The sequence below is a fragment of the Cryptomeria japonica genome, chromosome 7 (assembly GCF_030272615.1).
Source record: "Cryptomeria japonica chromosome 7, Sugi_1.0, whole genome shotgun sequence".
Classification (NCBI taxonomy): domain Eukaryota; kingdom Viridiplantae; phylum Streptophyta; class Pinopsida; order Cupressales; family Cupressaceae; genus Cryptomeria; species Cryptomeria japonica.
The window spans coordinates 698,969,064-699,041,152 of record NC_081411.1 but is presented as its reverse complement, the minus strand read 5'-3'; the positions used below and the strand labels follow the sequence as shown (position 1 = coordinate 699,041,152).

General features: G+C 37.3%; 1 protein-coding gene across 2 annotated transcripts; it reads right to left on the bottom strand.

Moving 5' to 3' along the window:
• Nucleotides 1-12,486: 12,486 nt before the first annotated feature.
• LOC131033073 (nuclear intron maturase 4, mitochondrial) lies at nt 12,487-52,151 on the bottom strand. Of its 2 annotated transcripts, XM_057964213.2 has the most exons (3): nt 51,895-52,002; nt 51,781-51,824; nt 12,487-15,061 (listed from the first exon to the last, which is right to left on the bottom strand). In XM_057964213.2, exon 3 carries the CDS (start codon nt 14,862-14,864, stop codon nt 12,594-12,596), a length of 2,271 nt encoding a protein of 756 aa, XP_057820196.1. In that variant the 5' UTR covers nt 14,865-15,061; nt 51,781-51,824; nt 51,895-52,002; the 3' UTR covers nt 12,487-12,593. The 2 variants fall into 2 exon arrangements, with proteins under 2 accessions (XP_057820196.1, XP_057820195.1); XM_057964212.2 differs by lacking the exon at nt 51,781-51,824 and having other exon boundaries at nt 51,895-52,151.
• Between the last annotated feature and the right edge of the window lie 19,938 nt (nt 52,152-72,089).

Genomic DNA, 72,089 nt, shown 5'->3' with positions numbered 1-72,089 from the left:
AAAAGTGTAAACATCCCATCAACACAACATCGAACTTGTGAGAACAAAATCAGTCAAACCAACACAAAGCGAATCACAAAGGAATAATTGGATGATCTTCTCTAATTGGTGATTTTATCAACACACTTGATCATTAGTTGTATTTTGATTTATGTAGTCATATCTCCTAGTAACTCAAGGATGTCATTGACTAGAGGAGCAAGGATGGAGATATGACCTTTTCTTTGTTTGTTGCTTGTGAGTTAATTTCTAGTAACTTGTGGATTGTCTAAGGATGTGATCGATCAAAAGATCAAAGAAGACATTTCGGATTCACATATGAACAAAATTAGCTCTTGCTTGTTTTTACACAAGTGATACTCAGGTTATCCTGGTCTTCATACCTAGATGCTTGTAAAACTTGCAATATCAAAATCCATGCAAGAGGTACTCAAGTCATCATGGTTTAATCTACGAATTAGTGTTTGTACTATATTGCAACATTTTAATCAATGATGACAAAAAGCACAATCAAAAGATTCTAAAGATGACATTGTTAGGTTGCATTTCATTTCAAGATTGCATTTTAGACCTCACCTATGGGTTTTCCAAGGCCAAAATATCTTCACTCTGATTGAGTACATGGGACAATGATAAAAAAACAATCTATTCATCACCAAGAATCTCATCTTTTTCATTATCATTTCATTTAGGTTTATCATCATCATATTATTTTTATCTTTCATTTAGGTTCATTTTTCATTCCATATCATTTAAGCTCACCATCTTTTTCATTATCATATCAGTGTCATTTATTCCATTTAGGTTTGTTATCCATTACCATTTCATTTAAGTTCATTGTCCATTTCATATCATATTATTTAGGTCCATTTCACACCTATTTGGTCACAGCATTAAGCCATTTCATATCGCAATATTCACATATACAAAGCTCATTGCATCCACACATATGCATCAAATCCATAATTATTATCATGACTACCATTAACATTATCATCACATTTTCAATATAAGCATTTCCATAAATCATTTTCATACATACATTCCATCTTTTTATCTGCATTAATCAAATATATTTCATCAAAACCATCTGCCAAGAATATATCCTATTTCATATCCATATCAGCTCACGTAGAAGCACACATGTCTATAAGAATCATCGTAAGTAAATAAATGCATAAATCATCATAAAAGCATAATCATCATATATCACATTCAAAACATATAGATCACGCTTTATAGAAATCACATCACATTGACATCATATAGAATCAAATAAATATCCATAACATGTGTATCAAGGCATCTCATTTACTGCATCCATCATCATCATGCATATAATCATGTAAATACTGCATCCAACATATAAAATGCATCCATAGAACCATCATCACATATCATATCATCAAAAAAAAAAATCAATGTCCATGTACAATGATATCGATACAACAAAATGGCAATAATCACGAAATATCATCAATGTGTACACAATCAAAATACATTAGCACTAGAGGAACAAGGGACAAAATCTATGAGTGGCTCCCTCCGAAATCTGTAGGCCTCGTTGTTGTGCTAGAAGGGCCTAGACCTACACCATCACCACCCGGGTCTGTATGAGGACCTATCACCCCTCTACTCTCTGTCTCCCACTGAGACCCACCGCCCGATAGCTCTGAACATATGACTGTGCTTGCCTGTCCGAAGGCACCGCTTGGAAATATTGAGCCCTGTAATAATCAGCCTGCCTTGTCTGGTGGAAATCTCTCTCAAATTCTCCCCACCTAGCCCTTGGCCCACACCTTGCTGTAAGGCATGCACAAGTGCCTTTGCTCTGCCATAACACTCGATGGTTGTGTCTCCCTCTGTTGTGAATTGAGCAACATGTCCCTGTAACTGAGTAATCTTCCCCTGGGCCTATGCCAATTGTGCCCTCAACTGATCAATGGCACCTTGCAGTTGTTGTTTTTGTCCTTGTGATGGCACCTATGGCTGCATCAATAGTCACATCATCGGTTGACCTAGTCCTTGTGGACGAGCATGTCCCTGACCCTGTGGTCGTGGTTGTGGTTGCACTGGGCACGGTGCTGGAAATCGAGGACCCCTAGGTGTTGTCGGTACCACAAGTGGAGCTAAGGACTATGGTGGAGGTCGCTTCTATGCCTATCCTCCCCCATCTCTCCCTCCTCCATCCCCCTCTACATCTCTCTTGCCTCTCCCTCATCCCCCATCTCCTCTTCCTCTACCTCTCCCCCTCTCCCCATCTCCCTCACCCTCTCCATCCCTCCTCCTCCTCCTGCCTTGAGCTGGCTGAGGCTCGTCATCCTCAAAAAGTGGCATCAGCTCCTCTAGATCCGTGAGCTGGGAAAATGGGTACTCTGTAAAGAATGTTGCATACTAGCATGTCATTCCTCCATCCAAAACATGTGGCAACAAATCCCAAGCCTATCCACCCAATGTCAATATCTCTCCATAGGTTGCATCAAAATCCAAGGAGGGCCCCCACTCCGGCCTCTCCTTGTGTGCCTGTGCGTACTCTGTTGTACCCTACGACATCCCCTGTGCACGACCATACTGTCTATAGACCCGCATGATGATAAACCGCTCAATAATGTATGGCGTCCTGCCAATCAAATATCTCGTTGTAAACATGTAAGGGATCTCCCTCTAATCATCATCTTGTTGCTCGTAACCTATGTATGGTTGCCAAACAACTGATGTCAGATAATCTAACACCCTCCTCCAATACTCTAGCTTGCCCAATCGACGCTGGACAACTACTTCGGCATATGTATATACATATGGCCTGCCTGGTAACCATATCCTATCTGCAAGAGGCCATGCTACTGGGATGTGCTCCCAGGCCCAAATCTAAAGCAAAATGACCCTTGATGATAACGATGCCCCCTCATCATAGACAACCTGATGCAAATCATGATATAAGTGTGCCAACATGCATGCACCCCAAGCATACCTCGTCTTTTCCTCAAGCATCTGTAACAAAACTTGCCCCCATCTAGCTAAGAAACCATGGCCTCGCCTGTCTGGGCATAAGAACCCCCAATCAATCCTGCCAACACCGAAGGAAGTGGATCGTAATCATCAACCATGTCCTGCCATGGAATAGAATAACCACCAATTTGTGGCTCGCCAAAAATCTATCACAGAGCCTCAATCCCACCCTACTCCTCGACATCATATACAACTAACTCACCCATCACTAGAATGTGAAGGATACGATAGACATCCTCCAGGGTGACTGTCATCTCTCTGGTCGACAGATAAAATGTGTTGTGATCACTATGCCACCGCTCTGCTAATGCTGTCAGTAGAACACGGTTTAGCTGATACCGTGACATATCTAGTAAAAACCCCAACTCGCATGCATCAATAATTGATCTGTCGTCCTCAATCAACTGAGGAATCATGGCAAAAGTACCAAGGTACTACCCTCGCATCTGAAGAACTCGTAAATCAGCCTACAAAACCACAATAGAACACGACGTCAACAACTACTCTATACCTAATCAATCACCAATCAGTCAAGCATCCTACATCAATTGTCCTCTCGGATGCATCTAATTGCTCTTTTCAAGTGCATCAATTGTCCTCTTGGATGCATCTAATTGCTCTTTGTGAGCGCATCAATTATCCTCTCAAACACATCTAATTTCTCTTTGGGAGCGCATCAATTGTCCTCTCGGATGCATCTAATTGCTCTTTGCAAGTGCATCAATTGTCCTCTTGGACGCATCTAATTGCTCTTTGTGAGCGCATCAATTATCCTCTCAAACCCATCTAATTGCTCTTTGGGAGCACATCAGTTGTCCTCTCGAATGCATCTAATTGCTCTTTGGGAGCACATCGATTGTCCTCTCGGATGCATCTAATTGCTCATTGCGAGTGCATCAATTGTCCTCTCAGACGCATCATTGCTTTTTGCGAGCGCATCAATTGTCCTTTCAGACGCGTCTAATTGCTCTTTGCGAGCTTATCAATTGTCCTCTCGGACACATCTAAGTGTTCTTTGTGAGAACATCAATGGTCCTCTTGGACGCATCTAATTGCTCTTTGCAAGCACATCAATTATCCTTTCGGATGCATCTAATTTCTCCTTGTGAGCACATCAATTGTCCTTTTGGATGCATCATTGCTCATTACGAGCGCATAAAAACACCTAACTTGCTCTTCGGAGCACATCCAATCGCTCTTTTGAGCACATCTATTATCTTCATTCATCAATCATCCATCCTATGTACTCGACTGGTTACCTAACATTGTTAACTAAATCAAAACAGGTCATAAAAAATTCAAAATCACAAATTTTCAAGCAAATACGCTAAAACAGGCTTCACATGCGCAAAAATAAAAACATTGAAGGTGAAACACTGCACATCATATGCATAAAATCTAACATATGTGCAAAAACTTCTATCAGCTGCATAAAAGCACAGGGCTCATGCACAACATCACTCAAATGTGCTACATTAAGGGTTGCATTCGCAATTTTAGTCATATGCGCGACTCTAATTGGCACATGCGTGAAAACTAAAAAATCAAAACCCTAACATGCCCTAACTAAATGCGCTAATTCATGCATCGAATGCGCAAGACTGCACATCGTATGTGCTAAAACGTAATGCAAAAAAAAGAAAATTTCTAAAAAACCATAAAATGCATACAAAAATTCAAAATTTCGAATCACAAAGAGGGGAATCGACTACTCACAGGTAGTCCATATGCAACTGGTCGATCGTGGCAATGTACCCTCTCAAATTGGTGCAAGTGGTATGGGATCGACATCCCGGCAGCTGACTAAGCACTCCAACTCAACAAAAAATCTCCAAAGAGTAAAAGTGAAAATGACACCTAAAAGGGACCTTTTAACCTTATATGCCTTTTTAAAAGGGCATTTTGGTGGGGTTTATTTCATTTATTTTCACTTAGCCTCGATTTCTTAAATAATAAACCAAACCAAACAAATTTTCACATATCGGGAGCTAAATCAATAAAATTTTCTCATTTTTCGCCAAATCTGAAAATTTTATCATTGTGAAAACTACCACATCGCTCAAAATCTTGCAAGTTTTCTTAGTTTACCTCCCGAGGGGGCATACATCACCAATAATCATTTGGGGCATCAAAATCATCAATTTTTCTAAACATCCAGGGCATCACATCGGTCACACATTGTCTATCGTATATCAAATTTTTCTTTGAACCAACGTGTTACAAACACATTGATTCAAAGAGGGGCAAAATGTATACACATAAATCTGGCTTAATTAATTAATTTGGATGCAAAGGTCATTTAAAATTATTCTATTATATAGTTAAGTTCCCCAATTTAATTATATAATTCATCTTTCTAAATTCTTCTAAAATGACAAATATCCCACCCCACTTGCATTCTCGTACAAATCCACATCCTCACCCCTCTTTCCACCTCATCATGACACATCAACACTTTGCAAGTAAATAGCTATTTTACAAAATAAAAAGGTCAAATATCCTCACATCACATGGGTACTTGGACCTTGCTTGCACTACACCACTTGGGTACTTGCACCTTTGCTTGACCATGCTTCCAAAGTACTCAAGCCTTACACTTGGGTATTTGAACCTTCTTTGCACATGCATTTTGGGTACTTAAGTCTTACACTCAGGTACTCAAAATCATCCTTGATTCTTGCATCTAGGTACTTGGATCTTACATCTAGGTACTTGGACCTTACTTGCTCCATACCTGTTTACTCCGTGTTGCTTGCTTGACCCATGGCTTAGCAATAAATTCTCATCTTCCATCTATCATCATAAATGATCTTTGCATCCTCACCATTCAATTTGCCAAATTGAATCTCAGCCCTTGATTCCATGTCATCTCATCCTTGGCCTTGGAAAGCCTATAAATAGAGCCATTTCCATGCATGAAGATCATCTCTTGTTTTTGCATCATACTAATGCTCATTTTCATCTAGCTTGTGAATCCATTTTAGTATCATTTAGCTTATTTAATTATGTTTTTGATTAAGTGAAAAACAAGTTTTGAAGGAACCCGAAACCCTTTACAAATCAAACACGGGATAGAACTTGACTGCTCAACAAAGATGAGAGAGCTACAACCAAAAAACAGGGTCTGCCTCTAAAGACAACAAGCAATCCATCCTAAGACAAGGCTAGAAAAATCACCCCAAACAACCCACTACAAGGGCCCTCAAGATTTACAACTGGCCTTGTGGGAACGAAGAGTCATATCAAAAGAAGGCTTGGACATCTTTGAATGCTTGCCCTTAATAGTAATCCAGCCCTCTTCAACATTAGCTGCTACAACAACCCAATCCAAAGAGCCCAAGACCGATCTATCTGGTTCGGGAGAAGAAGCAACAGTAGAGAGAGCATCAATCATCATGGGTACAGGATCACAATCAACAGATGGCGCAAAAGAGGTAACAACACACGGTGAAGCAGTTGACGGGGTAGGATACATCAAACCATTTTCAGTAGAAGAGACAACATCATCCTGTATCCTAGCATTATTAATCTCAGACCATCCTTAGTGGCAACCGAAGAATCATTCTTCACCATTAACGGATCCAATCCAGCCATAGTCGAAACCCTAGCATCAGAAGAATCCAAAGATTTATTAACCTTGTAATGTTGGTAAGAGACCCCCGACCACCATGAAGCCGCATGATTTTTCCTCTCAAGCCCACAATTCCCATCCGCATGGCCAGTTTTGAAGCATTTACGACATTTGAAAGGAGTACCTTCATAATCCAAAGTTTGGACCTAGCTACCAAAAGAGGAATTAATGACAATCTTAGCTGGTAGTCCCTTAGACACATCTAGCTCCACCAGAATGCGAGTGAAAGTAGTGTGATAAAGCACAAAGGATTCATTATCCACCATGATGAAACTCCCAATAGCATCACCAATTTCCTCGAAGAGAGAATCAGTCAACAAATGGAGAGGAAGATAAGGAAGCCAAACCCAAACCAGAATTTTGTTGAACTTCTTAGAAAGGGAGTTAAAATCAGAGTGTCGAGGTTTGGCAAAAAGCGACATTTTATCTTTCTCATAGAAAAAACTTTCACACATAATTTTTCTTTTATCCTTAGCATTCTCAAATTTAGCAACAAAGAAACCTTTAGCCATAGGGTATATGTGAACTGTACCAGAAATGAGTGGATCCCAGAGATCCATTTATGTAGCTCCGAGAGGTTGGGCCAAATACCCTTGAATCTATAGATTATACCATGCTCCGTAAAAACCTTCACATTATTCTCTATTTCCCGTTCTGAGTCCTTATTCACATTAACAGAGGTCGCGCAGGAGACAGGGATAAACCCCCTTCCACCCCCTCTACAAAAAATTGTAGACAGATCCTGTCGATCAAAGTCGATGCAAAGGCCCATAGCAGCCACAGCCGCCCAAGATGGAACTGCAGGAGCATCAACGACAGAATAGGGCATACCATCGGCGGGAACAACACCAGGGGATCAAGCGAGAACAACAGACATATTTTTTTCAAAATTGTTACCAAATGATGTTCGGCCAATAATATCTGTTGCCTGCTTATTTTGTTATGTTGTTAACTTAGAATCTTGTTCATATCATGTTTATATTCCCATCTTAGCTTCATTTTAGCTTTGTGTATATTTTGCATATAGCTTAAATTCTACATCATTTAGTAATCTCATTCTCTAGGTTGTCATCTAATTGAATCTTGTGCACAACCTGAGAGCACTAATCTTGCAGATTCAATAGGTCCTTAGAGATAGAGGACAATGGGATGGTCTTGAAGGGTTTATTGCATTTGATGTCTCTAACATGCTTCTATATAAATCTTTCAATCTAATGTCTCATTGGTACACTAGGTGCTAACCTTATTTTGTGTGTATAGGTATTCTCATATCTATAACTATCTAAAACTAAAAGTTTACTTGATGACGCTAATAAAAATACTTGTGTTTGAATTCAAAATCTTTCAGCTCGTTATATCATTCTTTCTTAAGTTCTTCATCAAGGATCTTACAATGGTCTTCTTCTTCGATGTCTTACTAAGGCTGAGATACCCCTTGCCCTTAAAGAAGCTTATTCATGCGCTAGGGGTGGGCACTTTGGTGGTAAATCCTTAGCACACAAAATGATACACATGGGATATTATTAGCAAACAATGGAGCAAGATTCTTTTGTCTTTGTCAAAAAGTGCCATCAATGTTACCAACACAACAATCTTGATCAAGCTCTTGCATAGGAATTCTACACTTAAGCCTCCCCATGGCCTTTCCAAATTTGGGGTATTGATATCATTGAAAAGATATATTTCCCTTCTTCTAAAGGACATGCCTTTATCATTATAGGTACCAATTACTTTACGAAGTGGGTTGAAGCTATTCCATTGCGATTCACTGCCATTGAAGCAATCTATAGCTTTATGCTAAACAATAGGACTTTTTATTTTGGGTACATTCTACCCTTGTTTTTGATAATGTTACATCATTTATGAACAAGGAGACAAAAGAATTCTTGGAGAAATTTCATATTCAACATTGGTTTTCTACACCTTACCATCCTCAATCTAATGGCCAAGCCAAAGGATCGAATAAGACCACTAAATAGATCTTACATAAGGCGATTAATAAATATCGTAAAGATTGACAATACTCAATTAACTTATGCATTGTGGGCCTGTCGCACAAGTGTTAGTACGACTACTGGCGCCACTTTGTATGTTAGTATGACTACTGGTATCACTCTATATAACCTTTGTGTATGATGTTGATGCTATTATGCCTCCAGAGTTGGAAATTCCTTCATTGTGAGTTTCCCTTAGGGGGTTGATTGGCAATGACACTATACAAACCATCTTAATTATCTTGAATTGCTCAATGAGTGTTGATTAAAGGCCTTTGAACACCTTCAAGTTTATCAAAAATCTTTATCAAAGCAGTACAATCATAGTGTTCTTTCTTGTACTTTCAATATAGGTGATCACATTCTCTATGAGAACTAGAGAAAAGTAAATGTGTCACCTAACCAAAAAGAAAAACTCAACCCTAATTGATTAGGTCCCTACGTAATCACCTCAATTTATGATTCTAGTGCATATGATCTATTTGATATGGATGGTACATTGTTAAAATAACCTGGTAATGCCATGCACTTGCATCGATACTATGCATAGGATTGCTTTATGTGTCATGTACATGATACTCAACTCCACCTAGAATTTTGATTTCATCATGTTATGACATTCTTTCATCAACACATTGCTCTTTTTCATTGTGTTATGATGTATGCATGTATGGTTCATTTCTTTAGTTAGGAATTAAGTGTCTATGTGTTTTAATTCTATGCATTGTATTAATCATGTATTTTATGCCAATTGTATTATCTTAGTTATGCAATGTTAATTAGTATGTTTTGTTAGTAGATTAATCATTTCACCATATGTATTGTCTTTAGTTAAATTAAACATTTTTCATTTGATATACATCTATATCACCATGCTATATTAGATCATCATCGCATTTGATTAAACATGTGTATACATGTGTTTAATTAAATCATTATAGCACCTAATCTAACCATACATCATAAAGCATCCATAAGATACATCAAATCAAAAGTACATATCAAAACACAAGTAATGACCAAATCAAAATCAATATATATCAATAATAGGTTATATAAGACTATTTTGTAACTTAAGGTTACAATTCTACATTGCCCAAGTGCATAGAGGAGGTTTTTAAGAACTCAAACTTTGCATGAACAATGTTTTCTATAAAACCATGTATCACTAGTACTAAGGTTAAAGAACCTCACTGAGGGTTGTCTAACTAACTAACAATGAAACAACATACAACATTAAAAAGTGAATTACACAACAGAATTGGATAGGAAAAATTCAATTATATATGTCTGTGTGTCTCATTGATCATGCATTAATTATTATTCGACTTATTAATTAAATAATTATTTAATTAAACTAATTATATTCTTCTAAATTAATTTTAATCATCGCACCTCAACATTACTAATTACGCTATTTCTATCCCCTTAATCAATTTAATTATTTAATCCTTTCTATTAAATTAATTAAATATTTATTATTTAATTTATTGCGATTTAATTCTTTAATTAAATAATTTTTATTATTTAATTAAATTCAATTTCAAATTATTAAATTTTCTTTAAATTATTTAATTAACTAACTCATTCTTTTCAAATTTTCAAATTCAAAATCCAAAAATTCCCCAAATTTCAATTTCATCAAATTTCAATTAATTACATGTGCATTTCAATTTCACTTTTCAAAAATCTAAATTCAAATTGAATAAAAATGAAATGTGAATTTCATCTCAAAATCCTACAACACATGTTGAAATTCTAGCTCCCACTTACTTTTAGATTGACTTGGCAATTAATTCAGTCAATTGAGCAATTTATTCAGTCATCTTCCCAGTCAACTCAATTAACTTCTCAATCACCTTTTTCAACTCTCAATCATTTTTTTGGAACAGAGCAATCAATTCAATTAGCAGATCAATCAACTCAATTCACTAATCAATCTAATCAGTTCACTGATCAATCAACCCAGTTGACTCATCAATCAAATGAGTTAAACTCTCAATCATTTTTGTTGCAAGCAATCTCAGCCATTGATCAATTATGTTCCAAAATGAATCTCAACCGTCCATTTTTTTCTCTAGAATCAATAAATTCAGTCCATTTCTCAGTTTTCCTTAACCACTATCTTCAGAATTATTGTGTCTAACTTATGCAAGTATTCTAGCGCAATATTGAGAGCCACGCCAACACAATGATGAAGAAGAGCAATGGAAGCTATGATTCAAATCAATAGAGGGAGTTTTCATTAGATTGTTATTCAACCTATTGATTTTGTTTCTATTTCATTTCATTTATTGGATTTTCTTAATTAGAATTGAATTCTAGTGGATAATTAATATATTCTGATTAATTATGCACAAAAATCTTGTAAAACATATATATATATATATATATATATATATATATATATATATATATATATATATATATATATATATATATATATATATATATATATATATATATATATATAAAATACAATGATACAACATGGTACAAAAGATGAATTCCTTCTTTACTATCTCAACATTAGTCTTTCAAGATCAAGCGAGTGGGTTGGCTTCTAACTAGTTTGAATTGTCTTGCCAAGGCTTCAACCTTGCATATTTATGGCACTTTTGAAAAACCATTATATGATACCATCAAAAGCTAATGACCATTCATGAAACGAATATTATTATAAAGCTTGGTATACTTAATCCCAAAGGTAATTAGGCCGCCTTCTTGGTTAGCACCATACAATGTTTTTCAAATTGATTTATGTCGGTCCCAAAAAAATCCAAATTGGTTTATGTTGGTTCCAAAGAACTAATGTGTATCTCAACTCTGCTTATGGCACATCCCAATTGACCCCATATTTACCACACTAGGAGAAAGGGAAAGAGATCTCTTGAGTAAGTATTTCAAAGCATTTCACCACCCCAAAATGTAAATCAAGTATAAATAAACTTAAGATGATGTCACATGATCTCAAAGGTGAAAAATCCACTCTTATGCAATATCACATGTTTTGAATTACTCTTCATCTAAATGTAAGTGTGGTAAGAATGATTTGGCCAAATGACTTTTTCTTTATAGTGGATTAGTCATACTTGCTTTTGAGCATTGTTAGAACCACTAGCTTAAAATCACACCATATCTTTAAAACCTTTTGACAAAGAAAATTGAAACCTTCTTATTGATTGATGTAAGATTACTGAATCCTCTTGCTATTCCTACATTAGAATACAAGAGAAAATATTCTTAAAAAGAAGATAGAGATTGAAATAGCAATATACCAAGGGACGTACCTAAAGAATAGACCGTCTGACTTTGTAATTATTGATTATATCTAAAAATTTCTTCCCACGCATATCAATGCCTTGCAAACCTTGAAGACGCATTGTTATTTAACTTCCCATTTGTTCAAAAAATATTCAATTTTTTATTTCCAAAGGTTCCAAGACCTTGATCTTCCTCACAAACTACCTCCTGGTAAAGAAAGTTAAAGTTCTGTTCATCCTAAACACACATCCAAAATTGTAATCAGTGGTTTTTGGTTAAGCTTTTGAACGATTAACAGAAATTTCTGAGTTGCTTGTACTTAAAACTATTGAGGTTAGTCAATGATCTCATAGCGTGCAGGCATTAACTTATTATGGCAAGCCTTAAAAGGATCGCCATTCTACATATAGATTCAAAGTGCAAACTTTTAATGTCTAAATTTCATGATTAGCATGTAAATAGAAATCTGATTGAGTATATTTTTAAGGAAAATACAATGATGGTGCTCTAATCGTTCCAGATACTTACTATTCATCATACTAAAATCATTAAATTCTTGACAAGTTGGTTAAATAGGTAGAACAGTGGTGAAGTAACGACTCAGAAAATTTTTATTTGTGATAGAACTAAGACAATCATCCAAATCAGGGAAAATCATGCCTTAGACGACAAAACATATTGTAGTCATAAGGTGGCTATGATGGTTTTGAAAATGGGGCAATTGTGAAATCAATATTTTGAAGTGTAATTTTACCCAAGTACAAGTCTTTTACATGCTCCGTGCACATGGGGATACATTTTCTTTCAAAGCTTGGATGAAGGCTATTGAAACCTGTAGGGGATTTTCTATCCTCCAAACTGGAATTATACTCTTGCTTATTTTTATGTAAGAAATACATCTTTGTAGCTTTGCTACTGCAGCATGCAATAGAACATCTAGCAGATTGGCAAGAGGATTTATTGACTGTTAGAAGCCACAAACTGTTGCCAAAGGATGTTCTATCACTAGTATCAGGTTCAAATGGAGTTCCAGTTTCAGTTTCTTCACGTGAAGGTATAGCACATAGTTCTTCAGAAAATCGATTCTGAATCTTAGTATATGAAATCTTATGCTTAGCTGATAAGGTTAGGATACAGGAGCTTATCAAATTTTCACTGATTATGTCTTGAACTACTGAGAAATTTCTGCAGCAATAGAAATAATTTATCCATCTCTTTGCAAGACCAGTATACCAATGTATAATGAGTAAATCTTCTTCAGGAATAAGCGCACGCAAGCGTTGAGGATTTCTTTTTCTGTCTAGAAGCCCAAGATGAATGAGATTGTTGATGATACTACTAACTGGGGCATTCACTACAATTCTCATTTCTTTCAAAAACTTGCTATTATCAGTTTCATGCTTAGAATTTTCAAGGCTTTCTTTCATTGTGTTCATGGTAATAGATTCTGAAGTCAGATACTCCTTCACTTTCTGCTGAAACAGACAATATGACTCACATAGGTCTTGTGGTAATTCCGACTTGATAATGAGCTCAGACAAAAGATCCTCTCCAGATACTTTTCTAAGCCATAAGTTTCTCTGTCCATCCTTCTGAAATTGCTTATCCAAGTCCTGTATCCAAATAATCAGCATTTCCTGGAACCAGTGATCCAGTTTCATTCCAGGCTTTCGACATTCACTTAAATCCTCTGTTTCCCCAGGTTTACCAGCATCGGCCTCCTTGATTTTCTTCAAAGCATGAGAAAGCCATTTCTTTCCTAATCTCTTTGTCCATGCTTCCCAATGCCAATCCATTTGTTGAGAAAACTGATCAATTTTGCTGCTTAGCTTGTGAACAAGCCTAAAAGATTCTTTCTTCGACGATTGCAATTCAGAGAGAGGAACACTCTGAATATCCATGCCAAGAAATCGAATCCCTTCAGAAGCTGCACTGTGTACTATTGTTTTGGTGGATTCCATCTCCAGATTAAGAATGTTCTCCAAGAACCTGATGATCCCATCTTTAAGTTCAATTGCAAGTTCTTTAGGGCCTGAAATGGCAACAAAAATTTCATCCATATATCTGCATGCATGTAGTCTTCGATTTTCTGATGCTGGTATGGTTCCTTCAGATTGTTGTTTCATTTTATTGCGAAGCCACTGCCGAAGCTTGGAAGAATGTTGTGTTTGATTCAAAGAATTCATCTTACATTCACAATCAGACCTGTGATCCAGTGCTTCATAGTGCAAAGACATCTTATAATATTCTTGGTCAAAAAGGTCCAAGTAGATATTCATTAGAACTGAAGAAAGAATACCTTCTTGCGGACATCCTTGACCCTTTGGAAAACCACCAAATTCTACATTTAGGACATTTGCCTCAAACATCTGGCCCAGAAGGTTGTACATGTTATCATCTTCAATCCTTTCTTTCATTGTTGCCACAAGTTTCATAAAAATTGGGGTATCAAGTTTCTTTTGAATGGAAATGTTGAACCACCAATCTGGATTACGTATCTGATTTTGAATGTACTTTAGAGCTGAATGTTGACCTCTTCCACTTCTGCAACTATGTGAAATTTTGGAAAATTGTGGCTTGTAAACAACTTCCAAAGCCATTCTAATTGCTTCTTGTACAACTTTCAATTTTAAATTGGGGAGCACCAAGGGTTTCTGTTTATGTGTAGATAAAAAAAGTTCTCGGGTATTTGATTTTACATCAAAATCTCCATCAACCAGCTGCTGTGCTATAGAATCAACACAGATAGAATTATCATTACTATCACTGACAGTAGAGAATTCACTTATGTCTGATGTCATGAGATTGGAGCCAAGTCTTATGCTTTCATATGCCACCTGGAGAACTTCTGGGTTTGCAATCACATTTGCTAGAAGATCACGGAACTTCCCAGCATTGTGTTGCTGCTTAACATGCATCTTCACATATAATTCAAGACGTCTTTTGGAATTGGTGTGCTGTTTCATCTCTTCCTTGACAGGACTGCTCTTAATAGACCATTGTCCTAAATCTAAAGCAAAATTTGCTTCCGCATTTTTTTCAATTTTATGGCCATTCACATCATCTTCCAACTTTCTTTGATCAAAATCATGATGTGTATTTGTAGGTGCAACTGTAGAAGCGTATTGTTTATGTTGGGGGATGCAATTCAGATGATTTCTCTCTGTCACAAAATAACTGCTTCAGTACATCAATACAAAACAAAAAAATCCAATCAAGCATGAAGAGAATAAAAGTTTAAACTAATAATATAATAATAAATCAACACTTGGACTACACCTCTTTTCAGAATGGATATAGTACCATGCAGTTTTCCTTTGAATAGCCTAATCTGCTATGAGTCAAGTGCACTGTTTTCCATAATGAGAAAAAAGGTGCAACTTCTGTATTTTGACATACAACTTTAATTTGATAAAACTGATAAAGTAGGTATAAAAACTTAAGGTTCTCAATTATCTCTCCCAATGTTTTCATGTGAAAAATGTAAAAGCTGATGTCAGAAGGATATAGTAACAAAGTTTCCTTGTCTTTCCATCCAAATTTTCTTTGTGAAATAAATCTATGGGAATTATTGTGAAGCCTGTAGATTTATATGTTTAAGAAATTTAATCCTTAGATGGGTAGCTCCGTTAGTAGTATAGTTTCTCATGGCACAATCTTTGCATTGTATTTGCCAGTTTCTATATTTCTAATTCAAATAAACGGCTGACCATAGCCAGAACCCTTTTTCAATACACTGATAGGTTAAGGGCCCTGGCTTATTGATGTCATCACATGAAATGAAAAAGACCTGACATATATTATGCAGGTGATTTTCTGCAGTTAAAAATTATTAGATATTATTTTTCCAGATTAACTATGTAGAATACTCAACAATCAATTCATTCTTTCCATCACCCATTTTTCATAATAATTCACAAGAAGCTATCTCTCATGCACTTGAATGGTCCACTTGGCAGTCATTATCTTGGGTGATGCTCACAAGTCACAACAGTATATAGTCCACCTAGTACAAATGTCATTTACTATCAGATGTGTGTATCAACTTTAATTTGTTTTCTTTGATTGTTGAAGAATTGCCTTAACCATGTCCATTTTGTTACAACAAGATTAGAGTTAAGTATGAAGAACTTTCATTTTCACCATGACCTAGTTTTGTATTATTGCGAATACCAATATTTGGCTCAAATCAACAAAAATTTCTCATTAAAACAACTCAAAGTTTATTGCAGATTCTAAACATCATGCAGAGATCTAGGTGAATACAGTCAGGCCAGTATATTTTAAAATGTGGAGACTAATGCAATTAAGAGGTCTTAACTATTTTAATTATACTAGGAAAAATCTTTTTAAGGAATAACTTGGCAAACCAAGAGATAAAGATTTTTTGAAAGATTCTGATGTAATCAAGATAAAATTGGGAATCCAAAAAATACAGAAAAAGGGAGAAGAAACTGCTAAGTTTAGTATTAAGGCAATGTAATTGCATTGAGATAGAAAGAGTTAAGGCAAAAAAAGAATTCACAAAGTGAATTTTGGAATATGATTTTTTGTTCATTATTTTTCAGATTGCTGATTAGTGATTACATTGCACAATGCATGGTACATTACCATATAGTAACGCGGTACAGTACATAGTTAAACATCAGAGTTCAAACCTAAAAACTATTACAAACTAACCTAAACAGGGCAAAGTAACAAAAACTGGAGTGTGCCAATTAGCAATTTTGCTCTTGTCTATGCCTGTTTATTCCTATGCTTTCTGGAAGGATGATTTGCTCAGTCTCTTTCCTTAAACGATCTCTTGTATTTCAAATGGTTTATAGACGATGTATTGGAATTTGGAATGGATCTTGTCCTTCATTCTGAGTAAATTGAAGAATCTTGTTCAAGAAAGTAACAAGCACGGGTTTCTGCTTCTGAAGCACACATTTTTCCACGAACTACTCGCCCAATGATTACCTGGCTTACTTCTTGATTCTCTTATTCACTCAGGTCGGCTTTGACCTGTATCCTTACTTGCTAAGGTAATCTGGGCAGTTCATAACAGAGTTAGGGTTAGACAAAAGTCTTCTCCTATGATCTTCAACTTGGACAATAGTTATTTTACTGACAGGCTTTGCATAGGAAAGGATGTTATCAATCCTATTTCGTTTGGAAAAATGATGCTCAGTTCTGTCACATTCCAAGGGACTTGGTTTACTGGAGAAAACCTAAATGCCTCTGAAGACAACTATGCAAGAACAGATGTTTAACCTCACCAAGTGGGGGATTGTAAACGGGCATTGGCACCCTGTTGGATCTAGTGGAATAATAACCTGGCCAATTTTTTACTTCCAAAATTCTTCTTGCATAGGTTTTCCGTTGACCTTTTGCTGATTTTATGTAATTTCCTGAATGTTGGAGAGACTCCGACCTCTTTGCTAAGATTATTCTAAGGTAGCAAGATTTCTGTGATTGATTCACATCTCAAATTTTGCAATTTGACTGTCTCTCACCCTTACAGATGTTCCTCTTTAATTCTCTTTCAGGATTCCACATTCTTCACTAGACTAATGAGCTCTCTAGAGTGAAATGCATTCGCACTTAAACATACTCTCTGCTTTTAATTAAATAATATGGTTTTTAATCATCTCTAAGTGTCCTTTTTAACTTATCTTTAGATTTTGCTTTGCCTTGTATATTGCTTTTGCTAAACCCTAAACCCTGGTATGCATTTGAATGCTCTAAAAATCTCAAAAATACACCCAAAAGCTCTAACCCTGATATGCATTCAAATCCTCCAAAAATCTCAAAAATAAGCCCAAGAAAAGCTCTAAAATCTCCAAAAATTAACTGCAAACGACCAAGAAAATCAAAGTAAAATATCAGTTTTCTGTCTGATTTCTGATTACCTGCAATTAATTGCAATTTTTTTGCCAATATATGCTACTATGATTTTAACCATACTTTGAAAACTCAGCTTGACTCACATTAACTTGCAAGTCAAAAATAGAAAAACATAAGGATGACTAGACTCATGTCCCGAGTACTTGCCAGGTGATCACAGCCAAATTTCGCAAAAATACCAGCAAATTTTAGACAGAATCCCAAATCCTGTGCCTGAACTCACTTGTGTGAAATAAATAAATAGGCATTTAAACATGCTTTAATTTAATCGTTTGGCTCTTTTGATCTTCCACAGTTGCAAATTGAGCTGAGAGGAGTGATTGGAAAGCATTTTAAGATTGGTATTAATGATTCAATCAAGTTTAGGGTGCATATGATTCTTTTTTTTTTCTATCGCTTTCTTCTTTTTTCAAATTTCAAATTGCAAATGTCAAATGCTGAAAATCTAGCTTTATGCTCCTAATATTTTTTGTTTTTTTCCATTTCTCAACCCTTCTGCTAGTGCTACATTCTCTTTTAACTTTTAAATGTTTTCCCTTCTATTTTTTTGAAATTTCACCAACAAGGTTCAAAAACCTACTAATTTGTTTTTTTCTATGTATAAAATCAGCAATCAACTTGGATAACATCAATCCATTTGCTTTTTCACTGTCAAGATTCAAAACCCTACTCATGGTGGCATCGGCTTAAATGACATCAATCCATATGCTAATTGGACTGCCAAAGAAGATCTAATGATATCATGTTCACTAATGAAGATCTTGGTGAATTGAAAAGAACAGCAGCAGTGGATGGTGACATAGATTGCAAACTCACAAGCACTCAATTAAACTGCCAAAGAAGCACATAGTGATATCATGTTCACTAATGAAGATCTTGCTGAATTGGAAAGAGCAACAGCAACAGTTGATGGTAACATGGATTGCAAGCTTGGTGAGTACTCAGTAAGTCACTGAGTACTCACGTATTCTTCCTATCACTGAGTAATCACGAGTTTAACTCACCAAATTTTGATGCTAATTTTTTTGGCGAGTCAAACAGATTACCTTGCTGCAGCAGAAAACATGCACCAAACACAGAAAAAATGCAGAATTTTACCTCCAAAACCCCCATTCATCCATGTTGAACACACACAGCAGCATTAGAACATTCTAGTGCAAATTGGAACAAGTTTTTTGGGGATATGAAGAACAATTTTTTGGAATTTTGGATTTGTATTGAATCAGTTCATTTTTATTTTTCAAGCATATAAATTTATAAATATTTCTAAATTTTTGAGTATGTTAAATTTACATATTTTATTACAATGAATTGGTTCAATTTATGTAAATTTATTTGTTGATTAAAATTTAAATGATTTACATTTAATTTTAATCAACTTTTTTCATTTTCTTTATTTTTCTAAATATAGGGTTTATGTTTTAGAGTTGGAAGATGTTATTTTTGTTAAATTCGTTAATTCAATTACCATATTACCAAATTATGTTTAAATTTTTCAAATGCATTTAAATTTTAGATGATTTTTAAAAAAAATCATGTTCAAATTGCTACATTTTTGGTAAACACTATTTTTTGTTCTTATTAATATTGTAGGTTTATATATAATAAAATGACATTCGACTCTGCATCAGGTTCGAACGTGACAAGTGGAAACCATCTTGTTCAAACTAAACCCCATGGAAATTGTGACCTGCTTGAAAATATGTTGTAATGGGCCAATAGCTGGGAGTGTGATTTGTACTGGTGCCTGAAGAGGATCAGTGAAGTGCCTCAAATACCATCTTTTAAACATTCATAATCACCATTCCAAGCCATGTGTTGTAGTAGCCTCAAACGAGATGAAATGAGAGATGATGGCACTTCTTGCATGACTAGATTAAAAGAAATCGGAGAGGGCCAAGGCACAAGCAGCCATAGAATCAACCATTGCTCCTAATTTGCCAATACAGTCCAATGTGGATATGACAGGTATTGTGGGCTCTTGTTGCAGTCCATGCCTATTCGGTACATTCACCTCATCCAACTCAAGCATAGTTCAGTCACAGGATTTTTTGTGCCTAGAAACATATATGGAGCACAACCTTCATTGGAACCTACATCATGGAACCTGGAATAACACAAAGAAGCAGATAAGGCATGTGCAAATTATTGGTATTACAACATTCCCTTCAATGTGGCAAGGAACCCATATTGGGAGCATTTAGAGGCAACATTGATAATTGCAAGGAATGGGTACAAGGCACTCTCTCCAAGAGAGTTAAGTGGCAAGTTGCTTCATGATGTTATTGTAGATGCAAGAAAAGATGTGAAAAACTTAGAAGTAGTGGCAAAAGTTTGGATGCACAATTCTTTCAAATGGATGGACGAATGGAAGGAACCACACTCTTGTCAATATTTTAGTGACTTCAAAGGGTGAGTTGATTTTTTTGAAGTCAACTAATGCCTCCAATAAAATGAAGAATGCAAAAAATTTGAGCTTGATATTGGAGGAGGTTGTTTCAGAGGCGCACATACAAAATGTTGTGCAAGTTGTTACTGGCAATGCAGCAACATATGTTTTTGTTGGAAGATTGCTTCAGGAGAGTCACCCAACACTCTTTTGAAACCTTTATGCAGCCCATTGCATTGACCTTCTTTTGGAAGACATAAGCAAAATTGATTGGGTGAGACCAATTGTAGAAGATGCACGGAATATAACCAAATATATTTTTAATCACCCATGGTTCTTAACTTGATAGAAATCACACCATGAGGAAGTTTGCGTGATTGAATGCCACAAGGTTTGCAACTAACTTTCTAACGATACAAAGTATTTCTAGTTTATTGACTACCTTGAAATAGATGGTTGTGAGTTAAGCATGGCTAGACTCAACATATTCAAAAAAGGCTGATGGAGAGAGGACCGCAAAAACAATTTTTAATGATGTCTTTGCCAAGAGAGATTTAGAGATTGTCAAGATAACTTAAGCTTCAATTTAAATTTCAAATTGAACACTTTATGTTTAAACTTCAAAAGTATTTAGTGTCATTGTAAATTATATCTTCAATTCATTTGTACTTTGTAGGTATCAAAGCCACTAGTGAGGATTTTGCACTTGGTTGATGGGGAGCAAAACCCAATGGGGTACATTTATGAGGCCATCCAAGACAATTACAAAGGTGATGTGGATATATTTGCCCTTGCTTTGGAGATCATTGATTAGAGGTGGAACAATTAACTCCACCAACTCACTAGTGCAACAAGGTACTATCTCAACCCCAAGTTTTTCATCTCTAGTAGCTTCACAAATACTAATAGGGAGGTTACAAAGGACCTCTCCACATGCATTGAAAGGATGACACCTAAGGTTGAGGTGAAAGACATCATTTCAAAGTTGCAAAATTATGAGCAAGATAGGGAGAGGCTCTTTTCTTCGCCACTAGCTATCCAAGGAAGTCATATCTTGCAAGTTACAGATCATAATTATTAATAAATATTGTTTATTTACCAACTCTTGAATATCTTATTTGCAGGATCTTGGTGGGAAGATCGGGGTGGAAATATCCCAAATCTCCAAGATCTAACCCTCTAAATTATGTCTAAGCCTTGCAATGCTTCTAGCTATGAGTGCAACTAGAGTTTGTTTAACATTCACATGAACAAGAGTGATAAGTAGACTCAACAATGCCTCCATGACCTAGTTTTTGTGCAATACAACCATCAACTTCACATAAGAAACACGGAGGACAAATCAAAGCAGCCTACTGATTTAAATGAGATTGATCCCTACAGTAACTAGACCATGCAAGATGATCAGCTCTTCTTCTTTACAAAGAATGAGATGGTTGATTTTGAGAGGCAAGCTATAGAGGATGTGGCTACAACAAAAGCAAGGGAGATAAAATTGTCATTGAATGATATTGATGTGGCAAAGGAGTCATTGCTATCTAGCAACAAGGTTGAACCGCAAGGACAATCTTCTAGGTTATGCAAGGAGCCACAACTGAGTTCAAGGTTCATACTATTGCCCAATTTTTCACTACGAGTAAGAGAAAATTGCTAAAACTTGTATTTTTTTACGTGCTTGGATATGCAATTTATAATAAGGATTTTCAAAGACAATCATCATAAATTCATGATAGTTATTAGTTAGCTATTGTATCTAACTTTACATGATGATGCAAATTTGTAATCCAATTGTATTCAAAAACTAAATCCAATAGAAAACACTTAGCCATTGTTTTTTTAACTCATTTGAAACATTTTGTAATTGAATTCTGCCAAAAAAATTGTGTTTATAAAAGAAATTTTATTTTTTTAAATTGACAAATTTTACCAAGTCAGAAATTTTGGCTTGTTGAGTACTCTTTGAGGCCGAGTTTGCAAACTATGGATGGTGATGCATTGGAGAAAGACAAAAACATATTTGAGGAAACAGTCACTCCTCATGTTGATATCAACTTACCTTCAAGTTCAAGGTTCATAAGTACTAGTTCTAAGAAGGGGAAGGAAGGATGTAAATTGTATTTAGTTGTTTATGACATGTACATTATGAACAATTGAACAATTATTGTTTATTAAAATAATTCCCCTGCAGTATAAGTACGACTGTATATATATATATATATTCAAAATAAATAATAAATTTATGATTTTACAAATATTTTAACTTATTAAATTATTAAATATAAAAAATGAATTGAAAATATTAGCATAGCAAACATTAAAATACAGATAATAATTTTACACCTTCCGCCCCCAGCTGGTCAAGTCTATTTCCAAAGACAATCCTATTATTGTAGAAAGGAGGTGATCCATGCACCAAACCAATATATAAGTAGGTTGAGTGGAATTAATATCTTGTGGTTCTATAGAAATCTATATTTACGTTTACAGCTGCAGAGCCTAGATAAATTAGAGAAGCTACATGCCCTTTCAATATGAATCTGAACATAAATACCTCCAATATAAAGCTAATATTTGTTATTGAATGTTTTGGCTTCTAAATCCCATCAAGAGCACTAACAAGACATCCAGGGCACAGTTGGCATGTCCCATCTGTTAAGTTTATTTAAATTCCGTGATCAAGAGACTAGAACAGATGAAGATATAGTCTGAAATTTACTTCGAACTGCAGTAGTGTGAATGGAACGGAAGCACAACAAACTTAACATGGTATCAGAGCCAGGTCCAGGCTAGGAGCCCCAAGCACACGAGAGGTGTGGCTTAAGGGGGGGTGTTGGTGTTGGAAATAAGCCACACCCAGACCGACGATGGACTGGTCCAAGAGGGGCCAGTAGCTCAGTGGTAGAGCACTCCAGCAGCGTATGGAAGGTCCTAGGTTCGAGTCCTAGCTGGTCCATGTCTCAACACCATCCACAAACTTAAATCCACTTCCAAACCTGATAATGTAGGTTTACGGCTCATATGACATGTAATCTTTGAATTATGACAGATTGATGATTAGAATACTCGTATTTTCTCTAAATGTTTCAATTTCTGTTCTTTTTGTATGTAACCATTGGGCTCTTTATTGGGCCAAGTCCTAAAGTTTTCAAACTATGATTTTAATGACTTCAGTTTTTTTTAAATGCAATTCAAGCCTATCATTTGCAAACTCAAGAGTCGCAAGTTTTCCAAAAGAGAAGAATTCAACTCATTAATGAAGAAGACCTTTGTCAATTTGCAAATCAATTACTAGTCAAGCAATTGAAATGTGTGACCAACATCCTCAAAAATAACAAGCGTCATGCTATTCTTGGTACTTTGAATTCATCATATTCCATGTTCTACAACTTGAGAAAATATAGGTCCATGATGCACAAAAGAAACGATATATTATGCAGCTGCCCAAGTGAGGCTCATAATGAGGGAATTACAGGCAAGATGGCTTTTTAACAATACCACTAACAAAGATAACTTCCATAATAGTAACACATTGGTCAATCACTGAGATAGAGTTGAGTCCAATCACAATGTACCAATTTCCCATTTGGATTAAATTTATCTGTTGAAGAAGGTTTGATTAAATACATGTCCATAATCTTCTTGTTGCTTTTGCCCATGGAAAAGGTTTGTAACAGTGGCATGAGCCTAAATTAATCCTTTTTGGAAGGAGGTAATCACAATTTTGACGTCCAAGGTGAATGTCCTTAGAATGATGGATGTAGGACAAAAAAACCAACAGGTCACACATATAAGTCAATCAATAGAACCAAGGAGACTGTTACTTCCCAAAAATGTAGGTCCATGATCCTAGACCGTTTCTCACCTTTAGGGCCAAGGATATGTCATCAAGGAGGCAAAAAGGGAGTTCATCAATAGATTGTGAATGATTAAGAATTTAAGGATGAGAGTGGATTAACTCTCTTGAACTTTGGGTTCAAAGAGATCCAAGAGGGTGTTCCTAGAGGCTTTGACCACAACTAAAGATGTTACAAATGAGCAAACTGCAATAGTATCCAAGTGTACACTTTGACCCCAAATCCACCTACTGCTATGAACTCTATGTCGCTGATAAAACACATGCAAAACTTGACTCTCTTAGGAGAAAACTTTCAAGGGTTGTAGATATTTCCTTGGGTGTAATAATGAGTCCTGAACTACATAAGATCCTATATCCTACTCCTATACCAATAGAGAATGATTCTGTTTGTTTTAAGCATATAGAGGGTCATGCTTTCAAGGCCAGTGTCTTATGTGGGTTACAGAGTTGCATTCAACCATATAAACAACACACGAGAAATAAGAGTAGAGGTATGCTACCAAGCACTCAAGCCTACTTAATAATCCTTCTCCAAACTTACAAACATTGATATAAAATATGAAAGTGACCATTAAAAATACAATTTGGATTGAATTAAAGTGTTGTGACACTTATAAGGTTCCTATTATAGTCACATTAGCAGTGAGGAAGAACTACAAACAAGGAGAGGCCTATCACACTTGTTTGCCCAAAATCCTCCAAAATTCCTACAACTAGCCAAGGAGACACGAGATTACATATATCTACTACAATCAACTATCTCTCTATAACTTTTAGAATACATTACCCTAATGGTAAATGGACATGCAATTGTTAAAACCCTAAAATACCCTCTGCAATATGGTGTTGTGAATACAAAAGTGACCAAACATTTGAACAAAGAATGAACTTGTCTATATAACTCACACATGTCGTAGCTCGAGGGCAAGAAGTGTTGAAGAGTAAGGGACTTCCAAAGATCCACAACCAACACAAAAGGGCAAGTAGACCAACAAAAAAAATTGAAAACCTTATGATTGGTACCTAATCTAGAAGTGGTCACCCATACCTCTTGGGTATGATATGTCCGTGAGTTGTTCTTGTAATCATGGCCTAAGGCAGTCAACTAGAGTAAGTCACCCCTTGATTTGTAAATTGCTCCCTTCATTAATGGTGAACAAGTTATCACACATTAGGGCATGAGGCGAGCCCACAAAACAATAAGAGAAATCAATCAAGGACACACAAATTCATTATAGTAGTTGAAATGCCTCACCATGAAAAGGAGGTGCGTGAAATAGTGCATGTATTAGGGTTCTGATCCAGAATTGACTTCCCATGTGAAGAAATTTCAATGCTTGGCAAGAGTACAAGTTTGGGAGGGACTTGAGAATTTGTGCTTGACTGGATGGGAGTCGAGGGGCGGAAGGGAACAAGAAACATAGACAAGGCATGAAGGTGCAAAGTTTGCAAAAGGCACAAGGTTGGAAGGAGAACATGTGAGAAGGGATGGAACAAGGAAAGGACCAAGTTGCAAGAGTGAAGAAGATATACAAACAAGAACAGAAAAAGAAACGCAAGTCAATCTTGGGATGAGCACAAGGATCAAGTGCAAGAAAGAAAATGGAACTATAAAACTTTGAAAATGTTCCTAGGTCCTGGATGCCTCTAAGGTTTCAGAACCCAAAGTTAGGAGAAAGGGAACAAGACAGTAGCATGGAAGAAGGATTTAGGATGTGGGGGCCAAGGAAGACATGACATTGAAACCCTTGTGCCAAGGGCTGAGGTCCTCCCAAAGATTAAGGCTCCCAGGGGAGGAAAGAAAAGCGATGGGCATAGGAGAAAATAATGAGACCTAAGGTGCAAGAAGGACTTGGCATTGGAGAGTTGGTGCCAAAGTTTGAGATTCACCGATAGGCCTAAGGCTTAACAAGCAATAGAAGAACATAGAGAATAGGGCATCGAAGGGATCAAAGATTGGTAGCAAGGCTTACCAAGTACTTGGATAAGAAAAGGCCCAAAAGTTTGACATCAAAGGATAAATCGAAAGAGTCAAGGTTTCAAAGGTCAAGGGGAACAAGAAAAACTTCAACATCTTGATGGAAGAAGGAACTCAAGGCAAAATTTTCAAGGTTTTAGGGATTGGGAGAAAGCATATCGTGTATAGAGGAACCTCTAACACTAAAAGAAAGCTTAAGGATGAAGAAGTCAAAGCTCAAGGATCAGGGTGCCAAGGAATTGTATTCAAGGAAGAAAAGGACCAACAACCCGAAACATAGAAAATCGGGGTTTCAAGGGGGCGAGTGAAATGATACCTAAGGGAAATTGCAAATGCCCAACAAAGAAAAATGACCCAAAAACATCTCCCAATTAATAATGTATTAGATTTTTGCAATTGCTAACACATTGATACACACATGGGGGATAAAGCGGGCACACCTACCCAAAATTTGACCAAGGGAGACCCATTAAGAAACATCTTGAATTGATTATTTCTGATGGTAATAACTATGCCAAAAGAACAACAAAGAGACAAAACTTGCCAAATTCTTCAAGTTTTTTAGGCCAGGAAATTTGGGCACTAATAGAGACCACTCAAGCAACATTTAGAGAAGATAAATACACACCTATATAACTCAAAGTGACAATTTTGGTTTCACAAATCTTTGCATATGATTTGTTAGTAGCCTAAAACAACACTTTTTTAGACAGGCCTCCCATTACTGATTATAAGCTTTCACAGCCCATCAATTTCTAAATAAAAACTTCCAGAAACAACAATTTAAGGAAAGAAATCATATTCTCAACCAATATATTCAAGGATGTTTCCAAATCAAAACTACTGTATGTTCAACACATCCACAACTGCAGATGTGTATGAAATTATGAATGACTATGATTTGGCAACTTGACCAAGATATCTGACCAAGTTCTTTTCTTTTAATTTGAATCCCATTCAAAATTTATAACATTTATTCTGATTCATTTTTTCATCCTTCAAAAAACATCTTGGTTTAATTTCCAATTTTTTATTTTATAATTTGATTACAAATTTTTGCCATATGTTATATATTGAAAGTAAGGCAGGAAAACTTTGGCAAGCAAGATCCAATGGCTTGCTATTTAAAGTCTTTAGTCAAACCAAAAATACAATGCTACCTGATGCATATATAATTGGATTACATTTGAGCAAATACATTGGTTTGCCATTGAAAGGATTTAAGTGTCTTTGCACAATAATCTGAGTCCATAACAAACAAATTGGATAAAACCAGAAGTGTTGATTCAATCTTTGAGGAAAGTTGAGGAGTTATTGATGTCTTGGAAAACATCCTAAATACTTCTACTTCCTTTTCCAATTCAAACCTCACAGACTATGGAGAAACAAATACCCGTGTCTGGCTGTTCAAATTGAACCTGATCCATTGTAATAACTCTTCATTTCCTTCCAACTTAGCATTATAAAAAATTGAGCATCACTATGTGGTTCAATGGCAAAGCCAACAATTCACTTACCACATGGTGCCAAAATCCAATCCTGGCTGGTAAGTAATTGAGATCAAGAAGACTAGCATGTGACTACAAATGCCCTGAATCGTGGTCACTCTTAAACATGTGGTGCCCCAGAATAATATAATAGCATTGAGCACAAAAATACTCCAAGAATATTTTTATGTCATTAAGCTTGAGAAAATAAACAATCTTCTAATGGTAATCTATATAAAAGAAAAAGTTTGCAGAGCACTCATAACTGGGTTTATTCAGAACTAAGTGGTTGGAAGGAAATGGTTGATTCCATAAGGTCAAAATTAAAGTCTTTGTTGAACTTAATAGGAACTTCAATCCCAAAAGGGGAGATGACGATATGGGTAATAGGGATGATGCTAGGAAATTTGGTCCACGTTCAAAAAGATGCTTAAGTTACACAGATAATGACTTTTTACATTGATCACAGAACAGTAATTCAGCTTGGTCTTCTTTGAGCCTAAGTTACCGGGTTCGCCCTGCTGGCCCCTTGGTCCTGGTCCGGTCCACCTATGGTCGGGACAGGGTCCATGTTCCACAGGTGTGGTTCGTGCCAGGGAGGACCCGGGCCGACCAAGGCAGACCCAGGTCGAACCTGAGCGGCCAAAAAACACCATTTTATTTGCAAAATTTAATTTTTTTTTGAATTCTGCCACTTAAAAAATGAGAATAAAACCTTAAAAGTGAGTTTTAAAACATAAACTTGGCTCATTTCTCCTCATTTGTGTTGCAAACAAAAGTTTTTTGCTAGCAGGTTGAAGAAAGGGTGAACAAAGTTTGGCTTCCAAAATCAAATAGGAGTTGAAAACTGATTTTTGAAGCTTCAACAAGTGTTGCAGCATCATTTCCACACATTTGCAAGCTCCCATTGGCTGAAAGAGGTAGGTTTTTGAACATTTTTTTCAACTATTTTGTTTCACAAATTATCAAACATGAAACATTAATTTTTTTCATTATTTTGTTTTTGTTTTGAATTTGTTCATATTATTTCTTGCCATAGGAACTCAAATGGCATCTACCTCTTCCTCCATTGGCACAAATGAACAATCAATCTCAAAACAAATAAATGATCCAAATTCTCCCCTATGGAAGTATGTTGACATTATAAGACCACTTCCAGGAGGTGGGGGATTTCATTGGAGATGCCAAGGATGTGGTGTTGAACGTAATAGTTCATATTTTTGGGTGGCAGGCCATTTGTGTGGAATACAAGGAAGAGAAATCAAAAAATGCCCTAGAAAAGAGGGTAAACCTATACTAGATGAGACGGTGATGAAATATATTAGAGAGCACAAGGCAGGAGAAGAGAGGGAAGCCCGCAAATTGAATCAAACTGCACCAAAAAAAAAGGGAATGCAATCCCCATCTAATCCCAATGTTGTAGTAGAAAACCACCCCTTCTTTTCCATAGCTGAACCTCAAAGTGAAGCACCCTTGACACGCAAAAGAACAAAGGGGCCTTTAGAAACCGCATTTCAAAATGAGTGTCGAGACATTGCCGACCAAGATGTAGCAAGGTGCATATATGCAAATGGATTGGCTTTCAATGTTGTTTGCTCCCCATATTGGAAGCAAATGTTGAGAAGTGTTAATGAAGCTCCAAGAGGGTATAAGGACCTAGGTTATGAGAAGGTACGTGGAACCTTGCTGGAAAAAGAGGTGAAGGGGGTTGAAGATGCATTGAAACCCATAAGGAATTCATGGGCTAAGACAAGTGTATCAATTGTTTCAAATGGGTGGAAATATTCTAAAAATCGTCCCTTGATCAATGTCAGAGCGGTGTCCCCTAAAAGGGCAATGTTTTTTAAAGTTGTGGATTGTGAGGGGCAAGTAAAAGATGGCCAATTTATTGCAGATATTCTCATCTTTGTCATTGAATCAGTGGGACCCCACAATGTTGTCCAAGTCATAACAGACAACGCAAAAAATTGTAGAGCTGCTGGTTTGTTGGTTGAGGAATGCTATGATCACATCTTTTGGACACCTTGTGTGGTCCATTCACTCAATCTTATGCTACAAAAGATTGGGAATAAAATTAAATGGATCAAAGATGTGTATGCAGAGGCTGAGGACATCCAGATGTTCATCACAAACCACCACATGTCTCAAGGGATTTTTAGATCCTTTTCAAATTTGGAGCTATTGAAGGTAAGTGAAATAGTAATTTAATTTTACATTTTCTGGTTTTTTAAATTTTCAATGTTCATAATATCATTGTGTAAGCTATATTGTGTATTCTTCTTTAGGGTTTGAATTTATTTTTTTAATCATTTTGGCATTAATTTGTGTTATAGGTTGCTGAGACCCGTTTTGCATCAAACACAATCGTCTTGAGACGACTTCTGCAAGTTAAAATTGCACTTTGCAATATGGTGATCAGCACAAATTGGACTATATGGAAGCAGAGTAGCAGGGAGAGGGCAGCAAAAATTAGGGAACGGATATTGAATGAGTCATGGTGGAATCTTGTAACATATCTCCTTAGTTTCGTTGAGCCCATTATGAGCATGATTCGCTATTCCAACATGGATAGGCCTTGCATTGGTGAGATTTATGATGGCATTGACTCAATGCTTAAAAAAATGAAGTGCATTATGAATGCAAGAGAGAATGAACCTGAGGAGAAATTCTTCAAAGAAGTGGAAGCAATTGTTGTAGAAAGGTGGAATAAGATGACCACTCCTTTGCATCTTCTTGCCTATGCCTTGACACCAAAGTACTATAGCAATCAATTTCTTGATAAACTAGGAAGGATTCCACCATGGAGAGATCTAGAAGTATCTTACGGTTACAAGGCAGCATTCCTTAGACTCTATCTTGATGATGATTTGCGAGATATTGTTACAAATGAGTTCATAGAATTTGCAAATGGAAATGGTCTAAGTGTTGATGCTCTTCGTCATAGGTCCAAGAAGGATGCTCATAGTTGGTGGTACTTCCATGGCACATGCTTCCAAAACCTACAACCCCTCGTTGTCAAAGTTTTATCACAAGTTTGTTTAATTAATTAAAATTTATCACAAGTTTATTAATAGTTTACTTTGTCTTCATGGGTTGCTAGTAATCTTTAATTTTAATTTTTATAAATGTATAACTTTAATTGTTTACAAAAGAGAAGTTGAGCGTCTAAGAGACTATATTTGGCAATTGACTACCAAGCTACTTAATCAAGCAAATCCAGAAGCTCCTCCACTCCTCAATTCATAGGAAACAGTCAGAAGTTCTGAAGAAGCAGTGACAGCCAGAGAAACTAAAGGTTGGATGGAAAGTATAAGAGAAGAAGCAGCCAAGTTTATGGAAGGAATATCATCAACATACAAACAGACCTCTTCTTTGCTTTCCAAGATTGTGAACATGGCAGAAGTGTGGGCTGACTTCCAGGATGTCCAAGATAGAGTTATTCCATGCCTTAGAGAACTGAAACGAGTCTCGCCGCAAGAATTGGTTAATGAAAAGATAATTGAAGCAGGGGCTGCCTATGACTTCACCAATTGGCACTGAACACTGGTTGCACGCAATGAAGTCTTGGAAAAGGTGAAAATTGATGCTGATAGAATAGAAGAACAGATAAGGGCAATTCAGGACAAGATTTTCTTTATAGTTGCAGAGGTACTTGGGAAGGAGACTATCTGAGAAAGTGATATGCAATTGGAAAATTTGACGATCAGAGTACAAGACATCTTCTTTGCCATCATAGGACTAGTTTTGAAGAGCAATTTGGCTAAGGCGTCGAACCTCATGTCCATCAGAGATGCCTTTCAAAAACAAGAATTAGACTGGGAGATCACCTTTGTTCTATGTGCAGATGACTTGGAAGGGTTAGAGTTCAGGATTAACATGTTGCCACATGTCACAATGGAGGAAGTTGACCAAATTGTGTCCAGATTCGTTGAATATCACAAGGAGGTGCAATCCTAAAAAATAGCATCTCGTGCCACTTGTCCCATTTGCAGATGATCTTGTATCTTGTTTTAGAAACTTTATCTAGGGCTAAGTTGTCTAGATCTCAGTCGTCAATCTTAGATTGATCTCGGCCATTTATTTTGCTTTCAAAAACTCTATATAAACTCATTCTCTCATTTCATTTCAGTGTGGGGAGATTTATGAAATTGTTGCACAAAGCTATTTGAGTAATAAAAGTTCATTATTAGTATTGTCTTGAAATCTTTTTATTGCTAAATGGTTGCATATTTCCTTCAACACTTGGAATAGATTTGCTTAAGTTATTTGCTTAGAAGTTGTTAAATGAATGATAGATTTGATAGTATAGATTGGTGAGATTTTGCTCATACTTTCTTTGGATGGATGATTTCCATTCAATGTGTAAAGTTAGCATGAGCTTATGATGTGGATGTTTAACTTCTACTTGGAATAATATTGTTCAATTGTTGGTACTATTCCTAAGTGTGAAAATCATAAGCACAACCCTAGAAGATTGTTTGTACTTTGCGTAGTTGTCCCAAGTGTGGCGAAACAAAGTATTGTTATTAGTTTCACCCAATCTACACCGTCTCTTGAGTTCATAGGGATAGTTTAGAAGTAGAAAAGAATTCCTAAACCCTATCCTCTTTTATCTTTTTTGAAGTCCTAAACCAGAAAATCAAAAAAACAAAGAGCATTCATTGATAAATTCGCCTAAGTCCAGCTCGTGAATGATACTAGTTGATGCGTAAGTCCCCCTTGAGATTTTCAGCATACACTACCCAAGAAGCTATCCTACTAAAGTCGCTTGTTCACACATATAGACCTTGGAGTCGCCTTGTGGTCTTTCTCGCAATCTTGGCACAAGTAGGGATTTTGTTCACGAGAGGGTAGAGTATCCTTGTGGTATTTTATTCTAATGTTTGGTATATGATAAAACGTACACCAACACAATCCTATCAAATCCTGTTCATCTAATAACTTAAAGCAAATATATTCTAACTGAAGAGAGTGAGACCATGCAAGCTTCAAGGCAACACAAGAATACACCAACAATTGAACAATGTATTAAGTGATTTGCTTCAAAACTTATAGCAACAATCTCTGAAATCAATCTCTCCTGCCCTTACAAATGAGGGGGGTCACCCCTTTATATAGGCCTCTAGCTATTAAGACATGCAAATCCTATTTAGGGTTTCACCCCAAAAGATTTTCCACTCAAGATGCAACAAGGTGGGAATTAGCAATTAATACCCACTAAGCCCATATACAATTAACTCAAATAAGCCCAAAAATGGCATCCATTCGTGCATTAAATGCACCCCACTACATCAAATTTACCCAAAAATAATGAATATTCTGAAGAAATAAATACCCATCATTCTCCATGCGACGGCGACATGCGGAAGGAATCTGTCATAAAATCATAAATATGGTAGTTGCATGCAAAAAGATTCTTCATGCATTCAATATGCATTGGCAGGGTCGCCCACTTAGTCAAAATATTCCATTAATAAATGTGCCACCACTACTCAGTCAAGAGATTCTCATCCAAGAATGGACGATCGCTAGCCCGCTCATTAATTGCATAAGTGATGAATTTAGAGATGATGGCTTCCAATTCTCCTATGGAGACACTTGGCACACTTTCAATGTCGAACTCCATCAAAGTGATTTCTTCCTCGCTCTTGGAAAAGAAGTTTTCCCACTCCATCATTTCTTGTGTTTTCTTCATCGTGTTAGAAAATGAAGAAACATTTGCAAAATGTTCCTTAGAAAATGAACCTACGAAGAAAAATTCGTGCAATTGGGATTTCAAGGAGTTCACTGTCACTCCATCTTCACTCAACTTCTTTGCGAACAATGCTTCAATCCTGCTAATAATTTCTTCCAGCACCATTCTAATCGAGACTTTCAAAGTTAAAGACTCCATGCTAAACTTTTCAAAGGTATTCCTTCCGGAGCAAATGGCGCAGAACCATCGATAAAAGTCATAAACCTCGTTCTCTGAATTACTTTCCCATCAATTAGTGTTTGCTTCAGAGCTTTCATTAAAGCCCTGAGTCGCGGAATGGTAAAGTCCTGAGAGATGTGAACATCCTCCCATAGACCTTCCGTTGCCTCCAATCTATTTAGAAGGGCAACAAATCTGGAATGAAGACGAGCTAAGTCTTCAATGAACTTCCCAGCTGCAGTAAAGACATCTTCCACCCATTCCCTAGAACTCTGGGCCATTTCCCTAATTACTTTTGTGTCATCAACGACTTCCTTAGAGAGAGAGGAAAGAGGAATGAATGAGGGATCAACTTCTCTGAGCGACCACTTGAGACTTCTAATATATTCACATAAGGTCCTATTTTCTTCCTTCAGCCTTTTACATTTTGCTTTTGTTTTCTGCTTCTTTTCTCTCATGGCCAAGGAAGATCCTTCGAAGTCTTCAATTACCTGTCCAGTTCAAGCATGCCCTAGATCAACCTGTCTAATCACATAATCTTTCGGCATAATCTTATTCTTGTCTTTGTCTACCGCAGGCTCAACTATATGCAAGGTTCGAGATCCAGATTCATCCCTCACAACCTTGGAGAATTTCTGAGGAGCCTTCTTCTCTGCCAGCTGATCCATTCTCTTCAAAAGCTCTTCTAACTCCCATGCTAGGTCAATTTCTTTTTCCAGCTCCCTCCTTAATCTATCCATCAGCCAATTAGGAGCAGGAATGGAATAACTATGAATTTCCATCTGCTCGTGCTCCTGCGATACTTCATCCATCTCCCCAAGGATGGCCTCCTCGAAACTTGTTGGCAACAATAATGAAGGAAAACTGAGAGGGGGGTGTGAATCAATTTTCACTGGATTAGCAAATTAAGCACAATTTCAAATTTGATCAACTGCAGCAACAACAAAGATAGTCACAATAACAACAAAACGCATAACACCAAGATTTGGACGTGGAAAACCTGGTTAAGGGAAAAACCACGTTGGGATCCTACCCACAATAAGATGATACTCAACAATAGTATGTGAAAATATTACAATGGGGAATGCACATGCATTCAGGCACACTGCCTAGAGCTCACTACTCAAAATACAATAACTCGGAAGGCTACAACCCTCAGGGAAGTCTCACTGACTTAAAATAACAATCGGACAACAATCTGAAATTACATGAACTGAAAATATAGCATCTTCTAATGCTTGATACCAGTTCCGGTTAAGCACATTTGTCTGCTCTGCAACACTCCAATCTCTGCTCAATCACTTCACCGAAAGATGAATTTGTTTATTCGCACATACACAACTCTCTGATAATGCAGACACAACTTTCATACATAAATTACATGAATATCAAACCTATATATACCGATCATCAACCTTGACAACAAGGTTGGCTCAACCCAATAAGACCTAATTACAAAATCCATCACACGCTACAATAATCAACCACCAGACCAATATTATGTCATGGATGACATAGCATGGACCTATATTAAATGCCCCAATACGCAACACCACCGAAAACCTCGCCAAGAACAACTACAACACACTACACCACCGGAAATATCGGATAACACGAAGAACATCACCGGACCAAAAAGATCTTCAATACCGCTTACAAAGATCAATGCGGACCATCAAAACAAATAGGACACAATTAGGAAACACCAACAAGCACATTAGAATCATCCGCAACAGCTGCACCAACACCACTTATTCAAATCTTCATCTATCAACATCTGACACTCAAGAACACTCATCATCAACAACTGCCATGTGAAAAGATAACCTGCAGAGCACCAAATCATGAACCATCCGAATAGAAGATACACATGAACATCCCAAACATTCTCCCGAATCCGCAACTCAAGATCTTATCATACCGGAGCAAATCAAATCAAATACCGAACTCTGCGATACAGAATATTGAAACACCAAGAACAATACCGATAACTCGATAAGATCGCCACACAGCACCATGAAATCAACACTAAACCAAGTATCTCTAGTTGATTTGCATACCAAACAGATAAACCAACCAGATCAACTCTCTGCAATCACCGGATCATCAAATCACAGGAATATGTTGACATCAATGACAACAACATATCCTAACAACAACAATATCCAACAATCTCCCATCAAACTCTAACAAAACTATCTTGGCGAGGTTCTTCCTGATGAGGACTTTCTTGTCTTTGACCTCCTGGCTGATTGGGTCTATGTGAAGCACTGACGCTAAGAATATCCTGCGTTGGAGCACTGCCAGGAAGACTGCCTTGAGGTAGATTTATCAGATTCTCTTGTATAAACATTTCTACCTCGTGCACACTAGAAGAACTGGCTGGTGATTGCATCCTTTCCACCCTTGCTCTTTTCTGTGGTGGTTCTTCTAGCTAAACCTCCTGATGGACTTCCTATTGGATTGCCTGTTGGTCTACCTACTGGGCTTCCTGTTGAATCCTTGGTTGGGCTTCCTTCTTCCTTGTCATCCTCTGCCTCTTTGGAACACTTTTCCCTTTGTCAAGCTCGACTCCTTTCTGCCAAACTTCTCCTTCTTCAGCCTGAGCTTGTGAAGATCCTTCAGTTGCTTTGCTATAGGAATCCAGATTTCCTATTAATTGAAAGCTCAGGCGGACATTTCCTTCCTTTAACCTTTTGATATGCCTATCAACCCAATGTCTGGTAGATTTCAAAACAAGTTTGGCCAAAATGTCTAGATCGTCAATTTCAGGCTCCAACCAATTTGGAAGTTGAATGGGTTGATATTTCACCTTTTTGAATTATGGTTGCATCAAGTCCGAATCCTCTTTCACTTGATCCAACACTTGGATTATTTCACCTATTCTGATGGTGTCAAGGGGCAGCCTAGAATACATCTTCTTTCTGACGTCAAGGTCATCTTTGGCACCTACCCAGTAATCCTCGAGGTGAAATTTGTGCACAAACTTTAATCCGGCAAACTTCTTGATTTTACGATAGGGATCGTAATAAGACCTAAATGTGTAAAATGCCAAGTGATAGAATGCCAACTCCTATGTTGCCTTCTCAGCTGCTGCCAGGTCCAGGCATACTTCAACATAATCACCGAGGACAACGGGGAATTCAATGGACAACTTCTTCTTCTTCTAAATTTGGTCGTATGTTGTTAGTTGTCTCATGAGTTCTAGTAGCACCAGCTTGTCAGATGGATACCTTGGTAACTTATACGGCTAGTACATGAATCCCTACATCCTGATATAGGTGAACTTTGGAAATTGCAGGAACGTGGTCCCAAATTGCTGCACTAGAGCCCTGGCCTGTGGTGACACTCTTGTATGAAGTTCATTTTGCATAAGTCTAGTCAGGTACATGGTAAAAGTGTCGTTCGCCAACTTGAAGGAACTAGTATTGTAGAGGTGCAGCTGAGGATAATTCTCATGAACTTTCAGCTGTGCCGGTCTGCAACCCATGACTCATTTTCCCGGCAAACCGTTGAAGTCGCCCATCCTCGCAAGCATATAAACTACATAGGAGCTCATGTAGAAGGATTGGGACTTCTTTTCTTTCAAATCCTTCAGTTGTTCATGCACGTAGTGGTTGATTAACCTCGCCCAATCCACTAATCCATTGGCATTCATAATCTCGCCAATGTAGAAAAACATCCATGGCTCAAAATTTATGGCATGTGGACACCCCATTATCCTGCTCAGCATCATTATCAGGTCCACATACTTCTGATTAAATTCAAAAATAGTGAGTGTCTTAGGCATTTTAGAGATGTGCGGTCTAGGTTTCAGCAACCAATTCTTGTTGATCACACTTGCACATCTATGAAGACCAACTTCATACACTGCCTTAGCTCCGTTCATAGCCCTATAGGTCATGGAATGATGAGAGGGGATTCCAAAGGCTTCCTTGATAGTTTCCGGAGTCAAAGAGGCCAAAAGCTTGCCACTTGATGTTAAAATTGTCCTTCTTCCTAGATTGTAGTGTTTCGCACATTCCAGGATCAAGTCTGGACATTGGATTGAAGGAGGAAAACCAGCTGCCGCAACAATTCCACTTCTAACCATCTTGGCAGCGATAGGAGATGGATTGTGCCCTATTGCCCCAAACATCCTGATTTTGAAGGCAGACAACCATGTTGAATGTTCCTAAATTTGTATCACTGACCTCCTCCCACCTGGACATCATCTTAGATTCCGGAAGGAATCCTTTCATCTCTGCTTTTATCTGTGCCTGCCTGGTGATGGTTGTTGCCTTGCTTGATTCTGCCATCCTGGAAAAGCTTCTTGAAAAGGATGAAAAAACAAAATTCTCTAAGTATGACTTTCTTCACTTTATCTCCAACTCTTCTTTCTTGAAACTCGCACGTGAGAAATGAATTGTACCTTCATGCTTATATAGAGTTTCTCCAACGTGTTGCTAAGTTAGGAGGAATCAAATTTGGCAATTATATTAATTACATGTCATACTTTCCTCTCCAAGGTGCCATGCAAATGGGTTCTACCTTCATAGTTGAGTTCCAAAATGGAACTTTCTCTTAATGCATTAAGTTATGTGTCATGATTCGAAATATTCCTTGCCAACTCACTAACTTTCCACTTTTGAATTTTGGAGGGAAATTTGTAGGATTCTCTCAAGATTCACCTTATTCCCCACTTGGCTCGACTCTCCTTGCTCTGTAGGGAATTTCCAGGCTTTACCACCATCTCCTATTTTTTAGGAACTTTCCTAAAATTTAGGTCTCGGGTCCCAATAGAGAGAGAATTCTCTCACGAGTCCAAATCTGCAAAAAAATTCAGATTCTAATGAGATTTGGTGTCTAAAAATAGATTTTTCAAAAATTTTAGCAAGGGAATTTCCTGCTTTTCATTCCATTCCTGACCCTCGATTTCCCCTTTTGCCTTGGAAAAATTTTAAATCTTGGGCATGGAATTCACTAAGTGGTGGACTCTTTGTTAACTTCATTTTGGCGCCCCCTCCTGGTGTTTGGGTGCTATTTCAACCATGCCTTGGAATTCACAACTTTTGATTTTTTTTCATGCCTTTGCTAATTTGGCGCCTTTCCTTGTATTTGGGTGCTATTCTTCACTAGGCGTGGAGTTTTGTATTCTCTTCATTCTCCTTGATGACCTTGATTTAGTGCCTAGGTCCTTCCTTGAGCGCATTTCCATGCTGAGGGAGGAAATTTGATGTTTTTTTTAATTTTCCATGACAAGGTGGTTTTGGCACCCTATATCTTCCTTGGGCGGAATTCTCACCTTGAGGAGGAATTTCATACTTTTAGCATTTTCCTCAACTCATCCCTTTTAGCACCTTCTTTATTGACTTGGGTGCATTCTTCACTCGGACAAAGATTTTTAACTTTTTAACTTTCCATGGGGCATTCATTTTAGCGCCCATCCTCAGGCTAGGGCGTTGAATCCATAGGATGAAGGAATTTTGCTATCCTTTCATTTTCCTTCATCTCCTATGTTTGGCGCCTTACTCATGCCTTAGGCGCTATTTTGTTGGGTGGGGGGGGGTGGGGGGAATTTGATGTTTTGCTTATTTTCCATGGACCCCTGGTTTTGGTGCCCAACCTCTTCTCCTAGGCAAAATTTTCATTAGGTCATGGAATTTGGAATTATGGAGTTTTCCATTCTAGCGCCCTACCTGACCTCTAGGCACCATTTTCACTTGGAGAAGGATTTTTGACTTTTCCATCTTTCCCTGGCTCATTGATTTTAGCGACACTTGATTGGGGCGCCATTTTCATTGCATGGTGGAATTTGATCTTTTGTCCATTTCCAGACAGCCAATTTTGGATGCCTTGAGATTTAGGATTCAAAATGCCACTTTAGGAATCAAGGTGAATTTTCCGGACTTAGATGATCTTCAAGCTTTCTATTTCTGGACCGATTCCCATACTTAGCCATTTTCGATCCACTTTGATGCTTTTTTGGTTTCCGGATTTGGACAGATCTTCGGGAATGTTCAAACTTCAGTGTCTGCCTGAATGGTCCTGCTACAGATAAACTTTCCAAAAATAGAAACTTTTCAAAATGTTAGAGTTAGAGCCCAATAAATAGAAACTTACTAAAAATAGAAATTACTAATAATAGAAATTACTAAAAATAGTAATTTTGAAATTTGGCAAAATGAAGACATTCCGGGAGGCAATAAAATCCCTAAAAAATAGGAACTTTCTAAAAATAGAAAGTTGCTCAAAATTCGCTCAAATTTCATGTGTCGGATCCTTAGGGGGTCCTGACTTCAATACAACATTCAGTTTTTGAAAACCCTAAAAGGAAACCCCTAAAATCTAGGACTAAAGGTAGTGTTGACGTGTATTTTGTACACTATCATACACAGAATAAAATACCCAAAGGCATCTTATCCTCTCTTGAATAAAGTCGCTAACTGCTGAAGATTTCGCAAGAAGGATCAGTTAGGATGACTCCAATGTTCTTGTAAGTAGGGTCTCTACGTGTGGATAAGCACCAGTGGTCGTTGTGATTTGCTGTGTCCTCAAGGGGCCTTACGTTGCCGAAGATTTTGATGAACTAAACAAACTTCAAAAAATAACAAAAGGATAGGGTTTTGCAAGAGGTCTAATTTAGTCTAACCCTAAGAATGACTTCATGTGGACAAGGCTTGGCAAGATTCAACCAACTTCAATTTTGCCATAAAATAACAACTCAATTGAAATTGATGCGATCTTCTAAGGTAACAAATGGTTCTTCAACACATCAAAGATCAAAGACACTACCACGAAGGTACATATCCAAGATACAATAACGATTGAAGGTTAAGTGATTCGAGTATTCTCCAGTCGACCACGCAAGGCGTTCCTACAATCAGCAAGAAGCTAGTGGTTTGGAAAGCGAATCCTACCAAAGATCAAGTCCAACACTTGGTCCTTCGAATTAACACACTACTTTGATCGAGAAATGATTCAAGAAAATTAAACAACCATGAAGATAACCAAGAGAATTGCAACAAAACACCATAACTTCAATATTTCATTGATTCCAAAGTCATCATGTACAACAATTGTTTGAATTCTTTCTTCAAAACTCAATCTTGCTACAAAAGTAAATTGCTTCTAAACTCTAATCTCTCTAATACACAAAATAATCTAATCTTCTTCTCACATCTAACCTATGAAAATGAAATGAAATGAGGGTATAAATAGCATCCTCAATTACAATGAATGGTCCAGATCAAAAGCAGATCAACGGTCAAGATCATGACACCTAAACCCTAATTAGGGTTTGTTACAAAAGTTCCCCTTTTATTGCACAACATTAAATGCATAGCCAATTATAAATTTGGCACGAAAATCTAGGAGACATAGACCAATGACAATTAAGGTGCCATGTCATCTATAACAACCTCTCATCTAGAATCTTATTCCCTTTCCAATGCTCCTTTTTAGCATATGCAATGAATCTTGATACGATTCCCTCGATCTCAGCAATTGGAATCTCAAGAAGATTCTTCATTCTTTCTTCCAAGTGGATGACCTGATCAAATGCATCTAGAAGAGCTGCGTCCCATGTAAGTTCAAGTTCCTTAGTCTTTTCAATCAGGAGCATGGTAGCAAACATCTGGCCCTGTTGCTCATCTGTGATATTGACGTCCTTGCAAAAGATGACCTTAATCCTATCTTCCAATTCCTGCAAATCCACATCTGTCTCAACTTCGATCCTCCTACCAAGAATGGTACGAAGTACCTCAAATACTTTGTCCTGGATCGGGTTGATCACCTCCTCAACATGACTGCATCTAGTACTGATGTCCTCGAAGAGAACTTCCTTCATCTGGAGTAAGGTTGACCACTGAAGTAAACTGTGAGGTCCTCCATCCATAATCTTTTCCTGCGCTAAGACCTTCCTCGATGTTTGTCTAATTACTTTCAAGACAGGAATGATAACATCCTTGGTATGAGCAAAAGCGGCTACCGTTATCATCAAGTTATGGATGATCTCAAGAACCTGAATAGCCCTATGAATAGTCTTCATCATCCTTGTTGCAAATTCTACGGCAACTGTATGAGATTTGTCCATCCAAGTACTCATACGCTAGACTATACTCCTGAATCTCTCTGCCTCACCAATTGATTGAAGGGGAAGTGCCTGTATGGGTGATCTTGCTGGATCCTGACGTCCTAAAGGCTGATTGAGATGGCTGAAATATGTTCTCCATGCACCGACCTCCCTCTCAAGCTTTCTACTCTTCTCCATTTCTTCTCTAAGCTTGTCCTTCAATGCCTCAAAGGAATCTGTGGCATCATCTAGTGTCTTCTCAGCTGTGGATGGACCTAGCTCAAATGTCTCTATATCATATTCCTCTGCTAGGATCTCACCTTCATACTTGTCTACTGCCGGTGTAGCTATCTGTAATTTTCTGGATCCAGTCTCATCTCTAATCATCTTGGACATTTTGGTAGCCTTTCTCTTCTCTGTCACTTCCTGGGAATGTCCAACAAGGCTCTCTAAATCAATCACATTGTCTTCGTCCTCGATTACAATCACCTTTGTTAATCTTTCCTTCAACCAATCTGGGATGGCTGATCTTGCCTCTCTAACCTGTATCTCCTTATGCAATATTTCTTCTTCTCTGTGAGGAGATGTTACCTCGTCATTGTTCTTGTCTTCATGTATCTCATAATCTTGGAGAGATCCACTTGGTGACCCTTGAGGTACCTATCATTCTTTATCATTCTGAACCATCGACTCCATAGACTCTTCCACTTCAAGTGTCCTTTTCTCTTGTCGAGAAGATGTACCGGATGAACGATCTCGGCTGGCCTCTTGTTTCTTCTTGGACGATTCTCTCTTTCCAGGTCTCTCTTTCCTCTTCGAGCCTCTTGGATGGAGATCGCCTTCACTTGCACTTCGAAGGTTGCCTTCATTTGCATTTCTGGGATTAGGATTACCTTCGCTTACACTAGCTCCACCTTCGGCTAGCCTCTCTTCCAAAGTGAAAGTCATAGCTATGCCTTGCTCTCTCAACTTCTGATGCTGCACATCAACCCATCTGCGAGTACAAGACAAGACTGGAGCCATCAAAGCATCGAGATCCACGACCTCGGGCTCATTCCAATCTAACCTTATTGATTTGCTTTCTCGATCATAGGATGACTGGAGATGTCTGCCACTGTCCTGTGCTTGGTCGGCCACTCTGTAAATCTTGCATTTCCTGATGAAATCCAAAGGCAACCTAGAATGCATCTTTCTTTTCACTTCAAGATCGTCTAAGAGATTCATCATAAAATCTTCTATCTGAAACTCATGCTTAAACTTCCTACCAACTGTCTCCTCTATATATCCATGTGGATCAAAGTTCTCCCTCGAGGCAAGGAATGAAAAAGAATACAAAGCTAACTCCTTCTCTCCGTCATCCATGGCTAAAGCATTAGGACATACCTCAACTGAATTGCCCAATATGATAGGTACCGGGACTCCATTTCCATGTCTGTGTCTGAATGCCTTCGCCTAAGCTGCCAACTGTCTTGTTACCTCAAGTAACACAATTCTGTCTGTCGGATATCTTGGCAACATGTATGGAGGTGAAGGACATCCATGAACTCTGATATAAGTAAACTTCGGAAATTGGATAAACCAAGCACCGTACCTCTTTACTAGTTCCTGTGCATCCTGAGACAATCTGTTGTGAATCCCGCCTTGCAACGTCCTTGTGATGTTCATAGTGAAGGTATCATTAACTAACTTGTAGTTGCTTCCTGGCGGATGATGCAAGTGAACATAGGAATCACAAACTCTGACCTCGCCGGGTCCTCTTCCAATCACTCCTCTGTGAGGTAGTCTTGCGTACTCGAAGCTCCTGATCAAGGCATAGATGACGTATGAACTCATGTGGAAGGACTTGGTAGCTTTGAGTCTCCTCAACTGTACGTCCAAGCAATGGCTAATCATTCTAGCCCAATGAATTGTTCCTTTTCCCTGAACTATCACCTGGATGAAGTAGAACATCCATTTTTCAAAATAAAAAGCTTGAGGTGCACCTGTGACTCGGTTGAGCATTGTAATCAAATCTCTGTACTCCTCCTGGAAATCAATCCTGTGTGGTGTGTTCGGTACCTTACTCAGGCGGGGACGACTCTTGAGTAACCAGTTCTTGTTAATGATGCTTAGGCAAGCATCTGGATCATCTTCGTACATGGACCTGGCTCCTTCTATGCTCTTGTAGATCATATCTCTGTGCTCTGGAAGATGGAAAGCCTCACTTAAAGCTTCCTCTGAAAGATACGCCAAAGTGTTTCCTTCCTTGGACACGATCGTTCTGGATTGAGGATCATAATGACGAGCACACTCGATCATCAACTCATGACACTGTACTGCTAGAGGGAAGCCGGCCGCCTTAATGATGCCACTTTCAATTATCCTCCGGGCGACAGGTGATGGCTTGCCAATGTAAGGGGCCTCTCGAAATTTCTTTGTACTGAAGTTGCCCAAGTTGGTATCTCCAATGTTGCTCCATTTAGACATGATCTTGGTCTCCACCTCTTCGGTCTTTTGATCTTCCTTCATGAGAGCAGGACGACTGGTGGATGCTCCCGCCTTCGGGGTCGCCATACCTACACAACATTTCATAATAAGTAACTAGATATTGCAATGCATAACATAGATTAGATTAAAGATTAATTTTAGGAAACTTCATGATAAGTCTTTGAGTTATCATTTCCTAAAAACGATTGAGCAACTGGAATTGAAAATTTCAAAATTCAAAATTTAAGCTATGACGATCAACGTTCAAAATCAAAACAATAAATCAATATCGCCATACCTTTCTTGAGGGCTAACACTAAAATGCAAAATGAAGAAAATCGCCTAGGCAAAAATCGAAATTAGATGGCCTCAACGTGATCTCCTTCAAATGAACGTCCTCTTTATCAATTCGCCACCCTTGGGGATGTCTTTGACGTGATCTTCAATGTCCTTCGCCTTAATTCAAACTTCAAGTTCGCACTCCTTAGATGATGTTTACGCCTTCCTTTGATGAAATTCGCACCTTGAACACCACTCGCACCTCCTTTGTCTTCCTCAAATCGCATATGAAATGATAAAATGATAATGTGAAAATGAAATCTTTCACCTCCCTTTTATAAGCGCTCTCCTCTCACAATTACCTTAGGCCGACTTTGTAAAAATAAGGTAATTAAAACGATTTTTAAATAAATAATAAAGGCCGACCTTTCATAAAATAAACCCAAGCGCTTCATTTGATTAAATTAATAATTAATAATTAATTATAAATACCTTTGTTTTTTAAATTAACAAATTCGATTTTTTTTTTTACAAGGCACAAATAATTAATTAATATCTTGCGCAAATTTTAAATGCTAATTTAATTGAATTTTTAAATTTATCGAATTTAGCATTTAAAATAAATTCAAAAAAAATGTTTGCTTTGGCGCCAAAATTTGAAGATGAAAAATACAAACTTCATCGCCCTGGTCCCTGACTGAGGGACAGGAGCGATCTATCAACTTGGTCTTGATTCTTCCTTTTTGACGTTCAAAGTCTCCATCCTTACATTGAAACTGGCGTTTTTGCTATGAATTTCGAACTTGGGTGACTCGACTTTGCAAATGAGTGCCTCTTGAGGTGATATCGCTCTGGTCCCTGACTGAGGGACAGGAGCGATCCCTATGTTCTTACTTGAAATTCTTCGTTCTTGATTTTAACTCCTCGTTCATTGCCTTCCAAACGACATTTTAAACCCTTTGTAACTTTGCTTTGACATGATCTTCGAAGGATAACAAGTATTTTAGCAAATATCGCCCTGGTCCCTTGGTGAGGGACAAGAGCGATCCTGGTGTTTTCTCCTTGACCTTTGTAACTTCAAACTTCAATCTTCATTGTGAGGGATAAACAATGTTATTCTTTCATTCTACTCTCATTTCACTTGGCTTCTACAAGGCATATTCGTTATTTGGAAGATTATCGCCCTGGTCCCTTGATGAGGGACAAGAGCGATCTTAGTGCTCTAGCCAACATTCTTCGTACTTAACCTTTAACTTCTCGTTCATTGCCTTCCAAACGACGATCTTGATCTTGTGCGACCTTGTTTTGACATGCCTTTGAAGGAAAATGAAGGATCTTGTGAGAATCGCCCTGGTCCTTGCCTGAAGGACAGGAGCGATATAGTTTCCTTGGCTCAATTGATAATCTTTCGACGTTTGAAACCTTTGTATATCATCCTCTTAAGACACCTTAGACCTTTTACCACCTCGCACAACCTTGACTTAACGTGATTTTTGAGAGATTTGGCCAATATGATAAATATCGCTCTGGTCCCTGACTGAGGGACAGGAGCGAACTTTAAGGTTTTGAGCTCATGCTTTGCGTCCATCAACTTGCAATTACTTTCATCGTGTAGAATGAAGTCCTTTTGATTCCCTTGGACACCTGATACTTGTTAATCCTTCAAAATCTAAGCCCTCATGAAAATTTCGCTCTGGTCCCTGCCTGAGGGACAGGAGCGAACTAGGGTATTTGGTGCAAATCTTTCAATGTTGGCGACCTTTGATACTTCGTTCTTCATTGAGATGCCTTAAAACGTCCTCACCACCTTGTACTTCGTCCTGGAGTGTCTTGAACTTGGGATGAAAGCAAGATAACTAAGATATCACCCTGGTCCCTAACTGAGGGACAGGACGATCTTGCTCTTGTAGGCTTCATCTCACTTTGCTAACTTCAAAAATTATCTTCAATGGTCTTGTAGTGCTCCGTTTCACTCATCCATGCCTTGGAATTTACTCTTACTTGGCGAGAAATTCGTCTAAGGCAAAGATCGCTCTGGTCCCTGACTAAGGGACAGGAGCGAACTTGGGCATCTGGGTCCCTTGTTGATGTTTCGTAATCTTCAATTTGTCTTCAACGGGTTCAATTCATTTCCTTTCTTGCCTTCAAACATAAAACTTGCTTGATCTTTGCCTAAGACATGCCTTATGAAGAATTTCGCTCTGGTCCCTGGGAGAGGGACACGAGCTACAATGGATTTCGCCCTGGTCCCTGACTGAGGGACAGGAGCGATTTTGCATATTTGGTCCACTTTTCTTCATGTTTGTGCCTTCAAATTATATTCAACTGGTAAAATGCATCTCCTTGGACCTCTTTAAATCATCAAGTTGTTAAAATCCTGCAAGGACACAGCAATGTCTGATTTTAAGCTCCAATCCTTCACTGAGGGACAGGAGCGATTTTGCTTCCTGAGGCATTTCTGTGTTCGTGAAATTCTTCAATTTATATTCAACGGAAAGATCACACCTTTCTTTACTACTTCCATTCGAAAAATCATCTTGATCCTACAGAGATAGTAAGATTTTTGAAAACGAGCTCCGGTCCTTCACTGAGGGACAGGAGCGATTTTGCTCCTACAGGCCAAAATATCATGATTTCACAAGTTTAATCACTTCACAAGGCAAAAACAAATCATTCCCCATGCCCAGGATCAAATATCAAAAAACTCAAAATTTAGGTCAAAATTACTCAATTGAATAAAATTCACATTTTCATCATCAACACTTAGACAAATTAAGACTCTGCACTCAAAATTCCAATTGAAAATAGACCATTCTGGCGAATTCATTCCATTCAAAATTGCATCCTACAAAAGGAAGCTTAAAAAGCTCTCAAGACTGACTGGACTCTGGCCTGAAAAGACAGTAACGGAAACCCTAAGGCTTGACCCTAAATCCAGACAACTGACAAACTACCAAAACCCTAAAAAGCAAAGCGAAAGGCGAGCAAAAACGAGCAAAAAGAGGGGGTCCCCATTTCAAATGGGGCGATGTGTGAAATGGTCACAATAGGTAGAAACCCTAAAACTGACAAATTCATTCAAATGAAAAGAAAACTTGATCAATTTTAACCCCCAAACACTTGCAAAGCAAAGAGACTAGAGAGACCACCACTAAAAGACCCCAAAAACCGAAATCAAAAGATAGAGAAGGCCTAAAAAGTAGGGGATCTCCATCTGGGATGGGGTGATGTGTGATTAGGTCACAACAATGTCGTTTGATTCAATCTGTGGCCTTCCCTCTCTTATGCTGCCTCATGCTCCCTAAAATATTTCATCACCGTCTCATTTGGTATAGGTTTACCCTCTTTTCCAGGGCATTTTTTGATGCCTCTTCCTGGTATTCCACACAAATGGCCTGCCACCCGAAAATATGAACTATTATGTTCAACACCACATCCTTGGCATCTCCAACGAAATCCCCCACCTCCTGGAAGCAGTCTTATGATGTCAACATACTTCCATAGGGGAGAATTTGGATCATTTCTTTGTTTTGAGATTGATTGTTCATTTGTGCCAATGGAGGAAGAGATAGATGCCATTCTAGTTCCTATGGCAAGAAATAATATGAACAAATTCAAAAAAAACACAAAATAATGAAAAACAATTAATGTTTCATGTTTGACAATTTGTGAAACAAAAATAGTTCAAAAAAATGTTTAAAAACCTACCTCTTTCAGCCAATGTGAGCTTGCAAATGTGTGGAAATGATGCTGCGACACTTGTTGAAGCTTCAAAAATCGGTCTTCAACTCCTCCTATTTGATTTTGGAAGCCAAACTTTGTTCACCCTTTCATCAACCTGCTAGCAAAAAACTTTTGTTTGCAACACAAATGAGGAGAAATGAGCCAAGTTTATGTTTTAAAACTCACTTTTAGGTTTTTATTTTCATTTTTTAAGTGGTGGAATTAAAAAAAAAATTAAATTTTGCAAATAAAATGGCATTTTTTGGCCGCCAGCCGCCCGGGTTCAACCTGGATCCGCCCACGTCCGCCCTGGCACAAACCATGCCTGTGGAGCACGGTCCCTGTCCAGACCACAAGCGGACTGGACCAGGACCAGGGGGCAAGGAGGGCAAACCCGGTAACTTAGATTAAGAACACAGGGAATCATTTTGAAATATTATCATCTGCCTTGTCTGAATTTGCAAAGAAAGTGGCTGACAACCATCCAAATGTAATGCTGGCTTTAATAAGGGGCAGAACTATGCATGGTGAGCAACAGAGATAATAATGACAGTTAGTGACAAATTTACTGCAAAATGACATAGCTGTGAGACTAGATTTGAGGACATCTTCTCCCTCTTAGTAGCATGATATCTTTATCCCACATTACCAGTTACAACCATATGTTCAGATTCTGGGCCAGGTCTGGCCTGGGTATGCTCAGAACATGTCACAGGCCCAGGTATGTCCCGTGCATACCCAGGGCAAACCCAGCATCATAAAAGAATGACTTAAAGAAAAGTGATTTTTTAAACCACAGCCATCTATTTAAAATTTAAACAAAACTCCTCTTCCTGAAGCAAAATAGATTTATTTGAAGGAGCCATATGTTTCTGACATTTTGGCAGCAAAAGATTTTTACTTGGCCGCAAGCTAAGAATTCAAAGCACTTTACATGTGTGTTTAGTGGAGTTGACAGAGGTAATTAATATCACTGGAGGGAATGTTGTGTAGATGGCTGTGGTAAATTTTGGAGGACAAGAGTTTGCCCTGCAGAAATTCAAGCTTTACAAAACTCAATCAGTATGTACATTTCTCCCAAATTTTTATGTTGTTCTCTACAGATCAGGTTTTCATTATCAGTATTCAATGACAGAGATTCTTACAGGAAATGCTTATGTATATAAATATATATAAAAACCTGAATATATTGTATGGCCAAACGCAGTCATACCAATCCTGGGGTGGGGGTCGGGGGGAATACAGTAAACAGCCAAATTCAAATTTGAACTGGCAACATAGCCATTTTTCTCATATAACTCATAGACTTTGAGAAATATTGGAAAAAACAAAATATATTTGGAGTGGTCATTATTGTTTTGTTAAATTAAAGTTACATTAAGATGTCAGGGGATGATGTTTATCACAATTTAGTCTAGTAACATGAATTCAGTACTCCTAATTGTTTGATCTCTTCCTGTAGCTTCCATTTGAGGGAAGAATCAAAACTATAGATAGCTCTTTCTCATCTTTAGTTTAGCTTTGTCCAAATTGAGAGACAGAAAATGTTGCAACAGTGTATATCCGTGCAGGTTTCTAAATACACCTTGTCAGATTACCATGGTGTGTATGGCTCAAAGTTAAATGTGGTAAGTGAATGGCAGATAAAGCAGTAGTCGAGCTGCCTGAGAAGCATCTAAAATTTTGGAGGAAGAACGTGGTGTGGTCATTTCTCGGCAGAGCAACATACTGCATGATTGAAAGGCACAGAGGAAGGACTTGAGTAGCTCTGTGAATATGGGGAGGAGTTGAAACTGGAAAATGTGTATGATGATCCAGGGCATAAGAGATGTTGCTCAGCAATATCCTCAACCACTGCTGAGGCTCAAATGACTTTTAGAAAATTGTTGTCAAGATATCTCAAGCAATTCTAAATAAGATTGAATTCTAATCACCAGGAGATGAAGGAAGAGATAAATAAGCTAGCTATGAAAACAGATGGTAGAGTCACTATTAAAAATGATAGTAGAGCAGTATGTGGACATAGCAAGAATGCTACACATAAGGAGAGGAGTGGCATCACAACTGTGGAAGAAGCTAATGCAGAAAAACTTACTATATTTCAGGAGAAAGAGACACAAATACAGAGGAAAAAGCAATTGTAGCAAAACAGGATAGATGAATTTGTATTTTGGAATATAAGAAATTGAAATTCAAGAAGACTCTTTGATAAGTTTGCGTTGGCCTGGTGAAGGAGTTAATTAAACAGAGTAACTCAGTGTAATGTATAAAAGGCTGCAACAATATGGACCTGTGAGCAATCAACTAAGTGCTTTGCTAGTTTCCTTATAAAAACAACTGGTTCGAACCCCGATGGTACCATTCATTCATGTTTCGTCCCCATCCATTTATTATTATTAAGCTTCTGGGACTGACATACTTTTCTTTCTAGTGAGGTGAGTGGAGAAAGATCCGCGACTGGCCGAGGGCTATATCGTGCCTGGATGCGGGGTGGAAGCAACTGGAGAATAAGGAGCATTTTATGTTTCGTTATCGCATAGTTTGTGCTAACTAGAGGGATGTGGAATGTACCTGATTCCTCCTTCACTTACGTTTAGTCCTTGGATCACTGGGATCACCTGGCTTCTAGCAACTGGTCAGTACCCCCTACCGGATAATTTCTTTTCAGAATCAGGAGCCCCAGTGAGTACAAGTTAGCACTTGAGCCCTGGGCCTCAGCAGATCAAAATCAAAAGTTAATCAAATACCCAAATGAAGGTGGCAACAAGTGAAGTTTTCAAGTGGTTACAAAATACCATTAATGTAGGTTATTCAATTTTCTAGCTGTTTGCTGTTGGGTGGCTCTCTGGAAAAATAGACACCTATTATCTGGTTTTTGCCAGACAAATTGTTGGAAATTTGACGGTCATTGCAAGTAAATGTCGCCACTATAATTGTATGTTGCTTTCCCTTTGTACTCATACAGTAGTGCATTTTTGCTTACCTTGATGAATATTATAGATGAGATTATGGATTTCTGAATTCAGCTGGTTAACTCGGGGCTCAAACGTTTGCACCTGTTTTTAAGTATGTCCAAGTTTAAGTCCCTACCAACAGGTGGACTTTCTGATCACCATACATTACCACTCCCGGTGCATGCTAACCCAATAATAGATCGCCACACCCGGCGTATGTTAACCTTGACACTGTTCCCAGGACAAAAGCAGTTCCGTCCAACTGAGCAAGTTTCAATCACAGATGAGAGAAAGGGAATAACTGCTAGATATAACATTTCCAGTCTGTAAACGGTAAAGCTCAATTCTGTCAGCTATGAGTTCCCAGCAAGCGGGTTTTCCCTGTCCAAATGAGCATTACTGTCTCTAACATCGAAGGAAGCAACCTTAAACTTACATTTTTATAGTTTGTAAACATGGATCAGGCTCAAATTACCCCATAATCATTACACCGGAGACATATGTCACAATGGATTTTACCCCATAACCATCACAACACAGATAGACCCGTTGACAAGGGTCATTCTGGAATGTACCCAATAACTATCGCACCCTAGACTCGCTAGATGTCTACTACACTTATGAACCCCCCTTATAATTGAACCTGTGTCGCACTCTTACCAATATTCACCGCTACCGTTACACAGCCTCTTGGAACAGTAACCTTGCTGGTAAGTATGTTAGCTCTAATTCAGGTGTATATCTGGAAATAAAAGATACACATAGCATACTGGTGTTTAGTCTGTAAAAAATACTTTACAGTCTACTTCATCTTATTTCAGAGCAAGTTATTAAAATATTGTGAAAATATAGTATGAAGTCGCTTTCTGCAAAGCCGAAGGACAAGCAAATTACATTGTGCTTGAAGTGGGTTTGATGAAGTGATTGCAGAGTGGCGCCTGAACACACAACACATTTTAGATGGAAAAAGATGGGCATAAAAGAAGATGAAAGAAAATAAATCCTTACCAGGCTCGCTTAAAGACGGTACTACATGCTTCACTTCATGACGCTGGAGCAGGCGTTTCATGCCATAGCAGCATCTACTAACGTTCAGGGCGCCCATTGGTTTTTAATGGATAAATTAAGAAACAAGCTGATAGTCCTTGTGTTTAATCAAATGGATAGTTCCCTGGTTAGCAGAGCTGAAGTATTTCTATGTATTCATGTCAAAGCATTGGGCTAAAATCTTGATAGTGCATTTGAGGGTCTGTTTTCTACCATGTAAGATGTGAAATAAATAGATGGACAATTTTTTATTTTTTTTAAAAAGGAGTGAGGAAAGAACTTGTATTTTTGTAGTAAAGGAGTGGTTGAGATCATGTGGTGTTTCTTAGTTTATGAAGATATTTTTAATTGGTTTGAAAATAATTTGAAAGTGGGTAATCTGAACGAACTATTTGAGGAGGCAAAGCTTCACAAAACAACAAGCTTCCCGGTCAAAAGTTTCGTAGTAGAAGAGCTCACATCAAAAGAAATTTGAAAATGTATTAATTTGGTATCTCTTGGTTCCTTAAACTGCTTGAAACTGCTTGGTCTGTGGATGTCATTAAAATTCTGTCATTCATTCATTTATTAATTTTAATGTGAAAATTGCTTACCCATCCATTTCCATCCCCTTTTTCTTTGGGCCTATAATACAAATGGTCTGTTTTTAAGTTAAGAGTGGGCGCACAACCCTATCTTTATATATTACAATTAACAATGTTTTTTAGGGCTTGGTTCTAGCCTTTAGTCATGTTTTTATCTTAAGTCAAATTTTCATAATCTAAAATGCTCTCACTTCTTCACTTACAAAAATGACACTTTTGTTATCATATTTGCATTTAATGTGGGGTTGACTTTAGCTATCATTGGATTATTGTGTGTTTATTTAATGTTGAAAAGTGTTTGTTTGTGACCCTTGTTTTTGTATTTAAAAGAGTAGTCTTAATTCATTTTAGATCATTCATTTAGCTAAACTTAACTTGTTGGCAATTGACAGACAATTGGTTGGTTTCACTATGTTGTCATTGATGGCAACATGGCAATTTATTCCGGCCTCATATTTTGGGTTAGTTGTGTACCAGCAGACACTTCACCGACACCGGCAGGTTGGATAGATTTCTTTGGTTACCGGCAATGCAGGCCGACATGGTTTAGAATCAGGTTATCGGTATTGGAGGCCGACATCTTTTGGATCTGGCATCGACAATTGTTTTTGATATTCATGTATTTATGTTGTCTAGCCGAGATGTATATTCATATTGTAAATATCTTTGTAAGTTGACATAAGGCATGATGAATTGTAAAGGGTATATAGGTCAGTTGGTTAGATCATATTGATAAATGATATGGATGAGGTAATGGAGGGATAGGAGAATATGATAATGTTATGTAATGCGAAATATATGAGAGATCATGTATGTGAGGATATTTATGTAAGGGTTTAGGGTTTCAGACCAGAACAGACAGAGCTTAACCGAAACCGTATTCAGGCATAGAAGATGTTATCTTTGTAGTTCAATCATTTCTCTGGATTGTAGTCTGGATTTGTATGTAGTCAGTGAGGCTCCTTTTGTGATTGAGCAGTGTGCTCTAGGCTGTAAGCCTTCCTGCAAATGTAGGACCCTATATTTTATAATATCTCTGCATATGGCCAGTGGATTGATATTGCTTCCTGCAAGTGCAGGCCCCTATATTTTATAATATCTCTTCATATGGCCAGTGGATTGATATTGTAGGTCACAAATCCCACAGTGGTTTTTCCTCTTTGAGGTTTTCCACATATAATTTTGTGTGTTATGGTATTCATTTATGTGATTGGCTTATTGGTTGCTTTACTTCTTTCAATTCTATATGTACCAGTATACCGGTTGGTGTATGCATGTTTTAATAAGGTTAAAATTGATCATTTTGGTAGAACATTGATTCAACCCCCCCCCCCCTCTCAATGTTCTTGGATTCCAACAATTGGTATCAGAGCCTTTTGCCTCGGAAGAAGTTTAACAACTTGAGGAAGATCTTGAATCCGGAATCCATGGATATGAGTTTGGAAAAGCAACTTGAGGTGGCACTTGAAGATTATGATGCTAAAAGGATGAAGAACTTAAAGATACAAAATGAATTGAATTCTGCTCAGGAATTCATTCTTGTCCTACAAGAGAGGTTGTCATATGTTCAAGCTAGGAGGAAGGAACTTTTGCAAAATCGAGATGATGAAGAGAAAGATGCACTTAAAGAAGAGTATCAGAAGCTAAGTCAAGAAAACATGGTCATGAGAAATGAAATGCAAGCTATAACTATGAGAATGTCTAAGGAGATTGAAGACCGGAAGAAAAAGGAAGAAAGTCTTGATATATCTCTAAAGAACAAATTTTAAGAATGTGGTAGGTTGGTTCATGAGAATGATATGTTGAGAACTGATTTAGTACAATCTCAAAGTAATGAGCAAGGCTTGAGAGACAAATCATAATTCTGAGATATGATTTGACTATTGCAAGTGAGTATAAAGAAAAAATCAAGATTAGTTCAGCACAGCTAGATGAGTTATTGAAGAGACAAAGGCAGAATGGAGATTCCAATGGACTTGGATTTGAACAAGGACAGAGTTCCGGTACTGCAAATAAAGATCAAAACCATAAGGCATCGGTAAGGCATTTCAATGCTTATAAATTTAATGGTAGATGCTTTGTTTGTAATAAATTTGGTCACATGGCTAGGCAATGTAGAAATAGAGTAAATCAGAACCCTAATTTTGCTCCCGGTCAATGTTCTAAATGTAATAAGTATGGACATAAGACAAAAGATTGCAGAATGAATGTTAAATGTTTTGCATGTCAAAAATTTTGATATATGACTAATCAGTGCAGGTCAAGCAATTATATCGGTTAACAATGTTATATGTTATGCATGTAATGAGGTTGGACATATTGATAAATTTTGTAGAAGCAAAAATCTATCGGTTGGTAATGGAGGATCAAATGAGAAAGGGAAAGAAAAGGCAAATGAAATCTGACAAGATCATACCTAGAGATGGGTCAGAAAGACTGAAGAACAATTAGCAGATGGAAATGCTCCGATTACTCAACCGACAAAGGAGGTTGCTCCTACACCGATAGGAAGCTCAACCGATAACTAAGACAGATGCCTTAGGGGTAGGCAAAATTCATGAAGATGTTGCATATGCCCCGAGAAGAGGTTCTGGAAGATGTTCCAAACATTGGATATGCTTATCTGGCATGGAGATGTCTTATCGAGATCCGGTATCTTTCACTGGAAGTCATTGATGTCGATGAAGGATTAGGGTTTTTCTTGGAGGATAAAAGGTTGAATTCACTTCATTTCTGATCACTTTGCATTTAGAGAGATTCAGTGCGATCGATATCATCTTTAGCAATTTCACCAGCGATTGGAAGAGGTCTTTAGGGTCTTTCACCGATAGCGAGTCCATCATTGTTGTCAATTGACACCTCGCAGGTTGAAAAGAAAAGCATAACCGAGATGAGTTCTACTAAACTCATGATGATGGTTGCACAGAAAATGTTAAAGGAGGGATCTATGGATAAAGGTGTTATTGACCAGTCTATCACTATTTTGCATAGATTAGTCCTAGAGTACAAGTTTGACAGAGAAGCGAGCCCATTCGACAAGCTTAAGATAATCACTGAACACATTTCAAAGGATTTTTAGTCCTTGCAGCAGATACCAAATCGGCAAGCACTAGAGAGGTTCACACAAGCAAAGAGAGCTACATTTGATCGAGTGATTGAGTCTAAGAGGAAGAAGATTAATGAAAAGTTGAAATTGACAGATAATGCATTGAGGCAGTGTACTAATATCTATAGAGTATGTTGCAACATAGGTTTGCTCACAGCTGAGATAGATAAAAATATTAAGGATATTCAAGAGGAGATTGCATGCATAGCAAATTCTTTTAATGGATTGAATTCATTAACTACATCTATAGATGGTTAGATTTTGGTTTTGAAAGCCCAGGTTTTTGCTCTTGAGAAAGAAAAAGATAAAATCATAAGGAGAACCAGAATTCTTAGAGGTTTGGTGAGTCCTCGGTTGGATTCATTAAGTGTACATAAGAAGGAGTGTATAGATCTAGTTGGTAAGCCCACACCGACAAAGCTTAATGGGAAAGAGTCATTTTCCCATATGCTAAATAGACTTGTATCTATTTCTGGCACTTTCAAATCAGGTTGGGATACATATCTTGAGCTATTGGAGAAGGCCTATCTAGATATTTTCAAATACATCTAGCTCCAGTAAGGTATTTTGGGACATATTCATTGTACAGTCTTTCATTCTTCGTCCCGGTTTTTGGCTTTTTGGAGTGATATAGATGTGAAAAAGAAAAAGAGGGATTTGTATACATTAGAGGGAGTATAGGTGAAAATTATGTAGGTATGGAGTATTTTGTATTCAGCTCAGGGGGAGTAAGTTCAGGATGAAACCGACAGTTGGAAACCATGACACCATTTTTCACATGAGTGTTTCCATCAATGCCAAAGGGGGAGATTGTTGGCAATTGACACTCAATTGGTTGGTTTCACTATGTTGTCATTGATGGCAACATGGCAATTTATTCCGGCTTCATATTTTGGGTTAGTTGTGTACCGACAGACACTTCACTGGCACCAACATCGACAGGTTGGATAGATTTCTTTGGTTACCGACAATGTAGGCCGACATGGTTTAGAATCAGGTTATCGATATTGGAGGCCAACATCTTTTGGATCCGGCATTGGCAATTGTTTTTGATATTCATGTATTTATGTTATCTAGCCAACATGTATATTCATATTGTAAATATCTTTGTAAGCCGACATAAGGCATGATGAATTGTAAAGGGTATATAGGTCAGTTGGTTAGATCATTTTGATATATAATATGGATGAGGTAATGGAGGGATAGGAGAATATGATAATGTTATGTAATGCAAAATATATGAGAGAGATCATGTATGTGAGGATATTTATGTAAGGGTTATTCCGGAAAGGGTTTAGGGTTTCAGACCGAAACAGACAAAGCTTAACTGGAACTGTATTCAGGCATAGACAATGCTATCTTTGCAGTTCAATCATTTCTCCAGATTTTAGTCTGGATTTGTATGTAGTCAGTGAGGCTCCTTTTTTTATTGAGCGGTGTGCTCTAGGCTGTAAGCCTTCCTGCAAGTGCAGGCCCCTATATTTTGTAATATCTCTTCATATGGCCAGTGGATTGATATTGTGGGTCACAAATCCCATCGTGGTTTTTCCTCTTTGACGTTTTCCATGTATAATTTTGTGTGTTGTGGTATTCATTATGTGATTGTCTTATTGGTTGCTTTACTTCTTTCAATCTATATGTACCGGTATACCGGTTGGTGTATGCGTGTTTTAATAAGGTTAAAATTGATCATTATGGTAGAACATTGATTCACCCCCCCTCTCAGTGTTCTTGGATTCCAACATAACTATCGCATCCTAGAGTTGCATGCATGATCAAAAGCATGTTGTTTTAATATTATTATTGTACTACCATCTAATGCATCGGATTAGCATTATGATGTTTTGATAGAAAGGAAGAAATTGTCTTTATTGTACATAAACCAAAAAGTATAAAAACTAATTTGCATCCATAAATAGGTTGAGAACATCAAGATGAGCTAAAACTAATGTTTTCAAGATTAGAAACAATCAAATTGCAAGCACAAATCAAACCTTCAAGTTAGATGAAATTCACACATATGAGAAGAATTTGTAATGTCATAGAAGTGATCCATAGTGAAAAATAGATCATAGTTGATTCCAAAGCATTAAGCATCATTAATGTTTTTGCATTGTTGGTGGATCATCATTTGGCGTATTCATAGTTTTCCAACCAAGTGCTCTCATTGTGTGAAACATTTGTTTATTTATCATTCCTAGATATTAAATCTAGGTGTAGTGTTTGAATATTGATGTTATTTATATATTTGTTCTAGATTAATATAAAAATGATTTTTTTTACCCTCACTTAGATTAGAAGGGTTGTTTTATTATTTTTGTTTTTGTTTTGGTGAATTCCTCTCCTCCAACATTCGTGTTAGGGTTTTATCTTCTTATATTTTTCCTTTATAGATCTAAAAGTGATATATATTGGTTTGTTTTTGTATTCATCTATGGCATGCCAATTTAAGGATTGTTTCTACCACAAGAACTTGAAACACTTATCTTTCTTTATGAAGGAATGCTCATCTAAACTATAGTATAGCTAGCCACTATAATGATAACTATGTCTTTATTTATAATGCTTATATTGAAAACCATATGAAGGATCATGAAGAACAACAAGGCTATGATTATAAACCATGTGTTGTTAAGCAAGATATTTTCCTATGAGACAATTACTTATCAATGTACTTATGTCAAATATTCTCAACAATTGCCTATTATTTTATATAGTGCATTAGTGGGTTATCCCTATGCCACAAATAGTATTCACAATATATCCACTCTTATGGTTGCTTCTAATGTTATATATCCTCTCACTCTCCCAACCACCCCTCATATATTTTTTATTCTTCTTCCCCTCATCATACATTGTTGCAACTCATGTTGTCTCTCCTAATGTGACCCTTCCCTCTTCCATTTTTAACTCTAGTGTCACTACCTACTTTCCCTCCATCAAGGTTTCACTTGCCTCTAATCCTTTTATATCTACCCATGCTCATGTTCCTACCAGCAATATCCCCACATCTTTAACACTCTCCTTGTTGTATGATCATCTTATCTTGAAGTGTGGTTTCCTCTTCCACTATCATGTTTGTATCTCTTATCACTCACCCTCTTCATGCGTCATCTATTATTTCCCATGCACCTCATACCAATACTATTTTCACCTTTGCATTTGATACATTATTAAAGGAATTTAATCAAACTAAAAATAAATTGGATGATATGCCTACTAATTGTGATCCATTTGTATTTGAGGTTGTCATATATCCATTACCCATTGGTTGTGTAGCACCTAGATTTGATTTAACATGGAAAAGTAGATCCTAATGTTTATTTGCAAATATATAATGTTCCATGCCTAGATTTTGAATATGAAGATAAAGTCTTAGCACAAAAATCATGGAACTTAAAGGATTATGTCATTCAATCGTTTTATTAATTAGCTCATAGTTCTATTCACTATTTTAATAAGTTATTCAAAAATTTATTTGGATGGCTATATATTAATGTGAGCTTGAAGGATTGTCACCAATTTGATCAAATGTGCTTGAATACATAACTAGCCTATGAATAACTATGTCGTTCTCTTTCAATCTTTATCTATCATTTAAATGAAGTGTCCATTAGAAGATGATTGATTACAGTCTATCTCTCTTGAGGGGCATCTTCCTCCTATCAAAGATAGATGGTGCTTACTTGAATAGTTTTTCTTCCTTAATGAATTTGCGTGTTCATGAGTGAAAGGTTGAAATGAAATTTCTAATATCTAATTGTAGACACCTAAAAGTTGCATAACAAATTAAGTGAATTTTATTCATTTAATTATCCCTATTTCTTCTAATTAATTAAATTGAGATTTAATCATTATCCCCTTTTCTTCTATTTTGCCCATTAATCAAATCTAAGATTCGATTAATATTTCCCTTTTTCTCTCTAAGCCATTTTCATATTTAATTAAAATCCTCTTTCTAGCCATTTTTAATTAAATCCACATTTAATTAAAATCCCCCTTCTAGCCATTTTTTAATTAAATTCACATTTAATTAAAATCCCCCCTCTAGTACAGAGAAGGTTAAATGGGAACCACCAAGCAAATAGTGGATAGAGATTAATTTCGATGGTGCATCAAAAGGAAATCTGGGAACCTCAGGTGTTGGGGTGGTGACGAGGGATGATAATAGATTTCTCATTTTCAAAGGAGCTCAGCGATTGTCGGATGGCACTAATAATGAAGCAGATGTCCAGGCAGCCTTTCTAGTAACAAAACTAACCTTAAATATGAAAGTCCAATGGTTGCACCTAGAAGGAGACTCTCAGATAGTTATTTATGCAATAGTTAAAGGCAACACGCCATGCTAGAAGATAAACCATTGGGTGGCTACGATCCGAGAGAAGCTCAACACATTTGTGGATGTATACACCTAAAAATGGTCTGAAGATAATTAATTGAATAAGCAATTATCTCAATTAATCCCTCCTCCCCAATTTAATTAAATTCACTAAGCAATTTGATTAAATCTCTCATTCATCTACTTATTAATAAATCTAAGGATTTATTAAATAGGTTCATTTCATTTCACCCCTTTAATTAATTAATTCAAATTAATTAATTTCCTCATCCAAAATAATTTCTTCTAATCTCCTAATTAATTAAAACAAATCATTCATGAATTGTTGAGATTAATTAGCCATTTTCCTATTATTTGAATTTCTAAATTCAAATTCTCCTAACTTCTACCACTCCTAAACCTAACCCATTCTACCTACCACCATGTCCCCTTTCATCCAACATCTTCTAGAACCTTTGTGACACTTGTCACTAAGTGTTCCCTTTATTCTAACCCCCTTTGCCAACCTCCTCCAATTTAACCATTGATATCTTCAAATCAATCTCAACCGTTGATTCATGCCAACTCACCCCTAGCCTTGGAAAATCCTATAAATAAACCCTATTTTGGAGAACAAATGGCCAATTCACGAATTCAGCCACTTTACTAATTCATGCTCAATTTTAGCTCATTTGCATTGTTATTATAGGCATCTAGCTTATAGTTTATCAGTTTTAGCAATGTTATCATGCTCATTTTAGCTTAAATCTTAGCTTAATCATGCTAAATCAATGCATTCATATAGCTTAATCATGCTATTCTTGCTAAGATCATGCATCTTAATCATTCAAATCCTCCATCTAAGTGTAGTCAAGTCACTGGAATTTGCATATTAAGATATGAGAGCAAAATCCACACTCGCATTTACTAGGAGGCAATAAGTCGATTAGCTATGGTTTTACGTTTCATTGATTTAATCTACTAACCATGCTTGCAATGATTTATTGAGTGTTTTGTGTTGCAGGAACAGGTATAACAGGTACACCACACAAATACATGACATTTTGGCGCCCACCGTGGGGCCGAAATCATCATTTTCAGCCTCCCAAGCTTCCTCAAACTTCATCTCTATCGGATCAAAATCAGACTGTCGTACGAGTTGCCTTTATGGCTTGTACGAACTTCCTTTTAGTCTTGTACGATACCTCATCCTGACTCGTACTAGGTATAATCTTGACTCATACGAAATTTTAAACTACAAATTCTTGTGTCGTACGAGTTTATTTTATGCTGATCCTCTGTCGTACGAGTTTATTTTCACTATAGTACGATAACTAAATCCTTTTCGTACGAGTTTCTGCTTTGAAAATTATTTACTCTTACTAGGCTGATTCTGTCTCGAACGAGTCTGTTTTTCTCTCTATGAGAAGTTTAATCCTTTGTCATGCTAATTGCAAATTTTTATCGTACGAGTCTCTGGTTCTGTGATTTTTTGAAAAAAACTGCAAATTAGAAATTTCAAAATTGTCTATACGTCGGTAATCTACGTTTTTGAAGGCTTTCTGGTCATTTTTAGCCCCTGAGAGTGCGCCTAGCTGAAAGCGATGCCCTTTCAAAATTGCATCTAGAACTCTTTGAGACTTTTCCAATGAGGTAAATGACTTGTTATTTCGAGTCCCAAGCAGAAAGTTATGCCTATCTGAAGTTAGGCTAAAATTTCATATAATTTTTCTGAAAATTTCATAGTTCGGATCACTAATGCTAATCTTGTTATGTCTATGAGATGATTGCAGCCTAACGCTTGTCAAAGACAAATTCAAAACACAATCATGACTACTAATGGATCTATTTTGCAGGTTGCCTAAGGATTCAACAAAAACTTTGTGTATTCTTTAAGATTTTTAGGCACATTTCAATTTGGGATTAAAGAAATGAACTATCATGTCTTGTGTGTCTTTGATGATAGGCGAGTATGCTCTCACCTTTCTTAGGTGATCAGAAAGCTAGACTCATCTTTTTTGCTTTCATTAGTGCATCTCTTTAGCAGGCCTGCCCTCCCGAGGAGTTATTAACTCTTAGCCATTAAGGTCGGTGAGAGGGGAATGACCTAAGTGGGAACGGCTAACGCCCAGTAATCCAACCCACTATAAAATAAATGTGTTTTTGATGAAAATCAAAGCAACGACAGTGCTCAGGAATAGCTCTCCTCTGTACCTTCAGGTATATCAAACCTTGGTTTTCAAGGTTGGGAGACCTCTTAATTGAGTTTATACCCCGACGCGCTGAACGGATCCCTTACTAGTGTTGGTTAAAATAGAAGCTACCCGATTCACCTCCGAAAGGGTGATAATCTTTGTGAAAGAGAGATAGTAACTCTCCCAAGACACTTGCCATATCGTGCCCCCATTAGCGTTTGGAGTCAGATAATACAGCGTTGAGAATCCATTGCGTGAGACTCAGCGGCCGTATTCTGATTAGCTATTGGATGTGTACCTAAGTCAGCAAGCAAAGGTTTTCATTCTTAGCCAAATTCCTTAGGGTTTAGCTTGATTGAGAGTCATGTATCACATCATGTGTTTGTTGTGTATTCATCCCTACAATTGAAAAATCAGACACTTAAAACTGGAAAACCAAAGTAAAACATCAAAATTCAGTGATCAAAACTCAAACAAACAAACAATTTTTATCACTGTTCAAATACCTGTCGTACGAGTCAAAAGTCTCTATCATATTTCTTTATCCTCTATCGTACGAGTCAAGATATTCTATCGTACTACTTGATCTTTTGTCGTATGAATCAAGGTTCTATGTCACACGAAACACTGCTTTACACATGAAGTCGCTAGTCTGTCGTTTTGTTTTGTATCTCTTGTCGTCCTAAGCTGAATCTTATGTCATACGAAACTTTGTAACCGTCAGTCCAAAACTATGTCTTACATGCCTGTTTCAGATTTATCATTTATGCCTGATCAATTTGTAGTAAACATAAACACCTGTTGTCTGTCAATTCGTGCTTAGATTGTCTGCCTGGTTTGCTTGGTCAAGTTATCATCCGTCAAAATCAGACTTTAGAAAATATACACCTCAAAATTTTCAAGTGCTCACCCCCAACAAGTTCAAAATCTAAACATCTCAAAGTGCATTATCACCCTCTTTGGTAAACTGATCACTCAAGCATAGTTTCTCATCAGGATCAATCATCCTTTATCACAAAACTAAAACGTTTGGTCAGGATAACTTTGTCCCACATCGTAGGATAGATCGTTCCTACTGGACTAGTTCTTATCAATCACCATCATTGCACTCCTAAACCAAAGATCGAAAAACTTGCAAACTTTTAAACACTTGAATTCTCTTTTAGTGTCATATCACTCTATGGCCTTGAAATTGACTATTGATCACTTACCAAAACAACCTTTAAACAATCAAATCTTAGCACAATATCAAACACAGACATTGCAGGGTTTGATCCATATCTTACAATACATCACCCAAATATCAGTCGAGGAGCAAGCATTTGTAATGGAGCATTGTCTGTTTCTGTTTGATATTGATTAATGTTTCAGTAATGGAGCATTGTCTGTCTCTGTTTGAGCATCAAACAGAGACATAAGATCATTGACATAGCATTGATTGTATAAGATCAGAGACAATATCAAATAGAGACATAAGATCATTGAAACATTTGAAATAGCTGAAGATCATATCGACATGACATACCAAAGCAAAACACAAGAAGAAGACATGACAAACCAACATATCAGAGAAATGAAACAAGTTCAAAATCAGAATCCGACTATGTTAAAACCTCACAAGGATTCAAATACATCTCAAAAGAAAAGTGGCTCTTTTATGCACCTCTTAAAGAGATCCCTAAAGGATTTGGCTAAAGAAGATCAAAATCGTACACCCATGTCTAACAATGATCCATCCATCCATAAGCAAATTGACTTTCCAAAGGCATCTATTCCTACACCTCCTGAAAGCTTGCAAGAACCTTCCATAACATCCTTGCCAAACAATACATCTGAAGCTAAAGTTCCCTGAGGGATATCCATAATTGCCATCAAACCTATTTCAGAGGATCCTATTCAAAGCTCATCTCCTTCATATCCAAGCATTAATTCATTGCAGCATCCCCATAACGCTTCCATGCAAATTGAAGTCCTCATTCATAAAACGCTTGTTAAACGTGTCCTGATAGATGCGGGAGCTAGCTTGAACATTTGCTCTATGAATCTTGTGTGTGCCTTAGGATATTCAAAAGATGCAGTTGATCCCAAGAAAAAGATCAAAATCAAAGCACATAATGAAGAAGAGCATTCATCTAAAGGAATGGTGATATTACCCATCACAGTGGGACCCTTGCAAAAAGATATAGCATGCCAAGTTTTAGACTTGGACCTACCATACAATATACTCTTGGGGAAACCATGGATACAGGATATACAAGCTACTACATCAACTTATCATCAATGCTTAAAATTTCCATTCAATGGACAGGAAATCACAATATCAGCAGAATCAAATCCAATGCAGTGTTGTAATAATCAGAAATCAGCTCAAGAGGTCATTGTTCTACATAACAAAGAGGTAGCACCTTCAAGCACACAATCCAAGGAACAATCATTTGCATCAATTTTGTGAAACATTGAAAAACAAATGCAGCTGAAAGATCAAGGGAATGGAGAATATTTGCTATCATGGAAAAACAAACAAAAGCAACTTCAAATTGAGAGGGATGAAGAAGCAGATATAGTAGTCGATGTAGTTCACACGTATGCAGAACAAACGTTAGGAACTAGCCTACTTGAATCAAAATCACATTCGACTGACATGGACTTAACCGAGGATGATTAGGATTTTCTTATGCGAGGTCATTCTGACAAGAGTACCGTTCTAGAAATCGAAATACCTATTGAAAATTGTGACATCTCTATCATGACCCCTAATATCTTTGAAACATCTCAACCTAAAGATCCTTTACCGTTAAGCTATCCTGAACCCATGGATTGGGAAAATGAAGGACATACTGCTATTGATATCTTACCTAATGACTATGCCATATCCTTATATCTTGATGAAATCAAACCCGCAACAACTTTCACCAGGGATTCCGCTAACGTATCTTCAAGTCAAATGGATGTCAAATCTCCTAGTCACAAAATTGAAAATCAAGAAAATAATACCAGGTCTAATGCTGAAAACCATTTACTGGCAACATTGGATCGAGAAAAAGTAAAAATAAAGAATGCATCTAACGGTGAAAACCTCCTCGAGGTGCCAGAAGATGGGAGATTTGACACCTTACCAGAATTTTATCAAGAGAAGTCATCTATCCTAATAGCACCAGCAAAGGCAACTATCATTGGCACAAATGATCTACATCCAACAATCTCTCTATCAGAACCAGCAAGGCAGAAATATTTTGAATCCTTCAAAAGATGGCAAGTCAATTTTACCTGTTCATATACAGACATTGCAGGGTTTGATCCATATCTTACAATACATCACCCGAATATCAATCTAGGAGCAAGCATCAGTAATGGAGCACATCATAGATCAAGAGAAAGCATCAATAATGGAACACAACATAAATCATAAGCAAGTATTCTATTCATCAAAATGGTTGTAGAATGGAATATTAAACAACTTCAAGTCTTTGGAGACTCTCAGCTTGTCATTAATCAAATCAATGATGACTATCAAACAAAAGACGACAAACTCATGCCTTACAAAAAGATGGTGGATGATTTCATGAAGTACTTTGTAGAAATAACTTTTGAACAGATTCCAAGAAACAACAACAAAGCAGCAGATGCCATGGCTACACTTGCTTCTCTATTGCTGACACAGGAAAATCAAGAGCGTTATGAATTCCTGGTTGAAGAGTTGTTTCATCCCGCCTATAATTGTCCTGTTTCCCAAACCATCTGTCAACTTATTGGACATGATTCCTCCCGCTATGGCCAAACTTACACATACTTGAAAGATAATATCCTACCTCCTGACTTATCGAAAAACCAAAAGAGAAACTTTATTCGCCAATCCTCTCATTATACTCTCGTCGCGGATACCCTGTATATACGAGGTCTAGACGGTACTCTCTTAAGATGTCTCGAACAAGAAGAATCTAAGAAAGCCTTACATGAAGTCCATAATGGCATTTGTGGCACTCATTCAAGTGGTCTTACCCTTTCGAAAAAACTCATACGCTTGGGCTACTATTGGTCGAGTATGGAACGAGATTCTTTCAAGATAGCAAGAACGTGCAAACAATGTCAAATCCATGGGAATTTGATTCATGCACCAGCACAAGAACTACATGCTTTAGCAACATCTTGGCCTTTTTGTCAATGGGGACTTGATCTAGTAGGAAAGATAAATCCTTCTTCATCTAATGGACACAAATTCATCCTTGTAGCTACTGAATATTTCACAAAATGGATTGAAGCGGTACCTCTCATAAACATCACAGGAAAACAAATTGCTGCATTTATCTTGAATTATATCATCTATCGCTATGGAATACCAATGACCATTATCACTGATAATGGGCGACCATTCAAGAATCAAGATGTACAAGAGCTATGTGAGAAGTTCAAAATCCAGCACAGATTCTCCACACCATATTATCCACAAGGAAATGGGCAGGCAGAAGCATCTAACAAAACTATCCTGAAAATTCTTAAAAAGATAGTGAACGATGCTGGGAAAGATTGGCATATCCAGCTAAACCCTGCTATATGGGCCTACCGCACCAGTATCCGCACACCAACAAGTGCCACACCTTTCTCTCTTGTATATGGATCAGAAGCCATATTGCCAATCGAAGTAGAGATACCTTCTCTACGTGTGTCACTAAAAGGTCTCATCCCAGATGAAGAACAAAGAGTATCTAGACTGCAAGAGTTAGAACTAATCCATGAATGCAAACACAATGCCTTTGATCATCTAAAGGTATATCAGCAAAGAATGTGTCAGAGCTATAATCATAAGGTTAAACCAAGAATCTTTCAAGTGGGAGAACTAGTGCTAAAGGAAAATTCACGCAACCAGGCAGATCGAGAAAAGAAAGGCAAATTGGAACCAAACTGGTTAGGTCCGTTTGTGGTCACAATAGTATTTGGATCAGGAGCATATCAGTTATCAACACAAGACGACGATCAGCTTGAAGAACCTATCAATAGCATGCACCTAAAAAAGTTCTATGTCTGAAAAATCAGAAAAAATAAAAAACAATGAAAAATCAAAAAAATCAAAAAACAGTGAAAAATAAAAAAAATCAAAAAATAGCGAAAAATCAGAAAAAACAAAAAACAGTGAAAAATCAGAGAAATAAAAAAAAGTGAAAAAGTAGAAAATAAAAATAAAATCAAATATCAGAAAAAGTGCAATAAAAGCAGATGGTGAAAACCTGGCAAACAGGCGCTATCTGTCAGCTGGCTCTTCCATCTATTAGTTCATGCATTTTTTCCGCTTGCATTCATTTTCCATTAGCGTTGATCATCATGAAGCCTTTATACATATGCAGACATCCCGGGTGGCTTCTTACCATGGTTTGGACCATTGGATATATCATAACGACTTTGTTTCTAGGCTTGGGGCAAAATCCTACACCTAGCTGGGGGCAAAAATTTTGATCAATTTTGAGCTTAACCAAAGAAGTAGACCAAATAGTTAGACAACTCTTATCAAGCGAAAACTGAGACACATCCAACGTTGAACACAAGATCAAACTATCAACTATCAAGCTATCACGAAGTCAATCTAAGCACATCACACACTTTGCAGTGGATAATATCTTTTTGAATGATTGATTGTAACACGATTGTTCAACTTTTCTATATTGCTTTTCGCTATCATGATTTCTGAGTGACTCCAGGATGTCTTTGACTAGAGGAACAAGGAAGAAACATGATATTTTTCTTGTCTGCTGTCTGAAAATTAATCACAAATATGTGCAAATTTGTCTTGGGACATGATCATCAGAATATCATTGAAGACATTTCCAATTTGCGTATTGAAATGATTAATACTGCATGTTTTACACAAGCAACACTAAGGTCATCTCGGTTCGATTATACCTCAATGCTTGTGCTAACTTGCTATATCAAAATCCAGGAAAATAGTGCTCACGTCATCATGATTTAATTATACCATCGATGTTTGCACTCACTTCCCACATTTCAAAAGCTCAATGATAACAAAAACGCAAAATAATCCAGTGACTGGTCTGGTCATAGCTTTGCATTCCATTGCATTTCATTTGCATTTTGGCTTGCATTTCATTCTTGCATGGGATCCTACAAGCTCCTTTTACCCAAGGCTAAATATATCACAGGAATCATCAAAGTATCATCACAAGTGTATACATAATCAGAATGATGATTCATATCTCTCCAGATACTGTCAACTCAGCAAAAATCTTATGCTATCTCCCTCAAATGCATCAACATCAGCATATCCAAAAATTTCTACAACTGATATCAACAAACTGTCAGTTCTTTATCTAATCAATCTTACCAAATGAAATCAATCAATCAAACCTAATCAACTCATGTCTTATATAGGATGTATCCTTCCTGAAACCAGACATGATCATCAATGTCTTATACAGGATGAATCCTTCCTAAAACTAGACGTTATGATCATCCATGTCTTATAAAGGATGGATCCTTCCTAACACCAGACAAATTGATTCTGACTCATGTCTTATACAGAATGAATCCTTCCTAAAACCAGACGTGATCATCAATGTCTTATACAGGATGAATCCTTCCTGAAACCAGACGTTATGATCATCCATGTCTTATACAGGATGAATCCTTCCTGAAACCAGACTGAATCAAATCAATCAAGATTTTTCAATCTTACCGATCTAGGCAATCAAGCTAATCAAAGAACTCACACTTTCATCAAACCACAGTTGCAGAAATCAAATCAAATCTATTGGGATATCAATCTCGCAAAAACTCCAAAGATCAATTATCTCAATTGATCTCTCGAGGGGGCATCATCATACTGTGATTTAGCAATCAAGAGCTGGGGCATCCTATCAAAACAATATCATCATCAAAATGAGATTATTCTTTGAGTCAACGCGTCATCACACCTCGCTTCAAAGAGGGGCAAAATGTATACACCTAAAAATGGTCTGAAGATAATTAATTGAATAAGCAATTATCTCAATTAATCCCTCCTCCCCAATTTAATTAAATTCACTAAGCAATTTGATTAAATCTCTCATTCATCTACTTATTAATAAATCTAAGGATTTATTAAATAGGTTCATTTCATTTCACCCCTTTAATTAATTAATTCAAATTAATTAATTCCCTCACCCAAAATCATTTCTTCCAATCTCCTAATTAATTAAAACAAATCATTCATGAATTGTTGAGATTAATTAGCCATTTTCCTATTATTTGAATTTCTAAATTCAAATTCTCCTAACTTTTGCCACTCCTAAACCTAACCATTCCTAAACCTAACCCATTCTACCTACCACCATGTCCCCTTTCATCCAACATCTTCTAGAACCTTTGTCACACTTGTCACTAAGTGTTCCCTTTAATCTAACCCCCTTTGCCAACCTCCTCCAATTTAACCATTGATATCTTCAAATCAATCTCAACCATTGATTCATGCCAACTCACCCCTAGCCTTGGAAAATCCTATAAATAGACCCTATTTTGGAGAACAAATGGCCAATTCACAAATTCAGCCACTTTACTAATTCATGCTCAATTTTAGCTCATTTGCATTGTTACTATAGGCATCTAGCTTATAGTTTATCAGTTTTAGCAATGTTATCATGCTCATTTTAGCTTAAATCTTAGCTTAATCATGCTAAATCAATGCATTCATATAGCTTAATCATGTTATTCTTGCTAAGATCATGCATCTTAATCATTCAAATCCTCCATCTAAGTGTAGTCAAGTCACTGGAATTTGCATACTAAGATCTGAGAGAAAAATCCACACTCGCATTTACTAGGAGGCAATAAGTCGATTAGCTATGGTTTTACGTTTCATTCATTTAATCTACTAACCATGCTTGAAATGATTTATTGAGTGTTTTGTGTTGCAGGAACAGGTATAACAGGTACACCACACAAATACACGACAGTGGAGTTTCGTGTCTCGTGCATTAGGAGGGGAGCAAATGCAATGGTAGACTTGCTATCTAACATCGGAAAGCGAATTGGATAGTTGTGTGGCCAAATGGTGGAAAGGTGATGGTCACATGTGGAAATATAATTAATTACAACCTTTTAGAAATTTGCAGTCTTCAACATGAAATCGAGAGAAAAATATGGCAAGTACATATGCCAAGATGGCGCCTGCTCTTTGAAGAAGGGAGTTCTTTGTGGCAGGTGGCACGCTCGGAGCGGGTGAAGGATGGCAGTAAATCTTGCGTATGATATCATGGCATTAATGCCTTATCTTTGGCACTCATTATCCTGCCTATATGATGGAGGAGAATTCATTACTCTTCGAGCTGCGTGTTAGGGTTTGTTTGAAGTAGAATCAATTGTAATTTATAGCATTGTTGACATTGCATTGCAGGAATTGTTGTTTCAAAATTGCAGGTGACTATGGAAGCTAATTTCACTCTGCGAACAAACAAGAAGCTGGTGCCTTTTTTGGGCAAGGTATCAGAAAAGCGGATGCATGGCCTCTTCCAGTTTAAAGCGGAGAATCTATGGGCGACGTCTCATCTCATGCTAGCTAAGGAGGTAGCTTATGTCTGCCACCGATATTGAACTAACATGGAGGTGTACTCATTACTTATGGCGTGAGCCTGTGAGTTCGAGCCGAAGGTGGAGAAGGTAAAACTAACATTGACCAAATTGATCAATGGGGATTTTCTGATAAACCTTGATTCAATCTTGGAATGGGTGGTACCTCGAGTTGGCATCCGTATTAAGGAAGGGGATGACCAGGAAGAATTGCTTCCTTTTGTTCGTGGACCGGAGGATGAAATCAAAGAGCAATGTTGAGAACGTGCCCGTGTGGGTTGGGAAGCGATGAAGCTCTATGTGAAATTAACTAGAGTGGATGAAGTCTTAAATGCTCTGCATGTGGTGTCAAGGATGGAAGTTGGCAGGGACCTGAGAGACAGGTTCGAAGAAGGACGGGTCATTCAGCTACTGGCGAGTTTGGAGGGTGACCCGGACTTCGGATGCCTGGACTGCATCTCAAGGATGAAAGGTGAAGCGGCAAAGGGGAAATCACCGACCACTGAGGAGGGAAGAGAGAAGGCAACCTAGGAAGATAGTGAGTGAGTGGTCTGTTGGCCAGTATTTCACATATGTTCTTATGTGTTTTCAGCTGTTAGTTTTTGTTCCAAAACTTTAATTATTTTTGGAACATTTGGGTTTGGAGAACCAGCAAAGATTTGGTTTTTTGTTTTTAGATATCATAAGCTGTCAGGTTGGGTAGTTCATAAGATATGGTTGTGGGTGATATGGGGTTGATGTTTACTGCGTTCATGCTTTTTGGAGGACTACAAATTTTGTATATTTAAATTTCTGCATATACAATTAAAAAATATTTACCAATAAAAAAAAAATCCCCCTTCTAGCCATTTTTAATTAAATCCACATTTAATTAAAATTCCCCTTCTAGCCATTTTTAATTAAATTTACATTTAATTAAAACCACCCACTTGCAAAATTAAAAATCACATTTAAATAAATCAATATTTATTTAAATCCTACAAATGCAAGTTGCAACCAAAATTAAAATAAATTAATTTTATTTTAATTAAATTATATTTTTCCCTCACCCACTTGCAAAATCCTACATCCCCCACTTGCCTCCCAAAACTCTTCTAGAGCCTTCTAGATTCTTTGAAACCCTTTTAATTAGCCTAATCAACCTCTAATCATGTCATTTCCCTAAGTTTGAGGAGGTCACTTCTCAAATTTGGAGGAAAGTCTTCTAAAATCAATAAAGGTTTTATCCATTCAACAAGCTAACTTGTTGAGTTCCCCCAAATTTGGAAGGACTCTTACAAATTTGTCCCCGAAGTCTTCTTAACCATTAATGGTTAACTCAACCTTCCCACATGGTTAAAGACTTTCTCTCTAACTTAACCCTCATCTAACCCAAGGGTCTCATCAAGCACTTATGGCTTTGA

What these genes read in the sequence shown, in the direction of transcription:
- LOC131033073 (XM_057964212.2), bottom strand. Translation starts at nt 51,991, where the DNA reads ATGGGCGCCCTGAACGTTAGTAGATGCTGCTATGGCATGAAACGCCTG. An exon ending in ACCGTCTTTAAGCGAGCCTG is followed by an intron (nt 15,062 to 51,894) that starts GTAAGGATTTAT and finishes ATTTTGTGACAG; the next exon opens with AGAGAAATCATCTGAATTGC.